Source organism: Leopardus geoffroyi, chromosome D3, assembly GCF_018350155.1.
Source record: "Leopardus geoffroyi isolate Oge1 chromosome D3, O.geoffroyi_Oge1_pat1.0, whole genome shotgun sequence".
Taxonomy (NCBI): Eukaryota; Metazoa; Chordata; class Mammalia; order Carnivora; family Felidae; genus Leopardus; species Leopardus geoffroyi.
Window position 1 is genome coordinate 70,656,424 of NC_059339.1, and position 72,089 is coordinate 70,728,512.

The 72,089-nt window shown below is 42.4% G+C and overlaps 1 pseudogene; it reads left to right on the forward strand.

The window, feature by feature from the left end:
- Nucleotides 1-8,787: 8,787 nt before the first annotated feature.
- On the forward strand, nt 8,788-44,919 carry LOC123587497 (annotated as a pseudogene).
- Nucleotides 44,920-72,089: the final 27,170 nt, after the last annotated feature.

A 72,089-nucleotide genomic window follows, 5' to 3' on the forward strand; every position in this document is an offset into this window, starting at 1 on the left:
GGTATCAGTCCCAGCCTCTGCCCAGATCTAAGGGTCTAGGTTCTGTAGTATGATTGTTGGGTGCTCCCCCTTTCCAAAGGCTATGTGGACCTAGATATGGGGAGAATGGGAGAGGGGAGAAGGGCAGTTCTGGGCTTGAGCAGGGGAGAGCCTCTAAGAACTAGACCCAGAAACAATCCTAAGAGAAAACTCAGGAGTTGGCATGCCAGCCTCCCCCCACCATTAAGTGTGGTGAATATTCACCATTTAATGTGGTAAATATCACATTCAGAATTTACTGGTACCAAATGAATTTCGTGATGAAAAAATAAGTCTGTTGTGTTTTCCTTCTTCCTCGTATACCAGGCATACATTTATTTTAATTATTTTAAGAGTAGCAATTATATAGTTATTATCTGTTCAGATGTTGAACCTTTTCTGTCAGAATTTGACTCTGGTTCTTAAGATCAGGTGACCCTTCATGAAAGATCAGTCTGACAGTGACAAAGCTCTTAAGGAAGGAAACGGTGATTATTGCTTGTAGAGGTGGACGTGTTCCCACATGAAGTCAGTATTAGTAATGGGCATCTAGCCTTGAGAAGTACACTGGCTCTTCCTGAGTACCTTGGAGGAGGAGGGTGCAAAGCTGTTGAGTTAAGCCCTTACTGAGATTGCTTTCTCTCCTTGGGATGAAAAATGATCAAATGTGAGGCACTCCTGCTCAAAATTGGGAAAAGCTACTAGTGAATTTATCTCCAGAAAAATTGTTTGCTCTCATTCCTAGTCCTTGAAGAACACTACCCAATCTGGGGTCAACTGAGAGTTAGATGATAAAGAGTATTATTTTCTGAAGTTGATTTTAATCCACACTGTACAGAAAAGCTATTTACTTAGATGACTTTTGTTTTGGAGGACACATCCACTTTGGCTGAAGTCCTGGAACTTGAGAGATAATGGACAGGTGATGTACAATCACCTCTTAATAGGGTTAATATTAACATAACAGTATATCTCTGCTGGGCCCAGGTATATGTGGGATGCAGAATTAGGAGACATTTTCTGGTTCTAAGTATCTGTTTACATTCACTGAGTAGCCTCTCAGATAAACAATGACAATGCTGAGCACAACATACCCTGTTCACCACTTGGGCTAAAGACACACATGGACCCTTCTGTTGGGTGTGGGGAAGAATGGGGTTGTGGAGGGTTAGGGGCATTGGGCGGGCAAGAGGGCAGAGAGTAAAAAAGGTGTCCCCTAGAGACAATTTACTGTCACCTAGGTAGAAATTGTTCTGAAGAGTAAGCCAGATCCTACAACAAAGCCTGTGGGTCAGAGAGGAAGTGGTTGGTTATGGTGGGCTGTTATTCAAATTCCTTGCCCAGCTACCCTTGTGGCACCTGTGGACCCAAGCCCTCACTGTGTACAGGTCGTGAGGTTTCAGTAAGTTCACTGTGCTCTCCATCTCCCCCATTTTAAATCCAGCACAAGTCATAAATAAGGCTTCGTACAGATTTTGAGGAGGCCAGTAGGAACATCATGGCTCTATTTGCGGGCATTATCTCTGAGGCCAAGAGAGGCTCTTGCCTCTTGTCTCCTGTAGAATCCTGGCCCAGCTTATTTTCACTTACGGGTGGATGAAGCAAATTACTAGGAGGAACAATGGCCTGGGGGTGAGATCCCAGAAGTGGCCTCTGCTTCTGGGTGAGGGGAGGGTTAGGAGCAGGAAAGTCTAGATGGTGACTCTGGAGAATGAAACAGTGAGGGAACCTGAACTTTCCAAGAATGCATAGGCTGGGGAAAAGGGAGAGAGCAAAGGAGAGACAAAGGAATTCAGGAATTGCTAGGGGAGACTGGCTGATGGGGGGACCTGCGGGCTGCTGTGAGCTACTACCAGGAGGAAGCCTAGGATACTCTCTGGTCAGAGTTTGTGTGATTTTTGAAATGGAAGATGGAAATGGGCTGACTTTGGGGGGAAAAAAAATAGCCTCCATCTGGACTAGAAAAAGAACCAGAGGGATAACTGGAGGGGAATGACAACAGAATGAACTTTGGAAAACTAATTATGTTTTTTTTTTTTAATTTGTATTATATTTTATTAGTATTTTTTAAAATGTCATTTATTGTCAAGTTGGCTAACATACAGTGTATACAGTATGCTCTTGGTTTTGGGGGTAGATTCCTGTGATTCATCGCTTACATACAATACCCAGTGCTCATCCCAACAAGTGTCCTCCTCACTGCCCATCACCCATTTTCCCCTCTCCCCCACTCTTCCCCATCAACCCTCAGTTTGTTCTCTGTATTTAAGAGTCTCTTATGGTTTGCCTCCCTCTCTGTAACTATTTTTTCATCTTCCCTTCCCTCATGGTCTTCTGTTAAGTTTTTCAAGTTCCACATATGGGTGAAAACGTATGATATCTGTCTTTCTCTGACGGATTTATTTCACCTAGCATAATACCCTCCAGTTCCACCCATGTTGCTGCAAATGGCAGGATTCATTCTTTCTTGCTGCCAAGTAGTATTCCGGTGTATATACAAACCACATCTTCTTTATCCATTCCTCAGTTGATGGACATTTAGGCTCTTTCCATAATTTGGCTATTGTTGAAAGTTTTGCTATAAACACTGGGGTACATGTGCCCCTATGCATCAGCACTCCTTTGTCCTTTAGATAAATTCCTAGTAGTGCTATTTCTGGGTCATAGGGTAGTTCCATTTTTAATTTTTTGAGGATCTTCCATACTGTTTTCCAGAGTGGCTGCCCAAGTTTACATTCCCACCAACAGTGCAAGAGGATTCCCGTTTCTCCACATCCTCACCAGCATCTGTTGTTTCCTGAGTTGTTAATTTTAGCCACTCTTACTGGTGTGAGGTGGTATCTCAGTGTGGCTTTGATCTGTATTTCCCTGATGATGAGTGATGTTGAGCATCTTTTCGCATCTGTTGGCCATCTGGATATCTTCTTTGGAAAGGTGTTTGTTCATGTCTTCTGCCCATTTCTTCACTGGATTATTTTTCGGGTGTTGAGTTTGGTGAGTTCTTTATAGATTTTGAATACTAATGCTTTATCCCATACGTCATTTGCAAATATCTTTTCCCATTCCATTGGTTGCCTTTTAGTTTTGTTGATTGTTTCCTTTGAAGTGCAGAAGCTTTTTATCTTGATGAGGTCCCAATTTTTGCTTTTAATTCCATTGCCTTTGGAGATGTGTCGAGCATGAAATTGCTGTGGCTGAGGTCAAAGAGGTTGTTGCCTGTTTTCTCCTCTAGGGTTTTGATGGTTTCCTGTCTCACATTTAGGTCTTTCATCCATTTTGAGTTTATTTTTGTGTATGGTGTTAAGAAAGTGGTCTAGTTTCATTCTTCTGTTTGTTGTTGTCCAGTTCTCCCACACCATTTGCTAAAGAGACTATCTTTTTTCCACTGGATATTCTTTCCTGATTTGTCAAAGACTAGTTGGCCATACATTTGTGCATCTAATTCTGCATTCTCTATTCTATTCCATTGATCTATGTGTCTGTTTTTGTGCCAATACCAATACCATAGTGTCTTGATGATTACAGCTCTGTAGTAGAGGCTAAAGTGTGAGATTGTGATGCCTTCTGCTTTATGGAAAATGAATTATGCTTTAACCTTATGCCAAGTTGACTTAATTAAATATGAGGATGTATGCATATAATTTATCAGATCCATATTATAAAAGTTGAGATTCCTTTACACTGTCATCAAAGCATATGTGTGCTGGAATGACCTCAGCCATCATGCAGTGAACCCATTTGGGGTGAAGAGGAAGGGAAAAAGTCTACAGGTCTAAGGGAGAGGCTCTTAGAGGAGGCGAGGCCTCAATCTAATGAACAAAAAATTCAATAAATAGTACTTGCCAGGTGTCCATTCCCATGCAGTATGTTGGAAATTCTAAGGTCTCTGCTCTCAGGTATTATTGTCTGCGGAAGGTTCATAGCAACCATGTGCCAAGATGCTCAAAGGAGAAAGTGCAGGAATACATGTCACAAGCCGGGTGATACCAGTATTGATTAGGGCTACTGACAAGACGTTTTCCTGGGCGTATTCAATGCATATCTGGAAACATTATTTTTAAAGAAAATATTTTAGATATATGAAAATTTATAAAGGATAAAATAATGGACATTTATGCACCCACCCCCCAAATTAAGAAACAAAAATAAAAACCACCAACAAAGTAACTTACGTAACTATTCCTGAGATATGTGGGTTAGTCTTGTCTTTATTATTATTTTTTAAGTTTATTCATTTATTTTGAGAGAGAGAGAGAGAGAGAAAGAGAGAGCATGAGCAGGGGAGGGGGAGAGGCAGAGAGAGGGAGAAAGAGAATCCCAAGCAGGCCCTGTGCTATCAGTGTGGAGCCTGACGCGGGGCTTGATCCCATAAGCAGGGAGATCATGACCTGAGCAGAAAATCAGGAGTCTGACACTTAACCAACTGAGGCACCCAGGTGCCCCAAGGCTTATGTTTAAAGTCCTAGCCAGGTAGACTTCTTATAGGGCCTATCTTAGTTTGGGCTGCTATCATACCATGCCATAGACTGGGTGGCTTATAAGCAACAGAAAATTATTTCTCACAGCTTTGGAGGCTGGAAAATCCAAGATCAAGATGTCTGCAGTTTTGGGGTTTGGGGCAGCCTGTTTCTGATTCATAAATTGCTGTCTTCTTGCTGTGCTTTAGGTGGGGGGGGGGTGAGGGAACTCTCTAGGGCCTCTTTTAAACGTTTGTTTATTTATTTTTGAGAGAGAGAGACAGACAGACAGACAGAGAATGCTTGTGCATGCTCGTGTGTGAGTGCACAAGTGGGGAGGGGGGAGGTGTGGGTGGGGCAGAGAGGGAGGGAGACCAAGAATATCAAGCAGATTCCTGCTGTCAGTGCAGAGTCCAACTTGGGGCTCAGACTCATGAACCATGAGATCATGATCTGAGCCAAAATCAATAGTCGGTGCCCCTGGGACCTCTTTTATAAAGGCACTAACCACATTCCTAAGGGCTCCACCTTCATGACCTCCTCACCTCCCCAAGTCTCCACCTCCAAATACCAGCGCCTTGGGGATTAAGCTTCAGTGTGTGAATGGGGAGGAGGGGTCACAAACATTCAGTCCACAGCAGGGTCCTGAATGAATTAGGACCCTGATGGGAGATCCAGCTATGAAATAAGGACGATTAGTCCCAGGAATGCCTAAACTGGAGAAACCTCCCTTTAATAAAGGAGTCTCATTCTTCTGGTTCAAAACTAGGGGATCAGAAGTCCTCCTGCTAACGCCTAAGCTTGGGACTTGATTTCTTCGAGAGGCTGAGGGTTTGGAATAATCCGGGGCAGAAATAAGAATGTAAAGGAGCACTTAGTCACCCCAGAAGCAGGCCTAAGCTGCTTATCTCTGTTAGAACATAGGAACTTTTGAAAGGAACAATTGTCTCCCTTTGAAGAAACTGTCAGTGGAAAAGCTTTTAAAAATAATTTCCTTGAGAAATGCATAATGCTTTTCTGCAGAACTTTCCGACACTGTTTAGCAGCCTCTTCCATTTGTATGAGCTCTGGAATATTAAACATTCCTTGTGCAGATTCAGAAAATAGCTTGCTTTTCACACTGCGCCTGTCAGTTGCACTGTGGGTGCTGGCCCTGGTACAGTGGTGCTGTAGGCAAGGTCAGGTCTGTGTGTGTGTGTGCTGCTGAGATCAGGCCCTTTTGGCATCTGGGTACTTGAGCATTTAAAAAGGAGTGGATGGGTTAACAGGCACTTTCTCCCCAGCAATCTGCCTGCCTTTCCTTCCCAGAGCTCTGATGGGTTGAATAGCTCTGTTTGGTCCTTAGGGTCCAGAGCTTCCAGTGAAAGGTAACAATGATCCCGGGTGATGTGGACCTTCCAGTTTTGACTGTTATAGTCTGCAGCAGGGGGGTTGGCTAGATGGTTCCAGAAAGATTCAGCGGTTCCAAGGACCAACAGTAGGTTTGATCATTTGGCTAAATTCCACTAAAGCATGGTGACAATAACAACCACTGACATATGGAGCACTATATAAGCACGTAAAGTGAACTGAGCCTTTTTTTTTTTTTTTTTTTACATATTATGTTATTGATTCTTACACCAAACCCATTACATAGGCTTTACTTTCCCCATTTTAGAAATGAAAAAGATGCTAAGTAACTTGCTTAATGTCACACAGTTTAGAAGTAGCAGGGTTGGGTGTGAACCTAGCTCAGCCTAGTTTCAAAGTCTGTGTTCTTTTCACCTTGCCAATGATTCCCAAATTAGTTTGTATAAGAATCACCTAAAAGTGTAATTTTAAAAAATCAGATACTTGACTCTTACTCCTTTGGGATTCTGATTTATTTATTCTAAAGTGAGGCTACCTTTTTTTTTTTTTTTTTTTTTGAACATGCATCTTAAACACTCTGTGGGTGATTTTGATGCAGGTGGTTGAAATACCATAGTTTAAGGAACAGTGGGATGGAGCTACACCGATGGCCAAGCCACTTTCTGGGTATCTGTAACCACGCAGGAATGGAAGAATCTACCCCAGAGAGTGGAATGTGAATTCAGATGGGTGAATATCCATGTCATGGGGAACTACAGGGGATGGACTTCAGATTCCCCAGTGGTTTGGGGTCCGGGGCTGGGTTGGCACAAGTGTATGCCATTAGCCTGGACCTCTGGTCTGCTAATGGGAGGCTTGGCGGCCCAGGTGTTTCTTGGATCTTCTCTCTTGTCCCCTTAGGGTCAGAGATTCTAGAAGGCAGCCAGTGGGGTCAGAGTCTCCTTAATCTTCCTGTATCCTATTTGTCTCAGCTCCAAATTCCCATGTTATAACTGGTTAGAACTGAACTGGTCTTGGACAGGAAACATGACCCCATTTCTTGGCAACACATTCTCAGTGGCACATACTCTATCCCTTACTAAGGGGCCATGGGGGCCAGTACTGATGTAGAATGAGGTCTGGGAAGGAAAATAGTTCAAATCAATCCCACTGGGTCTGGCACAAAGTTGATTGTCATAAATACTTGTTGAATGATTTCTCCTCAAGAAACCATTGTAACAGGTCACGATCCCCCACCAGCCTTCATGGCAAGTAGGCAGAAAAGGTCAAATTGGCAAGAGTCTGCATCTTCTCTTCCTCTGTCTCTGCTTCACTGGACTAGCTTTTTTTTTTTTTTTCCCTTCCTCAGTGCAGCAGTCCTTTTGCTCACAGAGGACCCTCCTAAGGGGAGGCTGTTCTCATACAGCATCCTTACACCAGTTTGATGTCCTGGGGTTTGCACCGTTAGGACTGGAAAAACTGCCCTCAAATTGACATGCCCAAATTCAGTCAATTTCATCTTGGCATATGGACGATATGGCTGCAAAGCCACCTATTGAGATCTGGGGACATAGCCAGCTTCCAGTCAAAGCTGGCTGATGTGTGTCTGATTTCCACAGGACCTTGAGGGAAAGGATTTGTTAGCTAATTCAAGATAAAATGTCGGTGATTTACTGTGCTCTCGTGGGGAGGATCACATTTTAAAGGAGAGGGCATGTGAAAAAGAGAGACAATACTCTAACAAAAGCCTTTCAGGAAGTGATGACAGCAAGGTATCTGGTAGGAAGTGACTATAGAAGAAATGATATGACCTATGCAGATCAGAGTCTTTGGGGGGAGGATTAACCTGTCACTTCTCCAGTTGTGGGCACTACCACAAATGTCCTGTGACTCTGGGCACAGTTTGGTGACTGAGCATTTCCCGAGTCCCTGGGTGAGGCTGGATGTGTTTAATCTGAGCTGAGTCTGTGATGCACACAGTGCTTACCTCCGCAGCCTTCTTGAGAGGGAGAGTCCTGGCTGCACTGGGTCTCCCCTCAGAGAGGCTCCTCTGTGGCACTCAGGTGATGTGGGTCTCTGGCTGGTACCTTAAAGGTCATGGGAGCAATTTTCAATGCACTGTTCAAAAACAGTGGTTTTTAACAGGGGGCTGATTCTGACCTCACTCAGGCAACAGGTCGCAGTGTCTGAGACATTTTTAATTGTCCTAAGTGGGATGGTGGTGATGCTGCTACCAGGATGTAGGGGGTACAGGCCATGGATACTGCTCATATCTTACGGTGTGCGGGACAGCCCCACAGAGCAAAGAACTATCCAATCCAAAGGCCAATAGTTAAAGCAGAGAAGCCTGTACCTGGGGAAGCCGATCAGGAAGTAAGCACACTTTTCACATGGGCAGGTGCACAGGTGAGTAACTGCGGTCAGGGCAGGCATGGGATTCTGCCTCCTCATTTAGAGACCTTGGGAGTGATTTTGAACTCTGGCCATAATCCATAAATTTGGTGATGGAAAACAGCCTTGCTCACCATTTTCTCTCCAAGGGAGGGAAGGGAAACTGGAAAAAGGGAAACCCTTTTCTCATTTTCCCCAGGCACCCCTAGGGGAGGCAATGTATCCCTGTCACCGGGCTCAGATGTCCTGAACTACAGGGAAAGGCTGTGGACAGGCTGCGTACGGGGCTGGGGACGACCACCTTCAGTCTGTGTGTTAAGCTGTTCCCGGACAGGTCCTTAGCCTGAAGAAGTCCCTGTTCTGTTTTGCTCATGATTGTGTCTACCCTTTCCAGCACAGGGTTTAACACATATAAGACACAAATATTTGTTGAGCAAATGAACGAAAGGGTCCCTACCGAGCTTAAATAGTTCTTAGAATAATCCTTACTCCAGACTCTGAGAATGGTTCCTGTTTATAGAGGAGGGAGGCAGCCAATCAGGTGAGTGGGAGCAGGCCCTCATTTGCTGTTCTGTCTGGCCCAGAGTTAGCAATGTGCCACTCATTTGTTCCGTGTCATGTGGTGGGCCGTGTGGTCGGTGGACCTGTGCCTGCATCCGGGCTCTGCTACGTCCAGGTGGTACCAAGGTTGGTCAAGTGGCTTAACACAATGAGATTTGGTTTCCTCATCTGTAATTTGGAGATAATCTGTACTTGGTTCATAAAGTTCTAGAGGATTACATGGAATAATGCCCGATGAGTAAAGATGTCCCCAGAGATTTCACAAGAAGCTTGTAGCTGGAGGGTCAGATAGAAACGTAAACTAGCAAAATTAGAACAACATAAGTGTCACAGTGAGATAAGAGGCGAGAACACCTAGCATAATGCCTGGCACTCTGGAGGGATTCAATAAACATGAATTACCTTCTCCTTAGAAAAAATGCCCTGAGACTACAGAGCAGACATGAATAGGAGAAGGAAGCTGGGTCAGCACTTTGAGCCAGAGAAGGAGGAAGTTAAACAAGTTTATGTTTGATGGTTCCTATACTCTGTGTAATAGAGAACAGTGTCAATTCGGAGGGAGGGAAGGTAGTGGGGACAGGGGTGGGGGGAGTTTGGGAAGCTGATATGGGAAACAGGAAATATAATCAAATGGAGATGACAATACGTGTGCTGAGACACGGCTAAGACTCAAATGACAAATGGATGGTTTTTAGAGAAACAGATAGGCAAAGGCATGTGTTTTTGTTTTGTTTGTTTGTTTTTCTAGTTTTTTCCTGCAGTATGGATCCTTGCTGGAAGAGGCAGGCCTCTTGCTTGTTGGCTGCAAGGGCCATCAGGGGACAGGGACTGTGGTGGTGCCAATGAGAGAACACAGGTGAATTAGTGGGGTCCAAGGTAGGGAAGAGGAATGTGAGTCAGGAGGTGGGGAACAGAGCAGGACAAGGAACCAAGGGCCCTGGGCTATGGGAAAGGACGCTCAGATGAGAGCATCCCTCAGCTGCTGTTTTGTAGGAGCAGGAGTTCTGGGTGATAGGAACCTCCACAGGGAGGCTGTGCGAACGGGGTACTGAGGGAGAGGTGGGGTCCTTGGAGAAGAGGGGAATGAACTCTGTGTACACTGACTTTGTCCGGTGGTGGTGGGGGGGGGGGGGGGGGGACGGGCAGAAGGTGAGGCAGACTGGAAATGGAGCCAAGTGGAGAATCTTTGCCACTTGAGTTGAATTGTGCTCCCCTCCCCAAGAGATCTGTTGAAGCCCTATCTCCCCAGTGCCTCAGGATGTAACCTTATTCGGAAATAGGGTCACTGCAGATGTAATTAGTTAAGTTAAGGTGAGGTCATGCTGGAGTAGGGTGGGCCCTTAATCCAATATGACTGGTGTCCCTATAAGAGCGGACAATGCCAGTGAAGACACAGGTACACAGAGAGAAAGAAGGTGGCCCTATTGATGAGGTTTTTGGGGGTGATAGTGGGGTTCGTGGGGTCCGGAGCCGATGCCAAGAAAGAATTCTGGAAATTCTGGAATTTGCGTCTTTGATGCAAAAAGGTGACTTTATTAAAGCACCGGGACAGGACCCGTGGGAATATGAGGAGACACTGGTTATATACTGTGGAGTTGGGGGAGGTAAAGTCCAGGGGAAGTTTCCAGTGAGATTTCCATATGCTAAAGAAGATTCCCAGGGTACTGGAAGCCTAGCTATTGTCAAGCTAGGGTTGTTTTCCCTCTAGCAAAGCATTAGCATTAAGACCTTAGGGAGTTCCTGGAGCCTCAAGTATCTGTCAATAATGGGCTGCAGGTTCTAAGGAAATGGAGTTCTATCTGCCATTTCCTCCTGCCTTTGCTTCCCACACCAGTATGACAAAAGAGCAGAGATTGGGGTGAGGCAGCCACAGCTCAGGGACAGCAAGATTGCCAGTAACCCCTGGACACTAGGAAGAGGCAAGGAAGGATTCTCCCCTCTAGGGTTCAGAGAAAGCACATGCTGGGGACACCTTCATTTCTGTTGTTTCAAGCCACCCAGGTCGTGGCGCTTTGTCAGAGCAGCCCTGTCCTCTCCCCTGGTTCTAACTGCTGCCCCTTAAACTCTCTGCCCCACTCAGTGCTCCTGGCAAGCCTTTCCCACTCCCTAGTCATAGGGAGGACCTCCCTGCCTTCTCAGAATTCCAGCCACGCCTGCTCCTGGCACAGTTATGCATAATTTTAACATATAATTCCTATTGTATTGCCATTTCCTTCAAACTGATTCCAGATCTGCTTTTACCTAAAGTATAAGCAGTTTACCTTTTGGCACATCTCACACTGCTTAAGGCAGTGCTGAGCGGGAGCCACTCCCTCACCAGTGACTCTGGCTGGCAGTTACACAACACAGTCTGACTTGATCCTCTCATTTAGGTCACTTGCAATGCGCTTTTCTGGGGCAGTGCCATCCTGCTGGGGTTTGAATACTGATGGGCTCTCTTGGCTCATTACGGAAAACTATAAAACGCACGTCGTCCAACAAGTCATAATGTATTTTCTTTTTATCATGAGAACAATTCAAACACAGGAACGCTCAGCCTCAGGAAACCCCAATACCAAAGTACACGCACAACTCACTACATGGTGGGGAGGGGACGAAAGAACGGTCTATTGACGCAAAGATATTTTTGTTTGTTTTAAATTGCCTGCTAAGGCATAGAACACTTTTTTTCTTTTTAAATAACACAACTTTTCTTTTTACGCCTATCACAATAAAATTTGATTTATACAACCTTCTGGGTGCACGTACACTGTATTAAACAAGGTACACTTATGCTGAGACTGAACGGAACATAGAAAAACAAAGAGGCAAGACCTTTTTATAAAAGGGGGGCTATAAATGCATATATACAGGTCTATGCAGAGAACACCTTTTGAAGTTTCTTTAAGAAAGTGGTAACAGTGACTGATTCTGGAAAGGGGACTACAGAAGTAAGAGTCAAGGGGAAGGCAGAAAGAGGGACTTTTCGCCTTACACGATTTTATGCAGTTTTTTTTTTTTTAACTGTGTGTTTTTGAGAGAGAGAGAAAGGAAGAGAGGAAGAACAGGGATGGAAGAGGAAGGAAGGGAGAGGGAGAAGAAATAAAGGTGGCTCAGGCCCGAGGACAATTAAAAAACAAATACTGTACGCGGTCCCTAAAGGGATGGTCTCATCTTGGATATGGGGTCGAAGACTGCCCTTGGAAATAGTCAGAGAGAAGTACGCACACACACTTCTTTAATGATCAGGGCTGCTATCTTTAAAAAGCCATATTCTCATTAGGCTTTTCATGGAAAGATGATGTCATTCCTAATGTAAACCTAAGCTGCCCAGGCAGGGTGTCTCTGCTGGTTTAATTGCTCCTTATCTGCATCCTGATCCCTCTCCTTAGGGAGCCTCAGTCACCTTGGTCCCTTTGAATACCACAGACTTCTTTTGGGCTCTCTTCCCCTATGACAGTCATTTCCCATGTCATTTCCCTGGCTTGGTGGTCTCAAAATCAGCCTTTCTTTCTTTCTGTAATGAATTGTATGCAGCAGATAGTGGGATAAAAGCTGTTCAGAGCTGGAAAGGTTGCTGGAAACAATGGACTCCAATTCCCCTAGGTCACATAGGGACAAGGAGAGGGAAACTGCCCAGGTCCCACAGCTAGTTATGTTGCAGAGGTGGAGCTCGACGCCAGGGCTCTTAACCCCTACCTTGTGCTCTTGCCACAATACCACAGACTGACACGCATGTTACACCCCCCACCCCCCCGACTACATGATTGGAATAGGGGGCAGAAGAGGGAGCCTTGGTGGACATGCCGTGGAGACTGTTTCTAATTCACACAGCAGTAGAGCTGACTTATTGATAAGCCTCTCTTGATCATTAACTTGCATGTGTTGGCTAACCGCATTGAAGGAATAGTTTCTGGATGCCTCACTCATCAGTGGTTTGGTCTTTAACACTCTCCAGACTGTGTCTGATTTGTTATCGGCATTCATGCCAACCAGCCCAATGTGTGACACGTGGTAGGCATATGCCAAATTTGTACTGAGTTAATGCGTTGACTTACCATTTACATAGAAGGGAGACATCCAGTCCCTCGCTCTCGCGTCAGAACCGAACAATTCATTTGGAAGAAGAAACCAGATGAAAAGAAGTGTGTCAAAGGAGGAGGGAAAACAGAAACAGAAGCTCTGTGAACCTCTCTCCTGGGGTGCGTGCATGTGTGTGTGTGTGTGTGTGTGTGTGTGTGTGCGTGTGTGTGTGTGTGTAAAGAACAGGAGGGAAAGGAAACTAGAATTGGCTCCATGCTCTTTGGCCCTCAGCGACAGTGGGCGCACAGCCTCCCTGGGCTGGGTGGTGTGGGGCTGCTGAGGAAAGGATGAAGCTTTGGGAGAGGTGGGTGGACAGACATCGGGGCTGTGTGTTCTGAGGCAGCTTGTGGGAGAGCAGAATACCAGCTGGGACGTGTAACAGTCCGGGAACCAAGAACTTGTACTGAAAGGCATGGAAATTGGCAAGCACGGAGCAGGCACATGTGGAGATGCGCAAGAACACAGATGCACTAAGCTGCGAGGCAGTCCGTGTGGGGTTGGCCATCTCCCTCACTCCTGACTCCCCGCCCCTTCAGGTACACCCCAGAGCTGTAACCCAAACCTATCCTTCTATGGAGGGTCTGAAGAGGCAGTTACAGTACAGAGTCTCTGTGGACTGAATTCATAACCTGTGTTCATTGGCCGTCAAGACTCTTAGATATGTCATCATTCTCTTCACTCAGTGAGAATTTTGGAGAAAACCATCGTCCCCTCTCCCACAGAAATAACAAACAAGGATCATGGCAGATTCTGTGTGGGAGGGAAGCTTTCCTCTCTAGTCATATGTCCTCTCTGGGGACTCTTAGAATCAGAGCCTAAACAAAGCTTTGAGTTCAGCTGGTCTAACCCTCATTTTACAAATGAAGGCATTGAGGTGCAAAGGAAGGAGCATGATTTACTCAGGGTCGCAGAACCATCCAGAAGCGCAAAGAGTTGTCAGCACTCGGTCTTCCTGTTTCAAATTGCATGATTGTTCCAGCCTAGTAGTGGCCTCACCACAGCCTCTGCATGGTAGTTTGGAGTTTAAGGCCAACGTAAATCATCACTCATACCAACGCTGAGCTACACGGGATGATCACCAGGGCTCTTAGCAGAATCACAGATCAGGCTGTGGTTTCCTTTGGGTTCTTTCACTGGCTTTTCCAAGCCCTCTTTCGCTTCTTCTTGTTTGATTTCCTCTCGCTTTCCCCCCACTTCATGCTGTCCCTGGTGTCTGAATGCCCAAGGGCTCTGTCCACCTGCTCAGCCATCCTTCCGTTGAAGTGTTCAGATGCCAAAGTGCCATTTTTTCCCCTGCGACTTGGGTCTTGGGTCAGAAATTTTTTAATTCCCCCCAGGAGTGCAGCTTTCAGCTACATGGCTGGGTGGATTCTATGACTCAACTCATCCAGTGGGTGGTGTGAATGATTTCTACTCTACCATACCAGCAGGAGGTCTGTTAACCTGGCTGATTCCTCGCTGGTACAGTGTTTACTTTGCTAATGTCCCCTTTGTAATCGCCTCACTCTTATGTCAGAAGAGTCAAGAGGAAGGAGCCGTGGCAAAAGTTATCAACTCCTGACATAGTTGATGGTGGGAGCAGGGGGCAGGCAGCACTAGATTCCTTTAATACCCACTGCGTCTCTCTCTAAGTGTTCCCTAGTTATGCCCACCTACTCATATTTACACATAACTTATAGTCCTTCACTGAGAAGCATTCGGCATGCTCCATATGCATTGCCTCATCTGATTTTCCCAGCCTGGGGTACAGGCATTAACCTGCCTTGCAGATAAGGACAGAGGCTTCGAAGGATCAAGCACACTGCTAGTTAGAGGAGCCAGGATTTTAACTGAGGTCTCTGCTTTGAAGTCTTCCAAGCTTTCTACGGCACCGTTCTGCCTCCTCAAATCTAGTGCTTTTTTGCCTCGCTTCTTCTGTGATTCCCATAATAAATTCTTTCTTATCACTAGCTGTGACATTGGCTTTCTGTGGATGAAAAATGTAACCTTTCTTACTCTGAAAAACCTGAGCAAGGGAGAGACCATCTGATATCAGTGTGTGGTGAAACGTGGATGCCTGATGCTGAGTTACAGAATCATCAGCATCTTGCCTGACCTCCCTGCAGTGCCAGGAGGGGATTTTGCAGGTTTAATTTGAAAAATTTGTTCTGTGAATGTTCAGCATTGGTTTTGTTTGTGGTGGAGAGAATATCTGAGGGAAATATCTACCCAGGCTGGTCCTGGAAAGCCAAGTTGCTGGGTCAGCCTGACAGGGATGGCGGGGGCCGATGGAATTCAGCCAAGAAAATAGCTGCGCTACGTTCTCCGTGGACAAGACCTCAGGACAGGCTCAGGTGCTCAAGAGGAGTGACTACTGTGGGGCTTGTGGCAGCGTGCGAAGCACACAGGCTAGGAATCCAGTGACCTGGATTCTCCAGAGCACTGGAAATGTGCTCCCCCGTTAGACTATATGTCTTTCCGTCTCTCACGTGCTTCGTTTCTGCACTTCTGGTCTTTATTTCATAGATTTATATCATAGATCTATATCATAGATTTTAAAAATATTTGTTACCATTCCCCTTTTCCCGTGTTCTCTGCAGGAGGGCAAACATTCTCATCTAATACTCTTTCTAGACTCATGCCATCTGCTCTCACTCACCCAAGTATCAGAACTGAGCTACAATTCTGCTTGGGGAATGTGGTGAATTTGACAGATACTCTAATCTCTTAAGAAACTTCCTTTAAAAAAATGTTTATTTATTCATTTTTGAGAGAGAGAGAGAGAGAGAAAGAGAGAGAGAGAGAACGAGCACAAGTGTGGGGTGGACAGAGAGAGGGAGACACAGAATCCCAAGCAGGCTCCGTGCTGTCAGCATGGAGTTCATGAGATCACGACTTGAGCCGATGTCAAGAGTCAGATGCTTAACCGACTGGACCACCCAGGGGCCCCCAAACTTCCTTTTAAGAAACAAATCTTTTCTTTTAATTACTGACAAGTCTTATTCTAGCCTTATTCTAGCTTTGGTCTAGTCTTATTCTAGCTTTGGTTCCTACTTTGGGAAGCTCAAAAGAAAACCTAAGAAATTTGAAGAGGAAGAGTAAAAAGGGAAGCCAGGTTTAGCCAATCTGATTCTGTGGAAACTCAGGGAATATCTAGTTGTGACATTTAAGGCTCCACTTGGTAAGTCACCTTATTGCAGCCTGCTTCCTATCAGTCCTAATTCCACCATTTGACAGATGCCAGAGGCCCCTGCCTCACACTGATAAAGATAAACCTGTTTTTCAATAGAGAAGAATTCTTAATTATAGGGTTAATGCCTTGAACATTCAGGAGCTGATCTGGCCAGCTAGACCACAACTCCAGGAAGAAAAGCCACCAGCCTGGGAAGAATGGAACTCATGTCAGAATGGAACTCAGAGCTTCCTCTTACTAATCCTGCTCTTACTTCCAGCTGGTGACAGAGAAGGGGGTGTCTGTCTGTCATCTTAGCGTCTGGTCTTGAGCCCTGTGTTTCTGCCTTTCATACTGGTTACACTTTCAGTTGTGTCCAAGTATAGCCCTCTACTTATGGGCTATACTTGGACTCACCTGAGCCCTGCTAAGCCATCACTCTCCACTTAGTTCAGCACAGGGTGTAATGTAGCAAAAAATCAGAGGTACCCACCTGTCTATACCAAAAAGAGAAGGTTATATCCTGCCTAGGCTTGGTGCACCACCCTGGGGATTCATGGTAGGGGGTGAGGGAACAGTTCCTCATGGGTATCTCTTGGTCTACCCTGGACACAAACATGTAGTAAGAAGAGCTAGACTTTGGCTGTCTGTCCTTGTATTCCTCAGAACTCTCACCTAGACTGCCCCAAGCCGCCTTCTTCTTTTTTTTTTTTTTAATTTTTTAAATTTTATTTGAGAGAGAGAGAGAGAGAGGAGAATCTTAAGCAGATTCCATGCTCAGCACAGAGCCCAGCACAGGGCTCAATCCCACGACCCCGGGATCGTGACTTGAGCTGAAGTCAAGAGTTGGCTGCTTAACTGACTGAGCCCTGAGCTACCCAGGTACCCCTGCCCTGAGCCTTCTTGGGACTCAGACATTCCTGAACTCTTTACGTGTCCCATGCCAGTAATCAAAAGAAATGCATGCTCAGGTGTGTTAAAGTTCTCATGGGTATTTACATTCGCATTTTCTGATGTAGGGTTTGACAAACTTTTTCCTTAAGGAGCCAGATAGTAAATCTTTTAGGTTTTGCAGGCCATATGATGTCTATTGGGACTGCTCAGCTCTGCCGTTGTCACATAAATGCAGCCATTGATAACATGTAAATGAATGATCATGGCTGTGTTCCCATAAAACTTTACTTATGGGCACTTCAAATGTGAATTTCATGTAATTTTCATGTGTCATAAAATATTATTCATCTTTTGCTTTAAAAAAAAGCTGTTAAAAAAGGTAAAATCAGATCTTTGGATGTGAAAAACAGGGAGCAGACCAAATTCAGCCTGTTATTTGCCAACTCTTGATTTAACTAACAGCAGTGGACACCTGGCTAAAATTTTTAGGCACCACCCAGACTGTTAGCTCCTGCTTTTCTGGAACTTCTCTCCTTCTTGAGCCAATGTAGATCAGGTCAGGGAGCCCCCACCAATGGTAGCAGCTGGAGTTACTATTGTTGCCGTAGGTCTAGGTGTTTTTTGGTTTCTTGCAATTTCTTAGAGAACTTCTGGAGATTTGTGGAATAACTTTTTTCCCTCCTCTCCAGAGCTGGCTTGGTATATATTTTAGTTTTCTATTGCTGCCATAATACATTACCATTACTACAAATGTAGCAGCTTAAAATAACACTTTTCTTCACTCACTCTTCTGTATGTGAGAAGTCCAGGTTAAGGCCATGTTGATTGGGTCTCTATCATTTGCAGTGGAAAGAATCCTGGCTAATATAATGGTGGTGTACAATATCACTACCCTATGTTCTACTTATTATGCCTCTAGACTATAAGCTCTTTAAGAGCAGGGATTGGATCCCTTTTGTGTAGCTCCCACAGGAAGGGGCACTTAGTAAGTGTCTGAATTATGGGGCATTGAAGCCCAGTGCCTAGAGAGCCTTGTTGTCAGGAAGGAAGAGAGACCATCTGAGCACGAGAAAGACTGAGAAGCAAAATGGGTGCAAAGAAGCCAGCAAAGGAATCCTTGTGCTCACACGTGGAAGTTTGAGCAACAGAAAACAGGAGAAAGAGTTGGCAAATAGGAGTTTCATTCTAAAGTAATTCTAGGCACCATTAGGTTTTTTAGCTCCCATATTTCTGGAACTTCTCTACTTCCTGAGACAATACGGAGCAGCTTACGGAGACCCAACCAGTGATGGGGACTGGAGTTCCTCTTGTTACCTAGCTGTGTGCATACTTTGTGAAAAGGGCTTACAACATGCCTGAGACCCAGTGCATGCTCAATAAATATAACCTATTATTATTCCTACTGTTAGACATTTTTTAGTATTCTTTTCCAAAATGAGTGAAGCTGTCAAGTGGGCCCAGCACCCCAGGTGTTTTGCTGTTGACCAGTTGTACGAATGTATTTCATAACTAGCTGAAGAATAAATCTAAAGTTTCTGTTAACTGCGATAGACAATTCTGATCTATGGAGGTGACTTTAGCCCAGGGGCAGTGACTGCGAAGGAAAAAAGTTGGTGTGTAATTGTGGCTCATTTAGAGCTCTGACAAGTCACAATGGATTCTGGAAGATGGACTTCAGGTTTATAAAAGAAGAATTATCAAATCAGAGGTTTTAAGGAAAATTATTACTATCTTGGTTTCTGAGTACAGAGAGAGAGGATCAAAAGTAATTTTCAGTATGAATAGGAATTTCCATAGTCCATTTGGGGAAAAGGTTTTATCTTCTCTTGTATATAATAGTCATTATAAGATGAATTATTAGCTTTTACATCTCAATCTGATGTCACATTTTCCAGTTTTATTGCTGTGATTTAATATTCTATCTTAAGCAAGTTTCTAATGAGAAATCACAGAAGAATTATTGCTGGGGAGGAGATTTCAAGATTTCCAATGGGTGAGCATGAAAGAGGTATAAAAAATAGGCTTCTGGATTTTTTTTTTAAAGAGCTTGTAGGATTTTAGAGCTTCATTCCTTTCTCTAGAGCAGGGTAGATGCAGTTTCGGTAAGTTAGATCACTGGGCACAGCTCTTTGATCACATTAGTTGAAAGGGATCTGCACATCCTTTGATTTCCTTCAAATACTATGCCATTTTGACACATCCTGTGACTTCTCCCTATATTCTATTTATATTCTATTTCTCTCTCTAGACTGCAACTTCTTTGAGGAAAAGAAGTACATCTTATACATATATAAGTGCCCACGTTTGCCAACAGCTAACTGAAGGTCCTATATGTAACAAGGCACTTGAAAAATGGGTGGGTTTATGGAAGTTAAACGTAGTGCAGAGAGGGATTCCAGAATTCTCTATAAGACCACAGACATAGTCCATGGTCTAGCCCTCACATCATCCACTTCCTAGGTAGATAGCATTGAGCTTTATGACTCTGATCATTCTGAAACTGTGGAGGACTTCTCTACAAGCTTACTTTGGCTCCATATATGATGGAGCCTATTCTCTGGCATGAAACAGCTCGTATTAACACGAGACTTTAAAATAATAACCCTTTACAGGAATGCAGATTTTTAAATAGCTTAGTATTTTTTTAAATAGTATTTTCACTTTCTGCCCAATTGAAGAGGTCATCTTATATTCTTTGGTGAGTCTAAAGTTTCACTTTGTCCTACCTGCACAGCTTCATCATGGAATGTTAGAGTTGGAGAGTTTATCCAAGACTGCCTTAAGGCATGCTCTTGTTGCAGAAACTTGAGTCTGCCTTCGTGGAAGGGGGCAGATGGGCCTAGACCTCAAAAAGAGAGTAGAATTGGTTAAGTGGAGAGCTGGGAGATGGAGACGGTGTAGATTCCAGCAGAAGCATGGGCGATAATGGGGAGGGGGTATAGGGATTGGATAAAGGGAAGTAGGAACTTACTGGGTGTGTTTAGACACAATGAGAAGACAAGTGTGACTTGTGAGCAGGGTAGGAAGTGAAGGGAGCTTGCATTTCATAAACCAGGCCCTGTGCCAAGTACCTTACTTAATGTTCACAATACAGTTGACCCTTGAACAAGGCAGGGATTAAGGGCACCGGTGCCCCTGGGCAAGAAAAAAATCTGTGTATAACTTTTGGCTCCCTCAGAACTTTACTAAGAGCCTACTGTTGACTGGAAGGCTTACTGATAACATAAACAGTCAATTAACACATATTTTGTATGATATGTGTCTTAGGTACTGTATTCTTACAATAAAGTAAGGTAGAGAAAAGAAAATGTTATTAAGAAAATGTATTAAGAAAATACATGTACACTTTACTGTATGTATATAAAAAAAATCCCCATATGAGCAAACCCGTGTAGTTTAAACCCATGTTGTTCAAGGGTCAACTATAATTCCATTACGTTCCTGATGCTCAGTCCGCTTTACAGATAATGAAGCTGTTCATGAAAGTTAACTTGCCATCCCTCACACAGCCAGTGTATTTTCCCACCAATTATTCCGTAAAGACTCACAAAGGGGAGCAGTTCAGCGACATTAGATAGGAAGTGAGGTTGGGGCTATTTTATAAAGGCTTTGATGTCCAGTGAAGGAGGATAGGCTCATCTTAAAGACAATGGAGAGGCCCTCAAAGTTTTCAGTTTGGGACTTTGGGAAATGGCATTTAGGATACAATAAAGGAGGTGAGTTAGGAAGCTTTAACCTGGCAGCTGTAAATTCCTCAGCTCATCTTTGAAATGCGAGCTTTTTTACTTCAGTTCCTGTCAGTCCTAATTTGTTTATTAGGTTGTACCCATTCTCAAAGGGAAGTAATGAAAGGGAGAGTGTCTGAGACGCCACTGATCCACACTTGCACCTACTCAAGCTGTCAGAATGAGGGGCAGGGCGTTTTCTCACCTGCTACTGGCAGAATCCAGAGCAGAGAAGGGCATGTTAATGCTTTCTTAGCAACACTGAGCAGTTGTAACCAAGAGAGCATTGTAGGCATTCGTTCTGAATTTTTCATATTCTCCCTATTCTAGTTTTATCCCCTCAAGTCATGTACTAACTTCAGGGCTGGAAACTTTTTAGCTCACCATCAATTTCCTTGCTGTTGAGGAATAGAGGTGAGTCGTTGACATTATTACCTTCTTGCCCACAGTAAGTTTAATGTGAAATGGAATTATGTGACAGGACACGACGGCTGTCTTTTGCCTTGAAAATTAACACCTCACCTTCACCCTGGTGTTTATATTTAATAAGTGCGTTACTCCATCATTTGTCTTTCAGCAGCACTGTTATCCATCCTATTGTGCAATTAAAGCAGCTGCCTGTCTCATTAGCCACGAATCCGTCTTGGCATGGTTTACCTTCCCTTTTCGTACTGTGGGCTTGTTCAGTTCCAGATCTCCTGGCACTGCCCCTGTACTGCCAGGGTGACCCTGGAAAACATTTTAAGTAGGTAAAAGTTACGGACAGTATGCTTCTTTTTCCAGTGCCTTCGTGCTGACCCTAGGCTGCCCAGAGATGCCAACACAAAGCCTATGAAGACATGAGCATTGCCAAATTCTTGGGGCTTTCTTGGCTGCCTTCTGCTCTATTAAAACCTACCCCTCCTTTTTATCCACCCCCCCCCCCATTGCTGCAGGGTCTTGTTCTCAGCGAGGTGAATATAAAAGGCAATAAATCAATCCAAAAAATTTTAATCTTCACTAATGAGTAGCTGAGCTAATGTGTACACTTCTAAGGTAACATTTCTTCTTTTTCTTGCAGAAAATGTACAGCGGCAAGGAACTTAACAGACCATTATAGTACAAGTACCAGAGGTTCTGAGTCAGTAAATCTGAAGTGGGTTTAAATACATGAATTTTGAAAAAGCTTCAGTTGATTCTCCCATGTCACTGTGGATAAGAATACTACTCTCACGAGTTAATGATGGTGAAGTTCTAATGCTTCCCTGTCGAATACAGTAGCCACTTGTCACATGTAGTAATTTGCATTTAAATCAGTTAAAATTAAATGAAGTTGAAAGTACCGTTCCTCACTCATACTGGCCACATATCAAGTGCAAATATAGACTATTTCCATCATCACAGAAAGTTCTATTGGTCAGTGCTGCTATAAAGCACGAATCCAATACGTTTATTGTGTATTCTAAGTCAAGAAATGGCACACTGGGAAGCAGAGCAAGATGGGAGGTCAGAGGGAGGTCTTAGGACCTATCTTCCCTGAGGGGGAAAGTACTGGGAGGTGGGCATTTCCCTGCTGCCTAGAATCTGATTAGATTGTAACTTCTAGCTTAGCTGTTTTCATCAGGTTTTTGGCAATTGCTATAAATACCACCTTACAGTGACATACTAATTCTAATAAAACTTACATTCTACTACTTGGGTTTCTAGCTTCAATATCCATTCACTTGCATGCTCGCAATAATCATATGGAAGTAATATTCCTCTCGGTTAAGAGCACAAGAACATGAAGACTCATCAATGGAGAAATTCCCCCAGGGTAATGTTGATTGAGAGGAGATATAGGCAAGTGTGCATAGCGTTATGTTGGTCATTTGGATGTTTGCTCCCTGATCCATTCCTCCCTCCTCCTCTGCTCTCTGAATTACAAAGTGGCAGATGCCTGCAGATTGTGTTTTCTAGGCTCCCATGTCAGCTGGCTTCCAGCTGAGTGGAGCCAATGGGAATCATGGTGGATTTCTGTGGGCTGTAAGCAAGAGAGGAACCAGGGAGTCATCTTTGGCAGCTGTGTCTCTCCTCCATGGCTCTGACCACCTGGACAGCGTCACCATGGTGCCAGCTTCCACCAGGTGACCATAGCTGCTGGGATGGTGTAGCATTATCTCCCGTGCACCTTCAGCCTAGGGCTGAGAGCAGTTCGCTGCTCTTGCCAGCTTCTGGGCTGCCTCCGCATTCCATGTTTGGCTTCTTAGCTCACCCATTACCAGTGTAACCGATATCTTGCACTGAATTCTCTCTTACTTAGAATGGTTTCTGTTTTCTTGATTGGGTCCTGTTTAAAACAAATATGATCCTTCTAGATAAAAAAAATGCTAATCTATACAAAATAGGTCTGTGTGTAATATATGTGTAATATATGATTATGCGAGTGTGGAGAAATCATAAAAGGATTAGTACTAGGTTGTTAGCATGGAATATTGGAATGGGGGTGAATGGTGGAGAGGGGTGGGAGAGAAGGATAAAGCTAAACTAAAAAGGAAGGAAAACGACCGCATTAAAAATGAGTGATATGATAATGCGTGCATTTACGCAAAATCATGAGAGCTTATGTTTAAATAAGAGAGATGATGAAACTAGCTGGCAGAGTTTACTGACCTGCCCTGTCAGTAAGTGGTGCAGCTGGAACCTGAACCCCAGATCTTCTGACTCCAAATTTGGGTGTAGCATAGTGGTCAAGAATCCCAACTCTGGGGGCGCCTGGGTGGCGCAGTCGGTTAAGCGTCCGACTTCAGCCAGGTCACGATCTCGCGGTCCGTGAGTTCGAGCCCCGCGTCGGGCTCTGGGCTGATGGCTCAGAGCCTGGAGCCTGTTTCTGATTCTGTGTCTCCCTCTCTCTCTGCCCCTCCCCCGGTCATGCTCTGTCTCTCTCTGTCCCAAAAATAAATAAACGTTGAAAAAAAAAAAATTTTTTTAAAAAAAAAAGAATCCCAACTCTGGAGCCGAACTACCAGTGTCCATGACCACGGATCCATCACTTAAGGCTTTGCCTGGTGTCCTCACTGGTGAAACAGGGATAGTGATAGTGTCCACTTCTTAGAGTTGTTGACAAGATTAAATTAGTTAATATTTTTAAGACACTGAGTTCCGTACTTGGCATGTAGTACGTTCAATATAAGCATCAAAGGGGTGTTTTTCTGTCACTTGGTTGTATTACATGTATCAAGAAAGTGTGAACATTGCTTCCGCTATTTTAAGTTTTGCATTTACACTTTGAGGAGCCAGCAGTTGTAAGATCTGATCAAACTTAACCCAACAAAATAATGTGCCTCTGCTTATGGACAAAAAAAAAAAAAAAAAAAAAAAAAGGAAGAAGAAGAAGAAGAAGAAGAAGAAGAAGAAGAAGAAGAAGAAGAAATTAAAGAAATTGGAATACAAATTTTACTTTGGGGAATCTATCTTAGTGAAATAAAGTTAAGTATGGCAACAGCTTTATGTGCAAATTTGTTTCTTGCTGCATTTTCATAATGCATTGGATTGGGAGCTACTTAAATATCTTACCATGAGGGATTGGTTAAGATAACTGTTTAATATCTATTTGATGGAACATCATAAACTCGTACAATTGCTTAAGAAAGTAGCTAATAACATCTTAAGTACTTGTATTATAATGTTATGTAAAAATACAGAATTTTAAATTATAGACATTATTATATTAAGGTAAAATTCTTGCATGGAAATGGCTAGAATAACATATACCCTTATAGTGAAGGAAACAGATCACACACAATTTTATATCAAGCAACCAGAGGCTAATCTGAGGTGAAGCCTTCTCATTTCTGTCTGTGAGATTGGCTGGTCTCCTGGTCTGCCCTGATACATTGGTCTTCCCTATGGGATGGAAATCAAGGTTGGAGGCAGTACACTAGGCTGTGTGTCTTTTTCATGAGCTGATGTTTCATTGGAATGTGTGTGTGCAGGGGGACATCTATCTATCTAAGGGAAGGGTGTTCCTAGATTTGTGGAGTGACTAGGGAAGAATGGAGGGCGTGGAAGGAAAATTCTTCACTATCTTGCTTGCAAAGGTTTATCTCAGAGTCAGGCCAAGAGTGACAATCAAATCAAGTCAGAGCTCCTTTCTGGCGTCAGCAGTCCAGATGACCCTGATTAAGCCCTGGGTCAGAGCATCCTGGAAAGACTTAGTGGTTCCCTCTCTCTAAGCACTTACCATATTTTGCTTTGTGCTTGTGCAATATCTTCACGGCAAGTTTCTGAGGGCAAAGCAAGGACATTGTGTTCCTTTTTTTTTTTTTTTTTAATTGAGATATCCTTTATATACCATGCAATTCAGTCATTTAACAAGTACATTTTAGTGGTGTTTAGTATATTCATAGAGTTGTACAACTATCACCACTAGTTCATTTCAGAACATTTTTATCACCCCAGAGAGAAACCCTATACCTATTAATAGTTACTCCCCATTACCCCTTTCTCTAGCCCCTGACAGCGACTAATTTGCTTTCTGCTTCTAGGGGCTTTCCTATTCTGGACATTCCAAATAAATGGAAACATACAATTTTGGCTTTTTGCATTTGGCTTATCCATGCCATAGCATTTGTTCCTGTTCTCATGAAGCTTATAGTCATTAGACAAGTAATCATGGGAATTGATAAATAACGGTAAATTCTGGAACTTTTGAGAAGGAAAAATTCAGACCATATTTTACTTGGGTGAGAAGGGAAGTCTTCTTTGGTGAGGGAATGTTTAGGACTGGTCCTGAAGGATGAGTAGATACTAGCCAGGGGGAAGGACGGAGGGACATAGGATTAGTGTGCAGAAGGCCCAGTGGCAGGAAAAGGATGTGGGTGGTAATTTCCAGGAAAGAAAAAAGGCCATCAGAGCTGGGGCATGGTGAGCAGGGATGTGGGTGACATGTGTTTTGGTTGGTGAATTAGGCAGGGACCAGAGTACATAACATCTTATTACCCTTGCTATGGGTTTTAAATTTTTATCTCAAGTGCAATAGAAAGCAATTAGAGTGTTTTAAGCAAGAAAATGTTAAGATGCAGTGTTTGTTAATAAAAGATCATTCTGGAGGCTATTCAGAGAAGGGGGGCCAGATAGGGGAGATTTAGTAATCCTGGGGAGAGCTGACGGTGGTCAGGCTAGGGTGGTAGCAGTGTAGATGAATGGGCTTGAGGTTTATATTGAAAACAGAACTTACGGGATTTGGTCATTGGTTGAATATAAGTGCTGAGGGAAAGACAGTGGCAAAGGATGAGTCCCAGTTTTTTTGGCATGAGCCACAGCATGGAGGAAAAGGCTCTTTAGGGAGATGAGAAAAGCTGGAGGAGGAGCCTATTGAGGGCTTGGGGCCGGGAGGATCAAGAGTCGGTTTTGGACCAACTAATTTAAGATGCTCATGAGATAGCATCTTCTAGCAGAGAGCAGACAGGCAGTAGAATAGTCTATCTGAAGCCCAGAAGGGAGGTTTCTCCTAGAGATATGTATTTGAGAGTCTTTGACACATAAAAGGGCTGTGGACAGTTTGAAATTTCCAGGGGAGAAAATGACGAGTGAGGGGTGCCGAAGACCCAGGTCCCAGCCTTGATTAACTGCAATAGCATTAAGATAGAGGAGGGGCGCCTGGGTGGCTCAGTCAGTTAAGCGTCGGATTTCAGCTCAGGTCATGATCTCACGGTTTGTGAGTTCGAGCCCCACCATCAGGCTCTGTGCTGACCGTTCTGAGCCTGGAGCCTGCTTCGGATTCCGTGTCTCCCCTCCTCCTCTGCCCCTCCCCTGCTTGTGCTCTGTCTGTCTCTCAAAAATAAATAAATGTTAAAAAAATTTTTTTAAAGATGAGAAGAGCCAGCAAAGCAGGCTGGGAATGAATAGCCAGAAAGGCAGAAGGGGAGCTGGAAAGTGGGGTGTGGAGTCACAGAAGCCACAAGAAGACAGTTTTTCAAAAGCGAGCATAGCTCCTGAGATGGCTGCTAAGAGTTTGGTAGTAGCATGATTTTTTGATGTGCCTGATCACATCGGGTTTCATAGATTGCAGGACGTCGGTACTAGATTGAGGTAAGTGGGAGAATAAAGGCAAATGAGGAATTGATGGGATCTGCAGACAATTCATAATGAGTAGCTTGGCTGTCAAGGAGAGTAGAGAAGTAGAACAATCTTTGGGTCAAGGAGCATGTTTTAGTTTTAATTTTGGCTTCTTTGTTTTTATTTCAAGATTGGAGAGAATAGAGCTTTTTTGGATGTTGATAGAAAGCAGGCTGAAGATACTTGAAGAAGTGAGAGGCAAAACTGATGTAATCTGTTCCCAACAAGGTGGGGAGGACAGGGGTCCGTGGTACACGGGGCTGGGGTGAGCTTTTTGAGGCTGGAGCAAGAAGATGGGTGGAGACAGACAGGCAAAGGAATTAGTGGTGAGCAGGAACAGGTGTTCCTTCTGGTGGACCTCTGGTTGGTGTCCTCATGAATGGAGAGATGAGAGTCGCTGAAAGGGAAGAGCTGGGTAAATCTGTCTGAATTATGAGAGTGTGAAGAAGGGATAAAATAATCATTGTGGGGGTGGAAGAGGACACTCACTACAGGCAGTAAGGGGAAAAAAATCCAAGCTGTTTTGCTTGTCATTCACTTGTACAAATACTCCTTATTACCACCATACTGAATAAGACGTATTTCCTGTCCTCGTGTTGCTCACTGGAGGTACAGCCATAACTATTGCCCATAGTTGAAATATGATTCATGTGGAAACAGGAGAATGCAGAGTGGACTATGGAAGAAAGGGGAGGCATCATCAAAAGGAAAGGCAGTCTGGGTGTTGGGAGGTGTTGGCACTGGTTATGAAAGGTTTTTCTGGAGGAAGAAACATCTGAGTGAGCTGAGAACAGAAAACTAAGAGTTATACAAAAACCTGGAAAGCTGGAGAAATTCCCAAGAGGTCAACAAGGGTGGAGTTTAATGTGAAGGTGGGATGGGTAGTGGTAAGTGATGGGGCTGAAGGGCTGGACAGAGGCAGATCCTGGAGGCAGACTAGGTGTTAAAGAGCTCAAACTGCCTTCCATTGGTGTTCAGGAGTTCATGCTGGGCTCTTTGGAGGATAGCAGCAGGGTTTACCCTTTCAGTGGGTCACTAGCCATTGTGAAGAGAGACGTGGAGGAGCTGGGAGTGCAACCAGAAGGAGAAGTCAGTTAGCAAGCTGTGGCAATAGTCCAGATGAGAGGTGGATCAGATGACCTCCACTGTCCCTCCACCTTTGCCTTCTTCCCTGGAGATTAAACATCGCAGGCAGGAATTTCCCGTTGGTCAGACCTGGCTCATTTCCTGGTGCCTGGGCTGGGGAGAGGGGATATCTACCACTCTCAGACTGTCAGCAGAAAATGGAGCCTTGCCACCCAGTAATCCCCCTAAAGTAGGGAAGTCCACCCAAATAGAAAGTTTTCATTGTTATTGCTGAGTAGACAAAATAATGGCAGATGTCCACTATATTATTCATTCTATGACTTTCCTTTTCATGCAGCCATATGCTTTGCAGATTTTTTCATATTAGTAGGTATACATTTACCTCTTTCCTTCTACTGCAGCACGATTAAATTCTTTTTTTATTTTTATTTTATTTTATTAAAAAAAATTTAAACATTTATTCATTTTTGAGAGACAGAGAGGGACACAGTGTGAGTGGTGGAAGGGCGGAAAGACGGAGGCAAAATCCGAAGCAGGCTCCAAGCTCTGAGCTGTCAGCACAGAGCCTGATGTGGGGCTCGAACACACAAACCATGAGATCATGACCTGAGCTGAAGTCGGACACTCAACCGACTGAGCCACTCAGGCGCCCCAAGTGTGATTAAATTCTTAATAAATACATCTTAAACTCTGATTTGTCTGGATCTTCTGGACTTACCCAAGAAGGCATAACTCTGACTTTGATTCATTTAATTCCTAGATTTAGACCAAAGCCAGGCCAACTCTAGTGTCACAGCTCTGGCTACTGGATGAATTGAAGTTCATCACACTCCATTTTTTTTGAGTTTGTCTTCTAGATAGACACAGAAAACTTTGAGCCTGGATAGTCCCAATCCTGGGGCTCAAGATGTTCACCAGACTTCATCAAGTTTCTTCCTTCCTACAGAACATCTAGAAACTCTGTCCAGGCAATGATGTGGGGCAAGCACAGAGCTCATGTTTGTTCCCCCTCACCCAGGGATCACAATCCTTGGTTTCCTGGTGCCCAGTGTGTGAAAACTCCTTTCTTATGAATGTTGCACACATCAAACTAATGTAACATTGTGTGTCAACGAGACTCAAATAAAACACTGAAAAAAGAAAATTAAAAATTAAAAAGCACCCAATGAGAAGGGAACACAGCTAGGAGCTACTGACTGACTATGTGATCAGAGGCAAATCAGCAAAACTCTTTAAGCCTCAGTTTCTTCATCCACAGAATGGGTAACAGTAACACCCATGCTCTCTCCGTACCTCAGAAGGTTATCGTGAGAGTGAAGTGGAAGAAGGATAACTGTTTGAAAAGTGACACGCTATTATAAAATGTGGTGGTTTGCTAGACTATTGTTCAGGCTATCAGACCCGCTTCCACCATCAATAGCTGAAGAACATGACTATACACAATTTGCCACACAGAAAAGTTTTTATTAGTTCATCTCCAACGTTATTATCTTTAAAATTACTGACTTTGGGATTGTATGTATCGATGGTCACAATTTTAAAACCTCAACAGTAGGACATCTGGAAAAAGGATCCCTCTTTTTGTTTGTTTCTGGTGGGAGGGTAAATCTAGTCCCCTTACCCTTCATCTTGGCTGGAGGTAGAATTCTCTTGTGCTGAATTACTGGTTTATGTAGCAACCTAATACTAATCTCATTGGAAAATTCAGACACCTTCCTTGTCTTTTTCTATTGTCCATGTAAATTGTATAAAACATCCATAACATGAAATGTCTGTTCATGAAAATATGGTAAACACCTTTCCAACTCTTTATAAATGTAAGGAGCTTTTTAATTTGCCCGACACCAAATCTCTGTTGTAGTAATTGCATACATCTCACATTTCATTCCAAATTAATTTACATGCTACTCAGGGTACCTGGGTGGCTCAGTTGGTTGAGGGTCTGATTCTTGGTTTCGGCTCAGGTTGTGATCCCATGGTCCATGGTTCAAGCCCCGTGTGGGACTTTACTCTGAGTGTGGAGCCTGCGTGGGATTCTCTCTCTCCCCCTCTTTCTGCCCCTCTACCCCCCTGAAAAAAAATAAGTAAACTTGAAAAAATTACATGTTCTTCCTCATAAAGCAGGTCAGTACTTTTTCTCTGGATTCTCTTTCCCACATGATTATTCATTCAGTCAGTAAGTTTTGTCACTTCTGTTCCATCCCATCCTGTTCCACAGACACTTAAGGGGTATCTCTTACATGCCAGACCCTGGGTGCTGTGCTGTGGCTGCAAGAGGAAGCTCCTATGTCTAGTGCTTTTCTTGTATCTTTGTATGAAGACATGATGGGGTGGCTGAGACCTGTGACAATGACCGGTTTCGGGGTAGCACAAGGGAAGCCTGGGGCCTCCCTCTAGCTCTCAGCCCAGTTAAGCTCTTCAGCCAGGCCACATGTCCCTTGCCTTGCCTTTTGTGGGCCTGACCCGTCACTCGCCTTGTACTCCATCCACCCCACCTGTGCCAGAGTAACCCATAAGGTGGCATATTTGTCACACCCCCTGCCATCTTGTTTCTGTGCCGGTGTCCTCCAGCTTAAACAACGCTCTTTCAAACCTTCCCCCGCCAAGTCTCCTCTCTGAAAAAAATGCAGACTTCTGTGGCCTGGGGATCACGCTTGAATAGACAAGTTCTGCTGGAGGAGTTTGTCCTTGTAAAGGCCAGGCAAAGCATGAAGAAGGTGAAGAACTCAGCAAAACCTCAGCAACACCCTTAGCTCTGGGCTGATCCAGGTACAGATTCAACTGTCTTTGTGTCTGGTTTCTTTCACCATGGTCACTGGCTGCTCCTACTGTCAGCATGAGAGCTGGAAAGGGCACCTGCCGACCCTGTCACTCAGCTCCACACACAGCATCTGGGAAATGCTTGCCCTTAGGTTAACTTTAGAAGTTTGATCTCTGTGGAAGAATGTATATAATCTCTCCTGATAGAAAATGATGTCATGTTTCTTTGTTTCATATTAGCAGATGAAAACTTGACTACATTGTATAACGATTTGATTGCTAAAAGTACTTACTCCTATTCTCATTTCACAAATTTGTTTACATTGTGGCATATCTGTCTGCATTGGCTCCACCTGTGAAATTAGTACACACAGGAGTATTTTGTTTCCAGCGCACATTCACTCTGTTCAGATAGCCGTACCCTAAATGTATCCTGGGAAACCACCCTCCCCCTGTCTCGGGAACAATATCCCCCTGGCTCCAGGGGCAGGGTGTGTGACTCAGACCCAGCCAATCAGAGCGCCGCAAACTTCTGGCCACATGGCCCCATCGGAGCCAATTTCCTGGAAGGACTAATAAAAGCTACAAATAAAACAAATCATATGGAAAATGGCGATCCAACCACAGATGTAGAAGTGATAAAGATCATAAAAGCATATGTGGGTAACTGCATGACCAGATGCGAAGTTCGAATTACTAGACAAGTATAAAATGCACAGATCAGCACAAAAAGAAATAGGATATTTGAAAAAGACAATGATAACTTAAAATAGAATGAGAAATAAAATTATTCCTTCTTGTCCCAATACAAAAATCAGAAAACAAAAGCGAAACAAACAAAAAAAAAAAAACAAAAAGAAAAAGATCTAAGCTTACCCTTGCCTTGCCTTTTGTGGGCCTGACCTGTCCCTTGTCCTGCACTCCATCCACCCCACCTGTGCCACAGTAACCCGTGAGGTGGCATTTGTGTCACACCCCCTGCCGTCTTGTTTCTGTGCCGATGTCTTCCAGCTTAAACGAGGCTCTTTCAAACCTCCCTCCCCGCACCCCGCAAGTCTCCTCTCTGAAGAAAAGAGTAAATACAAACTTCTGTGGCCTGGGGATCATGCTTGAATAGACAAACTCTGCAAAATTGCAAAACAAATGTTTAAGTGAATCCTTGTTTTTTGTCTTTAAATGATATAAAGCATTTGAATTTCATAACACACTTCTGATCGTTTAGTGTAATCATCTTAAAATGATTTTTGGTTAAGTTTTTCAATATCTGCATATACCCCACCACCACTTTTAAAAGATTACTTTTTAATTTTTTAAAAGTTTATTTATTTTGAGAGAGAGAGAGTGGCAGAGAGAGAGGGAGAGAGAGAATCCCAAGCAGGCTTTGCACTGTCAGTGCAGAGCCTGATATGGGACTTGAACTGATGAACTGTGAGATCGTGACCTGAGCTGAGATCGAGTCAGATGCTTAACTGACTGAACCACTCAGGCGCCCCTTTAAAAGATTTGATCCCTTGGAAATATGCCCCTAGTTTCTTCTATGGCTTCTTATATTCTCTGGACTGCAAATGTGCATTCCCAACGACACGGTAACTCTGAGAAGCTGAACTTAAAGAATTAACAAACCAAAATTCTTGGCCTGGCTGGCAGGGCCTCCAGCAAGCTGCCGTTCTGGCTGCTAAATTGTCTTCTCCAAACCCAGCTCCTCAGACATGCCCTGTCAGGGTGGTCAGGCTGCCCACCATACTCCCCCATGGTGGCAGTCCCCTGACCTTCAAGGGTGTGGTTTGCTTCCCACAAAGGCCCATCAATTTGGGCCCATACGGCTGTTCCCCACGGTTTGATCTCATCACAGGGGTGGGTTAGGGCACCAGCAGGTTTTCTTTCTTTCTCTTCTTCCCTTCCCTTTCTTCCCTTTCTAGCTTCCTAGCTTTTCTTTTCTGCCCTCTCTTCACTTCCTTCCTCCTCTCCCTCTTCCTTCCTCTCCTCTTCTTTACAGAAAAAATCAGTACAAGTGTTCACCTCCTGAAAACTTGATGAAATCATTCCTACTGCTCTTCCCTATTCGCTCTGCCATGACAGCGTAGGATGACCATACTTCCCAGGGTCCTAGGTTCACCTGTCATCCTGGCATAGTTATTACTGTTTCTCCCTTCACTCTCAAAAATGTGTGGGTTTGGATGATGGGCTATATCACTACCTTACTGTCATGTGAACCAGTTCCTGCAAAATACGTTGGTGGAGTTGGGAACATTGATCTATGGGTCGTGACCCCACACACCCTCCAAGCACCTAGCACTGAATCCCACAAAGAGCGGCAGAGACTGGATGAATCGGTGAGAAGTGATTCTTTTTCCATCTGTCCTACTGTTGAGGTTTTAAAATTGTGACCATCGATACATACAATCCCAAAGTCAGTAATTTTAAAGATAGTAACGTTGGAGATGAACTAATAAAAACTTTTCTGCGTGGCAAATTGTATATAGTCATGTTCTTCAGTTGTTGATGGTGGGAAGCGGGTCTGATAGCCTGAACAACAGTCTAGCAAACCGCCACATTTTATAACAGCGTGTTGCTTTTCAAACAGTTATCCTTCTTCCACTTCACTCTCACGATAACCTTCTGAGGCACGGAAGAGAGCATGGGTGTTACTGTTACCCATTCTGTGGATGAAGAAACTGAGGCTTAAAGAGTTTTGCTGATTTGCCTCTGATCACATAGTCAGTCAGTAGCTCCTAGCTGTGTTCCCTTCTCATTGGGTGTTTTTTAATTTTTAATTTTCTTTTTTCAGTGTTTTATTTGAGTCTAGTTGACACACAATGTTACATTAGTTTCACGTGTACAGCTTAGTGATTTGACAAGTTTATATATTATGGGATGTTCACCATAGGTATAACTGCCATCTGTGGTGTTTCATCACTATCACAGCGTCGGTCACTGTATTTCTTATCCTGTGGCTTTCATCCCATGACTTATTCAGTCCATAACTGGAAGCCTGTATCCTTCTCTCCCCTTCACCCATTTCACTCAACACTCCGCCCCCTCCCTGCTGGCAACCATCAGTTTGTGCTCTGTATCTACAGGTCTGATTCTGCTTATTTATTTATTTATTTATTCATGTATTTGTTTGTTTTAGATTTCACTTATGAGTGGAATCATACGATATTTTTCTTTCTCGGTCTGACTTATTTCAGTCCGCATAACACCTCTAAGTCCAAAGACGTTGTTGCAAATAGCATGATCTCCTCCTTTTTTTATGGCTGTATAAACCAGGTGTCCTATTATTTCAGCATAGGCTGAGATAAAAGAGAAACTCCCCTGTTTTAGTAGTTTGAGAAAATAAAAGCTTACTTCTCACATCAAATCTGCTCTGAAATAGCAGCCTCCTTCCACTTGTAGCTATGTCACTTGGGGTATCAGAATTCCCAGCTCACCAAAACAGGAGGGCTTTGATGGAGAAGGTCCCTAGATCTTAATGCCTCAACTTGGAAGGACACCAGGTATTTCTTCCCATAGCTATTCATGAGAACAAGACACATGGCCCAGACCCAAAGTATAAAAAAGACTGAGATTGTAGAGGAGCCCATGGAAGATATGGTGACCACTGACTGTTTCTGTCCTAGCCACCCACATGTAAATCATCTGAGAAGTCTTTAATGAACACACACATCAAGTGAAATACCGTATTGTTTGAAACTTGCTTTAATATGCTGTAAAGAAAAAAGTGTGTGCAGGACGGAAAGATAAAAGAAAATTGGTAAAATGCTGTTAACTACTGGAGGTGAGTGATGAATATATAGGAATTCATGATATTATTCTACTTTGGGGTACCTTTCCATTATAAAAAATATAAAAAAATAAAATAAGAATCATTGATCCAAGGAGCCCTTCATCTGTACATCTGAGGTGAGACTTGGATATGAATATTTTACAAAAGCAAGAATATTTATAGTATATATATCTAATACTATTAGACTTTTTAGTTCATGAATAATGGATTTTCATTATTTGTGTTCTGATTCCATGTTGGGTATCCCTTAACCTTGAGTCTTTTCAATTCTGGTGGTATCGAGGTGGTCTTTGTGATATTGTCACAAAATAAGTGTTCCTTTCGGGGCGCCTGGGTGGCGCAGTCGGTTAAGCGTCCGACTTCAGCCAGGTCACGATCTCGCGGTCCGTGAGTTCGAGCCCCGCATCAGGCTCTGGGCTGATGGCTCGGAGCCTGGAGACTGTTTCCGATTCTGTGTCTCCCTCTCTCTCTGCCCCTCCCCCGTTCATGCTCTGTCTCTCTCTGTCCCCCAAAAAATAAATAAAACGTTGAAAAAAAAAAGTGTTCCTTTCCCATGAAGAAAAGAAAAAACAAACAAACAGCAACCCAGCTCTGCTAAGGTCAGAATATTCAGTCCTCTCCACTCTGTGTTTTGGAAAGTAGATGATGTGGTGGTTCAAAAGGGCAACAGATCCTGTGTAGTTTTTGCTGTCAAGACTGGGCACTATTCCCCTACCCTTGGCTTTGGACTGGCCTTGTGGCTGCTTCGATTGATAGAATGCAGCAGAAGGGACGGTGTGAAGTTCTAAGTGTGGACCTAGGCTTCTGTTCTCACCCCTTAGTAATCAGCTGCCCTGGGAAGAAGCCCTGTCCAGCTTTTTAGGGTTAGGTGACCCTCCCTGACAGCCACACCAAACCTTGGACATGCGAGGGAAACCACATGGATCCAACAGCTGTGGTTGAGCCTCCAGACACCTACATGTACATGAGCGACCCCGAGAACAATAGAAGAACCACCCCTCCAATCCCAGTTCGAACTGTTGACCCCATAGAATCATGAGCAAACAAAATGGCTGTTATTTTTCACCTACTAAGTGTTAATGGTTTGCCATGCAGGCATATGATAGTGTTATACCCATAGACCCTCAAGTCACTGGTTAAGACTTTAAAATGTGTTTTATTGTTTATTTGTTGAAGGTTTTTCTTTTTTCAATTCTTGAAAATCTCTAGGCTGCACATCTTAGAGATGATAAGAGCTGAGTGTCAGAAGTCTCAGACTTAAAAATATATATCAAATTGTATTTCCCTCCAAGGAGAACTTGTGTCCTTTATTCACTCAGCTTTAGTTTTATCTACTTTTATGACATCTGAATTGCACTAAGATGTGATTTAATTTGGAGCTTGGAAGAGAGTTTACATTGGCATTGGGGGAGTTTTCCTGAGAGATAAACTTTCAAGGAAACACATGGTAATTCAAGGGAAAGTGTATCTCAAACTAGTGTGATTTCAAAAACAACAGAGTTCTTCAGTAAGTGAAGCATTAACCAATTCCCCAGATGCTGTTGATGATATTTATCTCTTCTGGGATTAACTCAAGAGCCCCATGAGAAAGGGATAATACTAGTTATTTACTACAGAGGTGATGAAAACAGAACTGAATGGAAAAAACTGGTTGATTTGTGCTAGTTTCTTACTGTGGCAGTTGGGAGAGGTATAATGTTCTGCAAAATTACACCAAGGACCTAGATTTTAATGAAGCAAATCTTCCCTTCCCTTATATCAATCCTCAGTGGGTCACACAGAGAAACCACTGCTTCCCAACTATTCTGTTCTGAGTCTCTTTACATTAGGAGACATTTGAATGAGAAACTTGTGTTCCAGATAAAGCTACATGTGTGTCCTAAACCAGATTAAAGCCGTCATGAATCCCTGAACTGTACCGGTGAGTCTGAACATCCTTGAGAATGATTTGCTAAACTTCTGTTTTTAAAGTTAAGGTGCCTTTGCTACAGTTTGTATCTTGCCTATGAGAGCCAGTCCAAAAAAGAATCATGAATTAAAAGGTATCACTTTGGGGAGTACCTTTCATCTTCAAAATGCTCACTATATCTAGCAGAGTTTACAATCCAGAATCTTTGACCCCTAGATAATCATTTTCAAAGTGTATTTTAACCAAGAATAACTATTTTTCCCTGTCTCCAAAAGCCTATATTAAATTTATGTTTTAAGTGATGTCGCTCACATCTTTTCTACTAAAAAAAGGCATGAATGACAAGAAAGGTACTTGCCAGGAGAGAAGGCTAAGCACTATGTGAAGGTTCGGATGGCAAAGACAGGCAACTCATTCAAACCTGAAAGCCTCCTGACAAAGACAGCACCTGAAGCCGCAGGAAGCCTTTCAAGAGAAATAAAGAGGATTTTGATGAGCTGCCTCTGTGTGCAGGGCCCTGAACCCAGGGCTGCTGTCGACTCCAAAAATAATGAGGAACAGTCCCGTTCTCAGGAGCTTACCATCTACATGGTCACGGAAGGCACAATGCATCTGGAAAGTTAAGAGCAATGGAAGAGGGAAATAGATACACAGGACAGATATGAGACATCACAATGGTGAATGATAGATGTGAAATGAGCATATGGCACATGCTCTAAGAACTCAGATGGAGCCATGATTGTGGAAAACTGGACCCGAGGGAAGATCATACATACACAGCCAGGACACTTTTTGGATCCCAAAGAATGGGCAGGATTTGGAAAAGCTGAAAGGGATGGGGAAGGTAATCTGGTTTGGAACCAGATAGAGAAATTGGTATGTGAGATGACAAAGGAAAGAGGCAGCACAGCATATGGTATGGAAGCACATTTTTGGAGCCTGTGAGTAGAAGAGTTGCATTAGAACAGAATGAAGCTGTATGCTGATGGATTGTTGAGTGATGAGCAGTCTTTGAGCCTGACCGTGAAAGCCCTTAGTTGTCAAGGCAGTTCATCTAGATTCTCTTGGTAACTGGGATCTCAGATAAATCTTTGGGTATCTTCAAACATTTGTTAGGATGGCCGAGAGACTAAGGACCATGTGAGGTCTTAATGAATGGAGAGACACTTTCCTTTTTTTTTTTTTTTTTTTTTTTTTTGTTAAAAAAAATTAAGTTAACTTATTTATTTTAGAGAGAGAGGGAGAGCGAGCATGAGCGGGGGAGAGCCAGAGAGAAGGAGAGAGAGAATCCCAAGCAGGCTCCATGCTGTCAGCACAGAGCCCGATGCAGGGCTCAAACTCATGAACCATGAGATCACGACCTGAGCTGAAATCAAGAGTCAGATACTTAACTGACTGAGCCACCAGGTGCCCTGAGGACACTTTCCTAAGAGTTACAAGCTGAAATGAGATGTGCCACTCTTTTTACCTTTGGACTGAAAAAGTGGTTAGAAGCCCAGCCAGTTTATTTAATTGGTCAGGCCAAGAATCTTTACATACCCAAATAGGAGCTTGGCTGTATAATCTAGTCAGGTTTCTCTTCTATAAAACTGAGCCTAAAGAAATTAAATACTAATTTTCCACCACTTTTATATGTGTGCACCCAAAGTTGAAACTCAACGTATCTAACAGAAAGTAATATATTGCATATGTTATGTGTGATACATGGATAAAATGAGCATATTATAATATTGCTTATTGAGTGACTTAAAATGAGGTGCAAATGGCTCATCACATCGTTCTAATAATTTCCAAGTAATTTGTTGGTAATCAGAAACGGTGATTATAAGCTTTTGTTTGAAGTGACTGTCATCCAAAAAAATAATGCCTGTCTGGGCCTCGATTTGATGAAGGGAAGTGCAGCAAAGTATTTCAAAATGACTTCACTGAACTGTGAGTCATCGTGTCCTTGGTGCCCAGATGCTTTGTGGCAGCCAGAGGCAGCCGGGTGCTCAGGCTGTGCTTTGTGACTTGGTACACACCTGGGTGCTAGAGCTTTCCATGGGGCCTGGACCTGGAGGTCCTATGTCCAGGCTTCAGTGACACTGCTGCCTTCCCACCACAGCTGCCCCTCGGAGCAGGAGGTGGAGGTGTGTAGGCCCCTCCTTCCTCATGCCCGCCAGCTGGTGTGAGCCTCACTGTCATTAGGGTTGTGTTTAAGGATGTCGCATGAGAAGTGCTGGTGGCAGGGCTCTTCATCTTCTGGGCAATGAGGGCTCCCATCCCTGTTACACTGTCAGTAGGAAGCATCTCTGCCTGCAACCCCTCCAGGTGTAGTAAGAGAGGACTCAGACATAGGTGGAGTTTCTTGAGTAAATGTTAGCAAAAATATGCAAAAGGATGAGTATACACGATTTTAGCAGTAGAGAGAGCATCTCTGTCCTAGGAGACGAGAATGCAGACTGGATGAGCTGTAGTCTTTTTAGAAAGTGGTCACCATTTTTTTTTTTTTTTCAATTAGAAAACTCAGTCAGTATGTTCCAAACTCAGTCAGCTATAAGCATGTACAGAAAATGGAATATGGTTTTCTACATAGAATATCTTGAGTGACTCTGTCATCTTTATAAAAGTCCAAGTGAAATAACCCTCTTTGGATATTGTTTATATGAAAACTTGGACAAAGTAGACCCTTTTGGCTATAAATGTCAAGAACAGGTGCCCTGGCAGGTAAAGGTAGGTAAGCAGCCTCCATTTCACTGTTCTATAACCATAAAGTCTATTACTATCTGGGCACACTAACTATTGTTAATTTTTGAGTTAGATGGTCAAGGATTATGGCAGAGAGTTTCAAGCCTTAAAGTGCATTGTGATCGCTTATTGAAAGTACCCCCAGAGACTCTGATTCAGCTAGGAAGGACTGGAATCTTTATTTTTAGCAAATGCCTAAGGCATTCTGATACTCATGTGACTCTATACTATTTACCTTAAGAAACACCAAACTAGGGCTTTATGTTTCAGGAGATCATAACTGCTGATCTCTTGAATGAAGGAGGGAGGGATTAGGGTGAAGGGCAGAGGGGAGATACACATGGTATTCTTGATAGTTAAATCAAGAAATGAAAACCTCAGTGAGTAGCTTCTCTCTTTCTAAAAACTGCTCCAAAATGCCATGGTTCTCTAGAAGCTGTACCAAACAGGAAGCTACTGTGGGTAATTCCTTACAAATTTATAATCAGATTAAGGCGGAGGTCATTATGATAGAGACAGCAGGCAGGGAGTGTGCAGGGGTGGTGTGGTATCATCCTGCCCTTCTCTTACCTCCAAAGCTATTATCGTTTACGAATGAAATGAGCACACTGCCAATTCTGACTCCAGGTCATTAACCAAGGAGGCAAATTTAATAAAATCCCAGACTAATCCAGACAATTGGTGGCCAACTAGGAACTTTCTCATCATGTTCTTAAATTATATTCACTGTTGCAACATGCTGACGGATTCAAAATCAATTATCATGCTGGAGAATACTATGCATGAGTCAGAAGAAATGAGCTAGATTTGCATATGGCAACATAGAGAGATCTCCAAAACAAAGGAGTGAATACAAAAATAAGGTACAGAATAAGATAGATAGTGAAATACCATTTACGGATATAACATGCATCGTATTCAGTGCTACCTGTTTTCCAAGCGGAACACATGTCTAAGTGATAGTAGATATACGTGCATTAAATAGACTAAAGCAAGTGCCTATGTCGGAGGAAGGCAGATGGAGACTGGTGGTGAGGGATAAAGGAGAAAAACAACAAACAAACCAGACCAGCACCTTGTCACAGATCAGTGCTGACTGTGGATCTCGAATTGAGAAGTGGGATAGACTCAGTTCTCGGCCTCTTAGGAACAAAAGGAAAAATGTTAAAGACTTGACATCTGCCCTGAGGAATTGCAAATTTGGTAGGAGTCACATGTGTGAAATAAATAAGACATTATATATTCATGAGTTAGATAGGAAGTACTACGATAGCTGAGAGAGTATAGAGAAAAAAGAAAAAAAATGACAAAACTTTAAGACAAAAAAAAAAAAAAAGAGGAAAAGGCAAATGTTCTGTGGTGTCTGCCGATGGTCCTCAGAGGCATTCCACTGTGTGGCCGTCTTTGGAAGTTCCTTATTTTCATCATTTTTCCAACGGTCTCCAGGAACCAACATTAGTCTAGATCTCCCAATCCTGTCCCAGTTCCCAAGGACTGTCGTGTTTTACTTCATTCTTTTCCATACGCATCAGAGATATGACTGAACTTTGCTTAAATGAGGAAAATGTCATGTTAACCTAATTTCATTTATTTCTTCTTTTTTTTTGGTACTGATTTTTTATACAAATTTTGAATATAGGTCACACACCATGTTACAGTGGTTTCAAGCGTATAACATAGTGACTCGACAAGTTTATACCTTATGCTCACCACAAGCATAGCTACCATCTCTCCCCATACAACACCGTTACAATATCACTGGCTATATTCCTCATGCTGTGCCTTTTTTATTCCTGTGACTTACTCATTCTATAACTGCACCCCTCTATCTCCCACTCCCCTCCCTGGCTCTGTGAGGTCAGGCAATATTTGCAAAAATTTCCAGTACCGAAGTGTGCTCTCCTATGGAACATCAGTTAAGGTGATGTTAACTGCTGGAGTAGATGTGCCCCCCTGTATCAGAGGCTGAAAAGTGATGTCACAGTACAATGATGGTTCTCCTGGATTGCTGGCTCTCCTCCACGCAGTGACTCCGAAACCCAGTTTTGTCAGTCGTGAATCTGTGCCATGTTATACGCATGAATCTCAGTCTGCCCTGGGAGCCTTTTCTGCTCCAGCCCGGTAGAAGAGGAAAGAAGATGCAAGATTATGTTTGAATATTTTCGATTGTCCAGGATTGGAGGAAACATTATGTTAGTTCTTATTCCCAGACCATTGACGAGAGTTCAGTTGTAGAACTGTCAGGAAGGCTGGGAAAGGTAAATATATTTGTATGCTCAGATACATGGGGAGATGGGTCTGCTGAATAACTTCTATGTATTTGTTTATTTGCTTGTTTGTTTCTTTATTTACATCCATCTCTTATTCATAAGAGGTGTAGAAATGGGGACTGATAAAGGTAATGGGAAATTTACCTTTGATTCCACTTGATATATTTGATGTGTTTAACCAGAAGTTGGGCAGAGAATCTGTGCCTTTTGAAAGTCTTCCTCATCAACATTCGCTGACCATAAAATGAAGAAAGTTTCATGGACAGAACAGCTGTATGAATTAGAAGGTCTAGTAATCCTTCACTAGAAAACATATTCTTGTATGTGCCCCACAGGGGTAGTACTCAGCGTTACCCCTCTCTTCCCTTCAGCTGCCTTTCTGACTCCTCTGAGCCAGCATCTAGATGTCTGAATCTTCCAGGCTTGGCCAAAGTTTTTAGATTTTACCCCGAGCTGCCCACACCTTTGAGACTTGCCTGACTCTTTATGCCTCAGCTAATTCCTTTGGCCTCCACTTCTTGACAGCCTGAATTTCTCTGCCTACTTGTTTCAACCCAGGCTGTGCCTGTGTGAACTTTCCTTTTAACTTGTGTGAGTCAATAACGGGCTGTCTCCTGAGACATAGCTACATTCTGGGTTGCGCTAGAAGTCCTGCTTATACTATAAATCCTTACATAAGACTTATTATATAAGTCCTGCTGAGCACTATTTTGTTGTTCTCTTCATCTCAATGTGATTATGGTATATACTAATTGCTGGGATTCCTATGTGAAATCACTACAAAAGAGCTGAATATTTTATCCTACAAAAATTTGCCCTTGATGAGAAAAGTGCTGAGTCATCTAGGTAGTTCAAGTAAAAATTTGAATTTGAATCATGAAAGGAAGTTCTCCTGGGGACATTTGCTCCAGTGTTTCTGCTGCGCATTCAGAAATTTGCTCATCATATTTGGTAACTGTTCAAAATTCTCTGGAGGGAACTGAGACAAGTTTTCAACATAGGAAAATTCATGTGACTGAGTATAAACTTTATTTCTTTGGCCAGCCTGGCGTCTACAATATGTGCAGCCCGGTAATCAATTCATGATACAAATATTGATAATATATCTCTTTCTTACACGTTTGCATGAACTAATCAATCATATATAGTGCAATAATTTCTTTGCCTTTGATTGATAAAGGTTAGGTACCAGTCAACAATAGCCTGTGGGTCAAATTCAGCCCCATGCCTGTTCTGGTAAAGTTTTACTGGAACAGAGCAATACTTATTTCTTCACATATTATCTATGGCTGTTTTCACGCTATGGCGGCAGAACAGAGTAGTTGTAACAGAGGCTGGACGGTCCTCAAAGTCTGTAATATTTAGTCTCCTGCCCTTTGCAGAAAAAATTTGCCTGCTCTCACTTTAGCAGAATATATTGAAAGCATATGATTCCTAACACTGAGCAGACGGCCAATAAATGAGTTTTCTATCCCAATCTTCCTTTGCTTATATTATTTCTTCTACCTGGAATGCTGTGACTCTTCAACCATTTCTTTCTTTATTCACAAGTATTCATCATGCGCCTGTTATGTGGCAGGCACTGCTTTGGTGCTGGGATAGTGTACATAACAGAATCGACTGCCTTCATGGACCTCACATTCTACTGGGGTGGGGAGACACAAGCGGATGTACAACATCATGTCTCCTCCTGATTCATGCCGTGAAAGTAAATAAAGCAGGTACAGAGGTCTCTCTGCCTGTTTAATTCATATTCAACCCCAAAGTCTTGCAAAGCCCAACTTCCTTTACGAGATCATCCTTGGTCTCCCCATTTGCTCATTGACTCTTTCCCTAACTGTAAAGTCCCAGCTCTTTTTATTTGGTGTTTTTAAGGCGTTTATGTCATTCTACCATCAACTGGAGCTCTTTGTTGATGTTTTTCTTCTCCACCATAGATTGCGAGGCCACCATAGATTGTGAGGTCATAACAATGAGGCAATTTTTTAAATTTCTCAACAGCAACTAACACGGTGTCTGAAAATTGCTAGGAAATCAGTATATACCAAAATACGGATCTACCAACGGAGGTTTGTAGTACACAACATTTTGATGCGTCCGCGTCTCAGTCTGTAGTCTTCCCGAGTTTGTGACCATCACTGTGACCCATCCTCATGTGCACCAATGGAAAGAGGGACTTTCCCATATTTTCAGAAGCTGGGATCTCTTCAGGAATTAACTACACCCACAAGTCCGTTTGGGCCATAAGATTTATCTTTTCTCTTGATAAAGAAATGAGATAACTTTTCTTAATTGATTACACCCTGAATTTACCCCAGTAAGAGGGAGAAATTCAACCTGGCTCTGCAGGTTGACCTCGCCACGGCCCCGGGAGCAGTGACATCGGGTAGCTCCACACCCAGGCCTGCAGCCTGCGAGGGTGGCTGGGTGCTTCAAGGGGATCAGGAGAACATCAACCCGGAGAAGGCGGAGCCCGCTCAGCAGCCTCCGGCCCAGGCCGGGAACCCACGCCTCCCAGCACCACCGTAGAGCCCAAGACAGGATGGGTTGCACCTCTTAAGGATCTTCCTCTAAATGATGAGCATGCACCTGTTCCTCCCTGGAAAGCCAACAGTCAACAGCCTGCCCTTACCATTCACGTGGATGAAGCAGAAGAAGAGACACAAAAGAGGCCACCTCCATCTAGAAACCAAACAGAACATGAAAATGTCCTGGCTTTTAGCTCAGCTATTACTTTATCAGGGCCAAGAAAACTGCTGGTACCCCTTCATTATCCAGCGGATGGTAGTTCTGAGTCACCACATACTATGGGCAAGTTGCACTAGAAGACGAAAGCCAGTGGGTGTTCCTGAAGTGACAGGCAGCCGTGAGGACATTCACACATACCTTAGGGAAGTGGAGGTTAAATGTAAGCCTGAAGTGGGCTACATGAAGAAACAGCCAGACGTCACTAACAGTAGGAGGGCTATGCTTGTGGACTGGTCCATCAAAGTAGGAGAAGAATGAGACCCCGCATTTGTCTGTAAACTACATTGCTGGGTTCCTTTTGCCCATGTCGGCTCGGCGTTGGCAGGAAAATTTCAGCTCTCGGTGGTACCGCTGCTGTGCTGTTAGCCTCCAAGTTTGAAGAAATGCATCCCAGAAATAGAGTCTGTGCACATCACAGGTGATACCTACACCAAGAAACCAGCCCTGAGGACGGAGCACCTAGTTATGAAGGTACTTTGCTTTTGACCTAGCTACACCAAGACGTTTTCTTACCTGATGCTTTCTGCACCAGCAGTCTGCCAACCACAAAGTTGAAAGTTTGGCGATGTTTTTGGGAGAATTAACTTTGATGGATGCTGACCCACACCTAAAGTATTTGCCATCAGTGATTGCTGGAGGGGGCTTTCATTTAGCACTCTACAGTCACAAGACAAAGCTGGCCTGAAACTTTAGTTCCAAAGACTAAAGATATATACCCTGGAAGGTCTCCATCCCTGTCTCGTGGACCTTCACCAGATCTACCTCAGAGGACCACAGCATGCACAACAGTCCATAAGAGGAAAGAACAGAAGTTCAAAGTATCCTGGTGTTTCTCTTCTTGAGCCACCAGAGACACTAAATGTGTAGCAGTGAAGACTGCCTTTGTTTTCTACGATGTAAATAACTCATTGTATACGGTGTCCAGCTTTTCTAAGGTTTTAAGTTTATAATCATGTCTAAATACAGAAGTTATTTACAAGGCCAAGTACAAATTATGGTATGCATTACATTTTAAATGGTTTTAATTTGTATCTTTTGTACATGTAGCTATCTCAGATATTTGGCTAATTTTAAGTGATTTTGCTAACGTATTAATGATGCCAGCTGTCATCATAATGGGAATTAGTAAATGGATTTGGGGAATTTGAAAACAAAGGAAGAAAGGGAAGAAGTTGAAACAAGTAGTTACCAAACAGGTAATTAGATGAGAAATTCTTGGCTTTCTGTTGCTGTGTTAAAACACACACACACATATGCGTGCGCACACACACACACACCCTTCAGAGCTCATGGGCTGGTCTGTTGGGAAGAAAATAGGTTACTTTGTTGGAAAGAAACCAGCACTGGCGGTTGCATTAATCAGTGCTTAGAGATCAGCCAATTTCTCCCATGCGTGGGATGAATGGGGTTATTCAGGAAAGGGCATCTGGGCAGGAAATGGAGGAGTTGTAGCTAACAGAGCCAGGCTAGCCCCTGAGAGTGGAAGGGAGATCTATCATCAGAACAAATGAGCATCAGCGAGGTGAGGGAGAGGCCAAAGGTGCTTTTAGAAGGTGAGTGAGAAGGAAATGAAAGGTTGCAACCTGTTATCAATTAGCAGAGTTCTTGGGGCAAAGCCACGAGCAGAGACAGGCTGTGGGTCACAGGAGTCCTGTATCACACTCATCACTGAGCCTCCATGGAAAAGATGCGTCTCTGTGTGTGACCTTTGTCCTAGAAGTGACTTATTATTGCCTCATTCTCATCAGCACCATTACCAACAGTCCCCACTATTTCTCAGCACTAGGAGGAAAGAGCCAGTAGTGAGGTTCTGTAATGGCTAATAAAACTATAAAATTCCTAGATGCCTTTAGCTTCTATCTCTGGATACCCAATTTAACAGAAATAGAAAAATCTGGAAATTTCTGTTCACTGCGGGAGTGTTTCTATATTGGAGACATGACAGCAGCCAAATTGCCATGGGAACTTTGGTAAAATTCTTTCCTCAGCCCACAGTATAAGCCTTCTCTTTGAACTCGGGAGGGTTTCCTGGATGACCCAAACTTGTTCCCACTGTGCTGCAATCACACGTCCTTGAACAAAGCCATCCAGGACTCTGGTCTCTTGGGATGCAGGCTGTGTTCTTAAGGAACAACCTGTGTTCTGGAACAACCTGCAGACACCTGGGACAGGAGTAGCCTCTGGGACAGATAGTGTAGCACGTGGTCAGGCAGTGGGTTTGCCTGCCCTGTGGGTTATATCCCTGTGTGTTTCAAGGCTTTCCCGTGAGGGTTGTACCTGCAGAGTCTCATGTTCATGCATATTGATAAGATGAGACTGATTTCATTCCTAGGATCCTACGTCCATATTTCTAGTAAAGTCTAAGTTTCCCAGATGAGCTAGTAGGAAAACAAAAAATGTGATCTTTGGAATGTAAAGATAATTCCTATGCCCTATTGATGAGCTTATGGCTATCTATAATGACAAACAATAACATTTTCCTTGTAAATATACGTACCTTTGTATACTATCAATATTAGTAATATAATAGCAATTATTAACTGAATACTTACTAATTGCACTAATTGCAAGCACTTTAAAAATGTAACATTTACAATAACACTATGAGGTAAATACTAATATTATCCCCATTTTACAGATGAGAAAAGTGAGGCTTAGTTTCAATAACTTTTGCAAAGACTTCTGGCTAGCAAGAGGCAGATTCTATAAACCTAAATCCAGAACGCTGCCTTGTAGCCTCCACGTTATAATCACTCCTGTTTGCACAACTAAAAAGTGAAGGAATGGGGCTTCAAACCCAGACAGTCTGACTCAGAGTCGTCACTGTTTCCTGTGCACTACGTTTATATTTTTATCTGTGTTTACACATATTTTCACCAGATGTATCGAGTCAGGTGCTAGCTCTTTTTCGACTTGGGGACAGGTGGAGGTTAGAAGAATTCACAGCCTATTGCTTAGTAGCTAGGGACTATCTGGTATAGATGAGTTATACACACTTATGGGAAAATGAGACTTTGTATTTATTGTATTTCCACGTAGAAAGAATCACAGGCATTTTTTAAAATTCATACTTGTAAACAAATGTGGCAGCAAGACTGCAACGATATGTATTTCAAGCACTACCAAGCTGCACTGATATTCTTGAGACTGTGCAACGATGGATTCAACTCTAAGAGGGAAAAGAAAAATACAGTCATGAGGAGTGCGGGCATTGTCAATGATGTCTTACCTGAAATGATGAACTTATTAACATTATGTATAATTTATGAACAATTTAATCTATGACTTTTCAAAGTTATCTAAAATGTTTCATAGGTCAGACCTGTTTGGCTGGATCTGTACTATAAGAATGTAACAGTAAGAGAGTCCTCATCTTTCTTTATATTCAATGTCAGGAAACAGAGAGGGTTTATAATTTGTGATTAAAAATTAGAAATAGTCAAATGCAGCTAGCTTACTTGAAGCATTTTCTTCCACGTGATGAACCAGCAGACAGCTTTTCTGTTTAGCTAACAAAGAGAAGGGGTTTACAGCACAGTTTCTGGAACAAAGGAATTTGAGATCCAAGTACTCTGCTTCATAATTTTCCTTTAATGCAAACAAAGTGAATTCATTCTCTGATTTAATCATTTCCACTCTCAAATATGTGACTTATAGCATTCTCTTTCCACAGAATTTGCCAAAGGTTTATTTAAGGCATGTCTTAGTTTGAATCTAAAATTCCACGAAGTAAACAAGCCGATAGGCCCTGGGCAAAATGCTGAAGTAGGATTCTTTAGATCCTGAGTCCAGTCTCTTGCCCTTCTGTCTGTTTCTATCTGTACCATTCTGCAAGCCCATTGGAAAGGTGCTGAGGCCCTCAAGGTAGTGGTCCATGTGGTAGTCATTTGTTCAATGGATACTTTTGTCTGCCTTCCAGATACATGGTAGATTGCACTTCCTGGCTTGCTTGGAGTTTGGTGGGGCCATGTGACCAGTTCTGGCCAATGAGTTTTATTTAGATATGTATGTCATTTCTTATCAGAGCATTGCCAGTGTAGCACCCTCCAGAACTCTCTTTCCCTCTGCTTCTCTCTCCCTCAGTGAGGAGCGTTATATAACTGTCCTGTCAGCCAGATTTGTAGAATAGGGGTGTCTTGGAAAAGAGCTGATGCAGGGATCATGTACCATGAGCAAGAAATCAACTTTCTCTTCTTAAACCACTGGGATGTGGTGGTTCTGGGTGTTACCAGAACATAAGCAAACCTGCTGCGGGACCAGTATTACCTGTTAGATGTGTGGAATAGCCAAGCCTAAGAATCATCAAGATAGTCCTGAGGAACAATAAGATGGAGGGATAGAAGACTTTCTTCATATATTAAGCTTTATTATAAAGCTATAGTAATTAAAACGGTGTGGTATTGTTAATATCATAAACAAAATAGACAATGATAGAAAAACCAGAGCTCAGAAGCAGCCCCAACTGTGCAGGGGAATTCTGTATTTGACACAGGTAGTGTTGCAAATCACTAAGGAAAAATAGAATTGTCAAGAAATGGTGCTGGAAAAGGTGGTTTCCATAGTGGGGAAAAAATAAACTTAGTTCCATAACTCATACACAAAAAATAATTCCCAAGTGATTAAGAAGTTAGATGTGAAAGATAAAATTTTTAAATTTCATTGGAAGCTTTGAGTAGGGAAAGAATTCTTAAAGGAGATAAAAATGATTGATGATGTAGATTACATTAAAATTAAGAAATCAAGTGCTTCTATCAAAATATGTGGAATGATAAGTCACATTTAGCAATGCATATACTTTGCAAAGGATTACTTATTGGAAAGAAAAAGACAACAGAATGATAATTCACTTCATAGGCATAAGATCACAGCCATTTCTCCCAAAGAGGAAGCACAAATGGCAAAGAGATAAAAAACACACACACACTCACACCAGGAGAGTGAACATTAAGTGCATATAAAATCTCAAAAATTAAGAAGCCTGTCAATCCCAAGTATAGATGAGGATGTGATATATAGGAATTCTCATTCACTTTTTATAGGAGTATAAGTTGGTATAACTACTTTGGAAAACAATTCTTTCACTCTTGTGTAAAGCTGAACATTTCATTACAACTGAGCAACTTCACTCACAGGTGTCATGAAGAAATACTTCATGCAGTAAGATGCAGGTGATGGTAGAAACATCATGGACAGCATTGTAGAGGTGAGAGATATGGGGAGACATTGGCCAAAGGCTACAAACTCTGCAGGTTGAGCAGGTTCTGGAGATCTAAGGTACAGTGTCGTGATTATACTTAAAATACTATATTTTATGCTTGACATTTGCTAAATTAAATGTTCTCACTGAGCACACACAACATGATAATTATATGAGGTGAAGGATATGTTACTTAGCTTTATTGTGGTGATAATCTTGCAATGTGTGTGTATCTCACAACATGGTGTATATCATAAATACATAGAAGTTTTATTTGTCAATTATGGGTTGATAAAGCTGGGGGAAAAAAGACAAATGCAAGAATGTTCTGAGAAGCACTGTTTGTAAGAGCAAAAATTCTGAAACAATCAAACTGCCATTGACAGGAATATGATTATTTGTGGAATATTTTTTCAATGTGGGTGAAAATAAATGAATTTAACATTCACTTGAATGTTCATTCAAGTGAATTCATCATTATAGATGAATACTTGAATGCTGAAGGAGAAAAATAAGTCATAGAATAATCCGTACAGCAAGATAACATTTTAAAAAATGTTTAAAAACAAGAACAACTAAACAATATATTGAGAAGGAAGCGAGGGAATGAATGAGTTAGGGAAAGGGCATGTACAGATACAGTGATTTTGGTAATACTCCAATTGTTAAGTGGGCGATAGTTCCATACATGTTCATTTTTTATTGTACTTTCTCCTTATGTATGTATTACATATGGTATAATTATATATGTGAAAAAATATAAAATAGTTATCTCATGTATATTTTCCCAAAGATCTCATATAGGAAGAATTTTTCAAATAAATATTCAATGAAGTTTAAACAAAAGATATCTCTTCATTGGGAATCTCTTTCCAGCAAGAAGAAAATTCTTCATCGTCTGAGCACCTTTTAACAGTGATCAAAATTAGAGTTGTTGCTCCCAACATCCTTTATTTCTGATTTCATTGTTCATGAATGCCTCTGACATTCTCAAATGGTAAATAACAGAAAAATTCATCCCCTGGCAGCCCATTCTTTTCCTCCTTTTTCTTCTCCTCTTCTTCCTCCTGTCTCTCTTTTCTTTCCATTTCTTTAATTTCAAACCAATTATTTATCATTTGTTGCTTTATAGTTGTTATTGATTTTTCTTAGCTGGATATACATCATTTCTAAGATATTTGCCCCTAAAATACTTCTTTGTTTCCAATTTAGAACACCTTCCTCAGATGATAGCTTATCTTTTCAATGTTTTCATTTAACATTTCAGGTAATTCTTCCATGCCTCTGTGTCAGAGCTTGGAATTTCCCTGGAACTCCACAAACTACAACAGCCAACATTCATGTAGCACTTATTATGCTCTAGGTTCTAGTCTGTTTCTTCATTCAATCCTCATGGAAACCAGACGGTGTTCTCCCATATTGCAGATGAGAAAGCTGAGGCACAGAGAAGTTCACAACCGCAAATGACAAAGCTGGGATTCAAACCAAGCAGTCCAGGTATAGATTCCATGCTCTCAACTAACTACCACATCATCACGATGCCCCTTTGATTTTCTATCAACCAGTTTTCTGTCTGAAGCAAGAAGATTATCTATTGCTTACAATAGCAAATTTTCCATTGGGTATCTTTCAACTTACCAGTATTGACTCTCTCTCTGATAAGATATGTGCCTTTACCAAGATTGGTGCCTGATTTGCAGATACTTGATGGGCTCTATCAGATCCTGGAATATACAAGTGTAACTAGTCTAGCCTGCTAGACTTCTTTTGCCTAGCCATCAGATTCTGTCCCCCATGCAGTAAATCTTATCAGTTTCTTGGACCCTGCAGAGAGAATATTTTACATATAAGTAAATATGCATATTTTAAAAGTCCTCTTGAATATTAAACATTCATTTTGCACTCAATTTCATGTGAGGTACTATGCTAACCCCTTTCATTTAATCCTTCCAACAACTCCAAGAAGTAGGTTTTACTCTATCCCCACTTTGTAGATGAGAAGACTGAGGCACAGAGTCACAAACTGTACAAAGCACAGCTGATATTTAAACCCAGAGAGTCTGACTCTAAAACCCACTGCTTCTCATTATTACAATATATTGTCTCTCCATGCTGAATGAGAAAAATGAGGTAATATAGTCCACATGGAAGAAAAATTATCTCCATTTCTCTGGAGAGAATAAAATGTGGACTTTGTTTCTTTCTGTCTCTTTTTTAAAACATCTTCAGTGAGATATAATATGTGTACCATAAAATTTACCCATCCATAACATTTATCCATTCAAATGTATAACTTAATGATTTACAGTGTATTCACAGAGTTATGCAACTGTCACCATAATGCCCATTTAGAACATCTTCGTCATGCCAGGAAAGACACCCTGTACCCCTTAGCATCCCTCTCTGTCCACTCTGCGCCCCTCCCCTGGCCCTAGGAAAGCACTGATATACTTTCTGTCTCTATAGATTCTCCTATTCTGGATTTTCCCCATAAATGGAAGCATATAATACATAGCCTTTTGTACTGAGTTCTTCCACTTAGTATAATGGTTTCAAATTAATTGTTCAATCCCTGACACGTGCTTTTAGCAGGCAGTTAATATTTCCATCTTGTGGGCTTTTCCCTGTCTCTAGTTTCCCAATCAGTTCATACCTCTGGTGTAATAACTGGAGAAACAGGTCAGCCCTGCTGGTGCTTTTGTGGCCCTTATGTGATATCTCATATGAAGGCTAGTTTTCCATCTTCCAACTGGCTCTTCTGGATCGTGGAATGATGCTTTCGGTCACCCAGATCCTGCCTGTGGTGCCACGTGCTTGATGTCCAGGGCCTTTTTGTTGCTCTTGGTCACATTTACATGCTCACCCATTGCTTTTTTCAAAGCAGGAATCATGGTGTCAGGTAGCCAAATATAGAAATGCTTCTAGCTCCAGCCTGGACCAGCACACCCAGATCCTTCCATTGGAACTAGCACACCAACACAGTCATGTTTTAGAGTACTTGGGATCTCTTTAGGCCAGCAGAACTTGGATCAGACAACCCTAGTCTTCACTAATAGTCTTTCTTAACTTTGGATTTTAGGGAGCAGGTATTGGGGGGGGGCGGTCTTTGTTCCTTCCCTCTCAAAATGCCTCGAGAAAAATCATTCAACTTACTTTACCTTCTTCTGGCATCGGTTCTACACTTCAAAAGCCTACTTATTAGACAATTTTTAAAAGTCTGTTACATACACTTCTAGAACAATGAGCGCCTATCAGATAAGGAAGACCCCTTAAAATTCTTCTTTCATTACGGCAGACCCTTTCCAAGGTGACTGGCTCTGTCCGACTCGGCAAAGAAGTGGCACGTGGCTTCAGCACCCTATTACATAATGTAAGATTTTCCATCTGATAAATAATTCCTTTTCATTTTTAAAAAAGACCATCTACTGCATTGGCCCAGTGCTCTTCATACCTTCAGATATGTTTCCTTGAACTCCAGATTTGTGTTTGTGCATGGAGTGTGACGGTCTGGACTTGGAAGTTTGCTCATTCACATTCGTTTCTCCTACTGCTAAGTTAAGCTCTCATGTTTCCTTTGCAAAGAGATGGATTGTCTTGCCCTTTTTTTTTTCTTTTTTGTGGGTAGTTTTGACATTCTGTGTATTCCATCAAATTTTCTTTTTCTTTGACGCAGTGAAGAGCAAGTAATTTAAAAGTTTAGAGAGAATTTGCAAAGATGAGGTATAGAGCAGTTTGAAAGAGATTCACTTGCTCTAAGTGCACCTGCAGATGATGTCTGCTGAGCCACTGCCAACCGTGGTGAGCACATCAGGCTGCCAGTCAGCAGGCTGAAGCATTGCTTGCAGAAGAATTAGAAGCCATCACTGTGGGATTTGGTCTTTACTGTGGTGTAAAAGTAGGGGGCATCACAAGTTCAGCAAGTTTAAATCCGGGGTCACCTGTATTAGAATTATGTGATGTGTATTTGCAATCGGAGAAGGTTTATTGTGCCAATTTTGTGGAGTCTTTTTTCCTTCTAGTTACCTGCAAGGTGAATTTACTTTTATTACAGTGGATCTCAGCCAGTCTATGAGAGCAGGGAGAAGCCATGTGAAGGAAGAAATTATCTTTCCTTGAGGAGTAAAGTAGCTCTTCCACATGTGTGATTTATGATTGTTTATCATGAAACGTTACCGACTATATTGGCCCCAAAACCAGTTTTCATTTTCTGGTTAAGATTTAGAAAGAACCAGTTCTACTCTGTCCCCTTCTGCCCACCACCCCCGCCCCCATGGCAGAGAGTTCCCCAGGGAGAACTTTGATGCTTGGACTTCTGCTAGCCTTTCCAGAGTGAGAGAGAGCACAGACCAGACAGGAAGCAGAGTGAGTCCTGTTTTGCCTGAGCTCTTTCATCAGGCTAGGTGATGATGATATATGAAAAGCTAGGCACTTTTCATATATGGAAAAATGAAATTAAAAGTCATATTTTTCAATTCACAATTTTTCTAGGCCACAATTGTGGTTGAACTATTGCTATAGATCTCAACAGATTGACAGAAAATAGGAGTGAAAAAGGAGACTTAACCCAAGAGACTATGGGAATAGAAAGCCTCGGGCTAGTTCATTACCCTTTCCCTTGAAGATAGGAGAGGAAGTTAAGGAATATTTACAAATCAGTTACTATAAAATGTCCAATAAGAAAGAACTTTAGGGGTGCCTGAGTGGCTCAGTCAGTTGAGCACCCAGCTTTGGCTCAGATCACGATCTCAAGGTTCATGAGTTCGAGCTCCACATGGGGGTCACTGCTGTCACCTTGTTAGTGCAGAGCCCGCTTCAGATCCTTTGTCTCTCCCTCCAACCCCTTCCCCTGCTCATTCTCTCTTTCTCAAAAAATAAATAAAATACATAAGAAGAAAGAAAGAAAGAAAGAAAGAAAGAAAGAAAGAAAGAAAGAAAAGGAACAAACTTTAGCCAGGTGGGACAAATGTACTTTGGAAATTATATCTGTTTGTATTCTGAACTACTACATTAAATTTCTCACTACTTACTTGCTGAAAAGGATAAGCCCTCCTGTGATGACTGCTATTTATCTACAAATATTCATGGCTATCTCCTATGGAAATGTAACCCTTACCCATGTGTCTGTGATTGTTGCAAAACTTTACATTGTTTTGGTAAGAATTCTTATTTATTCATTATAAGTTAAAGAAGAAAATATAATTTATTAGAAAATGTTATAGAAATTAAATTAATTCACCTCAATTTTGATGTGCACACTGTGATGGTTAACTCAGTGTTCATGACATGGTTGGCTTTACTCTGTCACCTCAGTAAATAAATGGCAAGAATTCACTTGTTGGTGGGAAGCATAAATGTTCCATGGTGTGACTTTTCTTCCTTTGTCCCCTTGAGCAAAACAAACCAGTGATCCAAGCAGATTCATTTCCAACCACATTTGAAATTTGTTTTGTTCTTGCTTATGCTATTATTTGTGGTCCTCATAAAACCCCTGAGAACGAAATGGCATCATCTCCAGGGAAAAAATCTCCTGTGAAAACAGAGGATTGAGAGTGAAAGCCCTGGTCCAAGGAAACACAGAAGGTGTCAGAGCCAGGAGCCAAACCCGGATCTGTCTTCCCTCATGTCCCAGCTCTTTCCGTGGGCCCAGCTGCCTCCTGAGAGATCTGGTTGTCACAGCCAATTGGTTAACAGACTTACAGGATAAGTTTCTGCACTCATCATTCCATTTCCAAGGCCACGGGCTTGAAGTGTCCTTTATGAATTGCAAAACCAGCAGCTTCAATTTAAGGCTTGTAGGTTCTGGGGATGTGGTTGCTATTGCTTCTGCTGCTTCTTGGAAGCCAGCAAGATTTGGGTTCTGTTTGCATGGACACTTGTGGTTCATTGCTGTGTTGGTGGTCCTGTTGGGGTGACCGTGAAGTTGGCTGAGCATCGGTGATTAGCCTCACAGTAAGGATTCAGATTTTCTTTTATGAATCCTGCCTCTTTAGTATCACTGCTCACCCTCTCTTCATCATCAGTCTAGTTGCCATTGTCCTTATTGGTCTCATTTTCTCTTACTTGAACTACTGTGTTTCCATACTGATTTTTCTGCTTTTAACCTTTCTTGTAGATCTACCCTAAAACTGAATTTTCTTGAAATCAGAACTCATCATATTATCTCCATGCTGAAGATCCTTCCATGACTCACTTTTGCTTTCAGGATATAGTACCAGCTTCTTGGGATATCACATAAAGTTCCCCCCAAATTTTCAATCTCAGATGTTAACCCCCTTGCCATACACATCCTGTTCTTCAGACCTATCTAAAATACTTGCTGATTTCTGGACACACTGTGTTATGTAACGTCGTCATGCCTGTCTTCCTGTTTTATCTTCTTCTTGGTATACCTCTGGGCTCTCCACTTTATGGTTTATTGCTCATAGTAGAGTGCTGTGTGGGTATCTGCTTTTATCTGCCCACCATCCATCCATCTACCTCCTTTCCTATTATAATAATGGGATTCTGGGGATACCACCAGTCACGGCATCTGTTTTACTGATCATAGGGGTGGGTATGTGACCTCAGGTATGGGTAGTCATAAAACCGTCTTGAACATAATGATTGGCCCAGGGTTGTCATGTGGACCAGATCAGGCCAATCAAACACTTCCCTGGGATTTTTCGTATACAAACTAAAGAGTTTTCTCTTGGATTCTACTGCCACTGCTGTTGTTATTATATGGTTAATTATATTAAACACTTAAGATAGTACAAATTAACTGTATGAACATGGCCCCAGAACCACTTTTGCCCGTGCTTCCTAACACATGGAAGAGACTGAAGCAGAAAGCTGGTGTTTAGAATGAAACAGAAATGAAAAGATAGAGAGAAAGCCCTGAGGGCGCTGGTTCTTTGAGAACTGTCCTTTTTTTTTTTTTTTTTTAATATATGAAATTTATTGTCAAATTGGTTTCCATACAACACCCAGTGCTCATCTCAAAAGATGCCCTCTTCAATACCCATCACCCACCCTCCCCCCCCCCACCCCCTATCAGCCCTCAGGTTGTTCTCATTTTTTAAGAGTTTGAGAACTGTACTTTACTGCCAGTAGACCTGGGTAAAAGTTAATTAACTTCCCTAAGCTCTAGTATTTTTTCATCTACAGAATGAGGAAAATGTACGTAATAGTGCCTACTAGGATTCTTATGAAGATTATGAAACAATGCATATCAAGTGCTTAGTACCATGCCTGGCGTAGAGTAAATGCTTAATAAATGTTAGAAATAACTGTTATAAGGAGAGAGCGTCCTCTTCCTTCTCATTCATAGTGATCCTGGGGCTTCTCTGTTTGCATTTAGGCCTATTCATCACTGACTGGCTAATTGTGGGGCCATTTCCCTTCTCCTAGTATCCTCTTGGCCCATCTATCAGGCTAAATACCATTTTTTAAAATTCTGCATCTTACTCACCTTTACTTCACTTGTTTGAGACACTCAAATGAGTTAATTTAAATCTTAATAAAAATACTTTGAGGGGTGCCTGGGTGGCTCAGTCGGTTAGGCATCCAACTCTTAATTTTGGCTCAGGTCATAAGCTCAGGGTTCATGAGATCAAATTCCACATTGGGCTCTGCGCTGACAGCAAGGAGCCTGTTTGGGATTCTCTCCCTCCCTGTCTCTCTGCCCTTCCCTGCATATGCTCTCTCTGTCTCTCTCTCTCTCTCTCTCAAAATAAATAAATAAGCATTTAAAAAATACATTGAGAACATTTTCATTTAATTGCAGTGTGATATTAAAATGTTTAAGGTACTAAAATGCACGAGGAAATGGGACCACTGAAGATGTTTGTGTGGTTACTGGAAATCTAATACATTATAACACAACATAATTTTGATTGTTTGAAGCACGAAATTATCCAGTAGGTATATTACGGTAAGCATGTATATAACAAGGGCATTCTGCAGGCAATTCAGCCTGCTCAGCACAATTTCTCCAACAAGTTGCAATACTTTTCTCTTATTAACAGACTGACCTCATATTTTTATGGGAAAATTGCTAAACTTTCCTTCTTGGTGTCCTCTTAAGATGGCATATGGATGGTATTTTCAAATGGGTAGCCAGTAACTCCTTCTATTTCTCTCTCCTGTGTCTCTGACCCAGGTCTTTAAAGAAACACCACATCAACATCTCTGTCCTCTTTTCTTTTAGCTTGCCTGAGATCTAAGCAAAATTCCCCCCCAAAATCCACTGGGGAGGTTGGGGTGGACAGGTACTAATGATTTCTGCTATTTCTCTTTAATTTAGTCCTGTTTTGCCTGCCCTGGAGAACAGTCATTGGCAAGAGCTAACTTGACGGTGGCAAAGTGATAGAAGAACCCTGGACAATAGGAGGGGACCTGAATCCTGGCCTTGGTTCTACCATTTTCTGTGTGACCTGGAGTAAGTCCCTTCTCCTTTCTGGGTATCATCTTCCTCATCTATAAAATGAGAAGCTTTTACTAGAGAAGCTTTTCCTAAGTATACGTACAGCCTAAGGATGACTTTAATATTTCAGAATCAGTATGAACCTGAATTGCTTACCCTTTATCCCTGTTTTACTTTAAAAATATTGAGCATTATTTAATTCTAGCTCTGCTAATTGCAAGGAACAGAGACCCCTCAGACTAGCCCAGATATCAAGGGAGGTTATTGAAGGACTACAGGGGACTGTACTGAGCATCCAGGATAGGAAATGAAGTTCTGCCAGGCCACCGGGAAACAATGGAAAGGCAGGCTTGGGCAGTCCCATTCTCGTCTCAGGGAACCTCAAGTTTTCCCAGTACTGCTTCATTTGGGCAGTGGCTCCATTCCCCTGCGTCCTACTGCAGACCCCTTTCTTCTAAATAACTTTGGATTTTCTGCTCCCTCCTAATTCCGAACTGTCTTGGCACAGTGTCAATGCTGACTAAACTGTATGACCTTGAACTAAAAGGTCTCACGCCTTTCATGATCCAACTTCCTCAGACTCATAGAGACCTCTTTCTTCCACAGCCTAAAGAGAGCGTCCACTTTTGAGTCAGGGGTCTATCCCTTGCCCAGTCAGTGGTACCAGCAGTCATGTGTGGCTCAGAGCCACTCCTTTCAGGGGCTGTGGACAAGATAGAGGCAGTGAGACACTAATGAGCATATCTACTAGAAGCCTGAAGAAAATCCAATTTAGGGGCTTGGGAACTTGAGATAGAACTTTGTATCATTTATCAAATCCATTGACAAGATTGAGCCTGCTAGTCAGTTAAGCACTCAGCAGTACTCACCCAACTCCCTCACAGAGGGATGACATCCATGTACTTGGTAATCTGTGAAGAATGCTGGTGGAAGCTACTACTGAGTATGTGCTCCATAACTGAGGACTCCCCCATCTCAAAGAGCTTCAGTCATGTTGTGGAAACAAAATAACCATTTATCGAGTAAAATAAAAAAAAAAAAGAGATGAATCATTAGATTTCAAAGAAGAGAAAACTCATTTAGGGTTGGGATTGGGGTTAGAAAAATCTTCCCAGGTGTCTGCTGAACTTTGAGTGGTGGATAGAATTCAGATAAAATATGCAGAGGGAGGAGTGGAGAATGCATTCGGATTTCAAGAATATAAAAGGACACAGAGGCCAGATGCTGAGCTTTGTGGAGTTTTCCTTGTTAGGGTAGAAGGTTTGACAAGTGAATAGCAAAAGCCCTTAACCCTTCAGGATTTAAGTACCTCCAGGGACTCCTCTCATCAGTTGGGTGAAAGGTATAGCAACTCCTTGGTTAGGCAGAATCTAAGATGTTTAATGAGTATGGCTTGACTCAGAAATACTATCAGTAACCCAGTTTGCCATGAACTCCAGTGGATAACATTCTTTATGAACTGATGATTAGAGGATATAGAGACATGTTAGGTAAACACTTAGAAAATAACTATAGCTGTACTCCTACTTCTCAGAAGAAGAAAGCCATGAAGGCAAGTAGACACTTGGTAGCAGGTGAGAGCTGGCTAGTGGGCATATTTATGATCTAGAAAGTGGACTTTAAAGGACAGGGTGTCTTCCAGCTTGAGACTGTTCTGTTGGGATCAAGTAGACAATATTGCCCCGAAGCTTTTAAGAATGAAGAATTGCAAGGGTGCCTGGGTGGCTCAGTCAGTTAAGCATTCAACTCTTGATCTCAGCTCAGATCTTTATCTCAGAATCGTGAGTCAAGACCCAAATTGGGCTCCATGCTGGGCCTGGGGTCTACTTAAAAAAAAAAAAAAAAAAATGAATGAAAAAGTGCATTATAAAGGAACAAGTTTCTGTATAGCCATAAACAAAACTTATTTCTTCCCTAACTTTCCCCATTACCTAAAACTATTGTATCTTGAGTTCAGAAACTGCTTGTATTTCCTAGTGAATATAGGATTCACCACTTTGGGGATGATAGATACATATACTGATGTATTACTGTTGTGTCATGCTGTTGTGGAGCAGATATAGCTCTGTGTATCAGTTATCCACTGCTCTGTAACAAATTACTCTGAAATTTAGCAGCTTCAAACAATGAGCATTTATTATCTCCCAGTTACTGCAAGTAATCCAGGAATAGCTCAGATCAGTGGTTCTGGCTCAGGATCTCAAATGAGGTTGCAGTTAAGCTGTTGGTCAGGGCAGAAGTTATCTGAAGGCTTTACTGGGACCAAGTTCACTCACATGGCTTTGGGCAGGTCTCAGTTCCTCACAGGCTGTTGGTAGGAGACTTCAGTTCCTTACCACATGCGCCTCTCCTAGGTTCCTTGAATGCCCCGATAATATGACAGATGGCTTACTCCAGATTGAGTTGTGAGTTGTGAGTGTGTGTGTGTATGTGTGTGTGTGTGTGAGAGAGAGAGAGAGAGAGGGAGAGAGAGTCCAAGACTGAAGCAATGACCTTTTTAGCACCTAGTCTTAGAAGTGACATACCATTATTACTGCTGATTGCTATTGGTTATATAGCCCAATCCTGGTACAGTAGGCAGGGACTATTGGGGGCCATTTTGGAGGCTAGCACACATTGAACTTTTGGGTAAAACAGCTAACTTCTCTGAGCCACATATTCCCCTCTATTAAATGGGAATAAAAATACTGGCTAGAAGTGCTGCCTTCATGGGGTTGTACTGAAAATCTAATAAAGTAATGGATGAAAAAGTCCTTTGTAAATGGTGAACTATATTGATGGAAAATTTGATGTCACTGATCTGGAGGTGAAGACTGAAAGTCAAAGACAGGGTGAAATTCCAATCCAACAAAGTTAGAGAAACATGGACTATCTTAGGTCATAACACCCTTCCCCTCCTGATAGACACTCTAAGCTTTCTCTAGGGTTTGGCAGATTGAGACCATGTAGAGTTGGGTATAGGATATTAAAAAAAAATTTTTTAGCATAATAAATTTTATGTTTCTAAGGAAAAGAACAAGAAACAAGCCTCACTGCAAGGTTTGAAAAGTTTGAGGACATCAACTTGTTCTCACCATATAATTTGTTAATGAGTCAATTGTTCATGAATTAAAAACATATGGGTTCCATTTTACTGAAAGGATTCATAGATTGGAAAAATATATTTTGGATTAGTGGATGGAAGAACATTGAATAGTATGACCTAATAAAAACTGCCCTGTGTCCTGAGCTCACATACCCTTATTCAGGTCAGCATTGGGGCTTATCCACAGGCAAAATGTTCTTGCCCACAAACTGGCTGGCATCATTTCTCATTTGCCTGTGTGGTGCTCAACTCTTGACATAATCAGAGCTGAGTTTAGGAAGATTATGTTGATAGAAATGTGCAAGATTCATCATAAAGTGGATGGGGTGGTAAACTGGATAATTTCACTGAAACAGCCATTCTGTTGAAGCAACTAAAATATCTGAGGAAAATCTAAATATCATTTTCTTTAAAGTGTCAGAGAACTAAAAAGATAGTTAGGGACTATAAGCTAATATCTTGATAGAGATGAGCAACTAGAAGGAGATTATCATTCAGGACCACTTTGTTCTCGAGGGCATTTGCTGAACTTGAAGAGGTACGTTCTGTGCATTGATTTTCCTTTTGGCTCTCAAGTTCTTTTCAAGACTCTGCTCTGTATCTCAGGGGGCAGAAAGCCTGAGAACTACATATCCTGACTTCCTTTCCAGTGGACCTCCAATTAGTCTCTGGCAATGGGGAATACCCGTGGAAAACTAAACAGAAGAAAGGAATGAGAATATAAAAATTAACCCAGATTGACAAAGTAAAAATCTGCCCTGCCATTCATCATGTTAACATAACAGCCACAGATAAAGCCAACTACCAAGCTAATGGGGAGCAGTATTACTCCAAGGACACGCTGCAGTTGTAAACAGTCATAATGACTTTTTTCTTTAAGTGACTACTGTTCCCTTACCAGTGAAAAATACTTATCTCTAAAATCACTTGTTGTTGTGGGGTGCGTGGGAGGCTCAGTTGGTTGTGTCCGACTTCTGATCAGGTCATGCTCTTGTGGTCAAGCCCCACGTTGGGCTCTGTGCTGACAGCTCAGAGCCTGGAGCCTGCTTCACATTCTGTGAAGACACATTCTGCGTCTCCCTCTCTGCCCCTCCCCTGCTCCTGCTCTGTCTCTCTTGCTCTCAAAGACAAATAAACATTAAAAAATTTTTAAATCATTTGTTGTTTGAAATTATATCACTAAGAATGAAACATCTCACTTTTGCCCAAAGGGTCTTAGATGCTTTGAAGCAACCTCAATTTTCAGCCCATTTGTAGTTTCAGGTTAAGTGGTTTTCTTGTCACAACACTCCACATCTATCCCAGTTTTTTAGTTTCTAAGGAAGCAGGACCCTAAATCCACCTTGCAGCCCAGACCTGTTGTTGATCCCTTTATTGGTAGCCCTGCTTTGCTTTGAGCTTATCCCAGCACTGCCTTATTTAAATTTCACCTAAACTTCACCCTTCCCACAAATCCTGGAATAACTCTGTCATTTCTATTGTTTGGTGAGATGTTCCATGTTTCCTCTGGTGTTTCCCTTGTCCCAACAGGCCAGTAAATTTGACTTGGTAGAACTGTAGGTTTGCTCTGGGTGGTCCTGTGCTGATGGAATAGTAGAGAAAGAAGATATTTTCCCACTCCGATAATAACTGTGGGCCCCAACAGCTTTGGTGCTGGTTTCTGCGGCATCAGCGGGGACGACTCCTGGGCTTCTGATGAGGAGTAGTGGGTCAGTTTCAACTGCAGTGGAAGGAGCAGTGGCCGTCACATGGGTTAGTGGGGTCCAGACCAGGGCACAAAGCAACTTCCCTTTTGTTCCTTCGGTTCTTACAATATTTTTTTACAACCAGTTCTCTGGTTATGAACAACTAAATTTCTCTCTGCTAGAAATATATAGAGTGGTTCCTTTTTTCTTATTGGTCACTAGCTGATACAATATCTGAGCTTTTGAGCTGCACACTGGCAGCCTTCTGGGACTAGGGATAAAAACACTAGGAATCTAGGATCTGTCCAGGATTTCGCCTTGGGAGGTATGGCTAATTAGGAAATAAAATAAAACAGCTCTTACATGCACCACAGCTGGACTTCAGTCCTCTGGGAAGACCAAAAAACCCTAGGTCTTAAAATTGGATGAAGATGGCCTGGACTACTTAAATGCCTTCGGCTTCTTAAATTAATCACTTTTGGAAAATTCTCAGCTTTGTATTCTCAAATATTGCTTTTGCTTCTCTTGGAGGAACAGCAGTTAATTGTGTGTTACATACTGTCACTACACATTTGATGTCTCTTCCCTACTCCTCTGCATTTTCTACCCTTTTATTTGTTCATGCTTAATCTTTTTTAAAAAAATGTTTTATTTATTTTTGAGAGAGAGAGCACAAGCAGGGGAGGGGCAGAGACGGAGGAGGACAGAGGATCCAAAGTGGGCTCTGTGCTGACAGCCACAAGCCCCATGTGGGGCTCAAACTCATGAACTGTGAGATCATGACCAGAGCTGAAGTCGGATGCTCAACCCACCTAGCCACCCAGGTGCCCCTGCTCATGCTTAATCTTGATAGATTCTTTTAACCTAATGTTAAGTTCACTAATTCTTCAGCTGTCTAGTTTGGGATTAAAACCATCTATTGAATTCTTGATTTTTGTTACTGCTTTGTTTTTCGGTTCTAGAATTTTTAGGTTTTTTTTTTCCAAATCTGTTCTCACTTTTTAGGCTCCATTTCCTTGATGAATTTTTAAAATTTGGGCTTTATCTACATTTAAAATTTTTTTTTTTTTATTAAAAATTTTTTTTTTTTTTCAACATTTATTTATTTTTGGGACAGAGAGAGACAGAGCATGAACGGGGGAGGGGCAGAGAGAGAGGGAGACACAGAATCGGAAACAGGCTCCAGGCTCTGAGCCATCAGCCCAGAGCCTGACGCGGGACTCGAACTCACGGACCGCGAGATCGTGACCTGGCTGAAGTCGGACGCTTAACCGACTGCGCCACCCAGGCGCCCCCTACATTTTAAATTTATATGCTCTTAACAACATGCTCAAAATATGTAAATCAGACATTGATAAAACTGCAAAGAAACATAGACAAATCTGCAATCATAGTGGATATGATAAAATACCTCTCTCAGTAATTGGCAGAAGTCAACACAGCTTATTAATAAGAAAGAAGATTTGAACAGCACAACTAACAAAATTACCTAATGCACATATGTAGAATGCTATACCAACAACTGCACAATGTATTTTAAAATCCACATAGGATATTTACAGAAATTGACCACAAACCTATAGATCTATGGAATATAACAGATTATATATAATATATTACATTAAATAATAATATGATATTTAATACAATCTATAATATAATAAATAATCTATAGAATATAGATTTATTAAAGAAGATTTATGTCAAAGATGTCAGTTCTTTCAAATGGTCCCAGAGATTTTGATTGCAATCCCAATCAAAATACCATGCAGGTATTTTCTAGAACTTGACAGGTTTATTCTAAAATTTGTGCTAAAATCTAGGGGCACCTGGGTAGCTCAGTCAGTTGAGCATCCGACTTCGGCTCAGGTCATGATCTCAGAGTTTGTGAGTTTGAGCCCCACGTCAGGCTCTGTGCTGAGAGCTCAGAGCCTGGAGCCTGCTTCACATTCTGTGTCTCCCTCTCTCTTTGCCCCTCCCCCGTTCATGCTCTGTCTCTCTCTGTCCCAAAAATAAATAAACGTTGAAAATTTGTGCTAAAATCCAAAGACTGATAAAGGTCAACACACCCTTGAAGGAAAAAAAAAAAACAAAAAACAAACGAGAAACTTGGCCTACTCTTACTGATACTTATAAATTTATAGTAATTAAGATAGTGTGATATTGGCAAAAGGATTGAAAACCAGATTGATGGAACAGAAGAGATGATCCAGATATTTATTGACATATGTATGGACACTTGATCTTTGGCAAAGGTGACCATAGATGACCAAAGGAAAAGAACATTTTTGCGATAAATAAAGCTAGGGTGATTGGATATTCATACAGGTAAAAGTGAAATAAGACCCTTTTCTATAGTATATATAAAAAATAATTCCAGATATACATAGTCCCTAAGTGTGAGTGGAAAAGCATAAAAGCTTTTAGAAGGTAATATAGGTGGTATCTTCCAGACCTCAGTGTATGGAAAAACAAGACTCAATAAACTCTAACCATAAAATAAAGGTTTGGTATATTTGACTAGATTAAAATGAAGATCTGCTCACAAAGGACAAATAACAAGAGACAAAATACAAACCTCAGAGTAGGAGACTATTTTCAGAACACATATAACAAATAAAAGGTTTGTATCTAGGTTATATTTTCAAGCTCTTTCAGATTAGTAATAAAAATATAAGTTATTTGATAGAAAAATGGGGAAAAAAACCTAATACTTTATTGTCTATATTCTATCACTAGAATGTAACCTCAGTGAAGACAAGACTTTTTAGTCTGTTTTGTCCCATATACCCTAATGCCTAGGACAGTACCTGGCCCATAATTGTTGCTCGATAAAAACTTGTTGACTATTTTTATTTAGCTCTCAGAGCAACTCCATAAATGAAAGATTACTATTATTCCTACATTACGATGAGAAAATAGAGGCTCAGGGAGCTCCTCCATGGCTAGCCCAGGTTCACTAGATAGTAGGTAATAAAATCAAGACTCAAATCCATACTTTCAGATATCAAGCTCATTTATTTTTTTGTTTATTCCCATTGTATTACCTGCACCATTGACAATGCTGCTAATGGCCAGTCATGGAAAGCCAGGTAAAGGTATTTCAAAGGGAAATAACCCAGGGCCCAGATAACTTCTGCTTCTCACAGTGGGCTACAGCAGACCAATGTAAGTGGCCCCAAAACTTGGGGATGGCCATGATTATCTTCATGGAAACTATCACATCCTGTTCATCTAATTTAACAGTTTTCACATGAGGTATTTCCCACATGGGGCAGTACTGGGTAGTCTTCATTCCACAGGATAGGGGAAGAGGCTTTCTTCTCTGACTTGGCCAATTTACTCTTTTCTGTTGAGATTAGCAAAATGAAAACCGTGGCTTTCTTCAACTGATAACATTCAAAAGGCTCAGCTAAGAGCCATCTCTGTATTGTCATTACTTGGCACTGCCCGTATTTATTATCCGAGTCTTGTGGGCTTGATGTATAATAAATCCAAAGGAGACTATTGGTATTATTAGGCTTTGAATTCATTTCTTGAGTTTTAGGTTTAGACAATGGGATATAGTCTAAAAGCTCATGAAAATGCCGACTATTTATCTTGAGTGCCGTGTATGCCACTTTGAGCTTCACAAAATCAGATACAACAGCAAAGTAAATAGAGCATGTTGACTTATAAAGGACAGTGCCTAGCACAGAGGATGGATATGGTCCAGTGCTCCTGAACAGAAGATGGAGAAAGACTCCTATGAACAGTCAATTTCATAACATAACCTTTGAAAGAAACCAGTAGCACCGTTTTATTTTTGCAGGGAGCAATTTTTGCAGCGTCTAAGTGAAATGAGTACCCAGAAATGTTGAGAGTCATGCAGGGAAGACGTTTCTTTTGCTTTCACAGAAATTTAAAAAGGATGCTACTGCTGTCTTGAGCTTCAAATCAGATTTGTTGCTTGATTAAAGAGTAGGGCCATCTTGTGTCTCCGTTCATGCTTTTCCCCACATTTTACCACCTTTCTGCTCAGTTTTCAAAATATTTCCATTCTGCAGGGCCCACATCACTTGCTCTGTGGTTTAATGGCTCATGCTGCCTGGGGTCAGCTGGTCAGGAGAAAAAGAAATCGTGGCTGGGTATTGCCAGAGCAGAGGCACAGACCCATGTAGGTAGTTAGTGGCCAAATAATGTGACTGACGGTCCAAAATATAATGGCTCAAAGCCTGATCTGGCATTGTAGGTATTGATGCTTGGTCATACCCAGCAGTCTCTGAACTATGGTGATCCTTCTAGAGAGGTTGTTGCCATTGCCTTGGCTTGAGGGTCTATCCAAGTTGAATGCAAGGGAGCTTACAAGAATTATGGTTTGTCATGCTTCCAGGTGTGATGGGTTGAATGATGACTCCCAAAGATAGGTCTACTCTTTAATTCCACAGACTCTATGAAAGTGACCTTATTTGCAAAAAGGCTTTTTACAGATGTAATTAAGTTAAAGATCTTGAGATGAGATCATTCTAGATTATCCAGGTAGACCCTAAATCTGAGGCCAAGTATCCTTATAAGAGATGCAAAGAGGGAAAGACACAGAGAGAAGGTGGCTGTGTGAATACAGAGGCAGAGATTTGAGTGATAAAACCACAGGCCCCAGATGCATACAACTACCAGAAGCTGGAAGAGACAGAACAGAATTTTTCCTAGAGCCTCTGATAACTTGAATCATCAGAATTCTGGCTTCTACAACTGTGAGAGAATGAATTTATGTTGTTTTAAGCCACTCAGTTTGTGGTAATTTGTTACAGCAGAGTTAGGAAACTGATACACCAGGCCGTAGGGGCTAGACTCAGGAGAGGTTACAGGCCAACTAGGAACCAGGTGACACCAATAATCAGGACTGAAAGAAGCCCAGTTATAGGGATGAAACCTTCAAAAGGGCACCAGGTATAAATAAAGGACAGGCTGCAGATCAATGAATGCCTGCTTGGCCAGGAGCTCTCTCAGCCGTAAGACTAATTCCAGACATTCCACTGATGGGAATATGGTTAGAACATGTTAGAATAACAAGCTAAGTTATTTTTGATGAAAATGAATATTGTTTCTCAAACTATGGGTCACTACCCATTGGCTATGAAATCAATTAAGTGAGAGACAAGGGTTTGTTTGGATTTTTTTGAAAGAATGGAATAAAGAACATCAGATTGCATCACATGTGGTCAGGGTAAGGATTTGAATCAGCAAGGTACTATCAGGAAACAGATGAGACTCAAATTGAATAACTTGAGGACTGTTTAATAAAAAGACTATGTACAAAGGCAAAAGCAGCGAAAGATGGTTCAGCATCTGGGCCTGATAATAGCATAGAGACTTTATCATTCTTAGGCCTGGAGATGTAAACAGACAGCGAGCTTCCAGAATGCTGTAAGGAGAGGGATGCCTGACAGGAGCTGTGATCTTCGCAAGAAGGAAGTGGACATCCCACAGCAAGCTGGCAGGTAGGAGCCAGTATAAAACAATGTCCCTCCCCGCTCTCCTCCTGCCATCTGCATGTCCCGCTGGTGCCTCCCATTGGCCAAACCTACCTTTGGCAGGAGGGCAAGAGAGCTTACAGATGGGATCCATAGGCATCACCTGGAAAAGAGTAGAGAATGGATCTAGAAAAGCAAAAGGAACGAATCCAGAACTGTACTGTTTCTGGATGCTTTTGTGTGTATCGAGTTGCAATAAGAAAGTATTTTTGTTACTGTGTGTTGTGGCCAAAAAGTTGAGAAAAATTGGGATAATGGTTGGCATTGTTCTGAAGCTTCAGGCTGAAGGTTTTCAGACACCTTAGCCAGGTGAGTGGGGGGTGAACAGGCAAGACTCCATGGAGACTCTTCCCTGTAACTCCACGTAAAATCAGTCATTCCTTATCAGTCCTTCCTTACATGGATGGCCTGTGGCTCCTACATTGTAACCTTGATTATATTTTATTTAGTGCTATATTTTATGCTATCATTTAAAATTCTTTGTTTCAGATACATGAATCAAATCTCCCCAGGATATTCTAAACTCCTTGAGGGAAGAGACAGGGTCATGGTCTTCTCATGTGACCTCCACAGTGCTTGGCAGATAGTGAGGCCGGTCACCCCAGATATTTAATTACTTACGATCTGGAGGAGACCAAATGGCCTCCTGGTCTTTCAGTCAAACCTCGTATTCCAAACCTTGTTTCACTCTGTGGAAGCTATAATGAGTTGAACTTAAAATCTGACTCCTCCTAAGAAAAGTTTCATTTAATGGGCAGTAAGGCTATAAGCTGAAGCCAAAACTCATTTAGAATTACTAGGCTCACTCCATCTCTTATGGAATCCATTTTGAAAATTTCCCCTAAACTTTGGCATTTCTTATCTACACTCCAAACCCAGAAACCAGTCAGACTCTGCCTTTTCAATTACATTTCTGAAAATCTCAGTTCTCTATAGAGGTGAAACCAGTAAATGAACCTGAAAAGTGGGACATTCCACACCCCCAGTCCTGGTTTTTGCCAGTTAACTACCTTGAGTGGGTGAGGTGGTCTGAACCTTGAGCATCTCATCTCATCTCACCAAAGCCCCAGGGAGTTATTGAGATGCTACAGAAAAGTGGCAAAAATGGTTGAGATTCAGGAAGGAAAGTGCCAGGGGTAGAAATGCAAGACTTTTCCTATCTTTTATGGTCCTTGAAAGGAACCTAGTTTACTTCTAGTCATCAGATTCCTGTCCAGTCCTTCACAACTCTCTCTCTTGGACCTCACTCTTCCTAAAAGATGGCAGACCACCGGTGTCTGGGGCATCAGTTGTGTTTACCTAAAGCATAAGTGATTGAGAAATCAAGCTTCACGTAAGGAAGACTGTTGCCTTGTCATCACTAGTCATTATGTACACACAGATTGGGTTTCTGAAGCAGCGATGTGGATTCTTTCTGCTCAGGGAGGATGTGGATTGGGGTTCAGGGGAAATGTTTTCCTCTCCTTCCTTTTAAGGAAAATAGATGGCAAAGGATTGTGAAAAACATGCAGTTTGTTTACAATGTTTAAAAGTTTGTATGCAAACTCTGTGTTTTTCAAAGTCCTTTAACATCTATTATCCTCAAGCATAAGTAGTCAGGAAAGATAGTGCTTGCTGCCTGCCATGGGTCCAGTTGTGTTTACCAAAAGATAAGTTGAAGCCCTGACCAACGGTACTTGTGACTGTGACTGTTGTTGTTGATCTAATCAAGTTAAGATGAGGTCCTATTGGATCAGGGTGGGCCCTGAACAATATGACTGAGCTCCTTACATGAAGAGGGGAAACCACGTGCACAGAAGGAGATGATGTGAAGAGCCTCAGGGAGAATGCCATGAGATGATGGAGGCAGATCGGAGTGACGCTGAAGATTGCCAGCTGTCACCAGAATGTGGGAGAGGCATGGAACAGATTCTCCCTCAGAGTTTTCAGAAGGAACTAACTCTGCTGAAAACTTGATTTCCGACTTCTTGCCCCTAGAACAGCGAGAGAATACGCTTCTCTGGTTTTAAGGCACCCAGTTTACAGAACTTCGTCACGGTGACCCTTAGCAAACTAATCCTCTCTCTTATTTAATAGCTCAGGAATGTCAGGTGGTTTTAGCCACACCCTGCTTCTATGTGACTTTTGTCATCTTTACTCTTAAAGTTTCAAAAGTTACCCCTTTAAACATTGTATTATATAGCATAATATATCTGGCACATGTTATATTTTTAGCAGTCTATTATAGTACCCCAGTTTTCCCTTCTGAGAACTGACGGGGCTGGACCCAACACTCCCGAAGTCCTCTCTTAATGCACTCTCTGATTGGGACACCCTGCTTGCCAGACCCTCTGGGAATGAAGCTTTTTAAAAATGAAGTCAGATAGGCAGAGAGTTGGAGTGACCTGTTTAAAACTTTGCCTCTTAGCACCTGAATTTTATTAACTACAAATGTCTTGGTTGTGCTGAGATTGGTGGGGAGTCCAGAACTGAGGGAGAGCGTCTAGTCCCTGCAGGATGGGGAAACTGAACCCTGACAGCAGCCAAGGCATAAAGAGGCCCTTCTTCAGACACACTACCTGCACTTCTCACAAAGGGCCAACGTGCTTGAATGTCATATGTCTTTGAGGAGCAGGTGACAGGTTGCCTCAGGGACTCAAGGTACAGGCTTGGCCCAACTCTGAAAAGCTGCCCTTGGTCCCTGGGGGTGGGGGGTCCTTGTCCCATCACACTGTCACAGTTTGTTGGCTTTGTGGCTTTTTTTTGGGGGGGGGGCTTTTGTTTTGTTTCATTTTTTAGCAGCTTCTCACAAGAATGGGTTGGCAGGCAGCTTGGCCCCGCTGTGACACGAGTCTAACAAGCTTGTCACGCTGATTGATTCAACACGACAGGTGAGCATGAAAATTCCTCTCTCTGATTGTCCTGAGAGTTGGGCTTGCTAATGAGTGGGGTCTGATTACCACCCAGCCTCTCGAGGAGGGCCTCCTGCTGCCCCAGTCTGGGGACTTCCTTTTCGAGTACATCTTGGAAAGCAGTACAGACTTCTCAGCAGGATCTGGGGCCATGGGACCGGGAAGAGTTTCTTTTGCCCAGTCCTTGCTCTCAAACCTTCTCTGCACCGTTTGGGGGCAGAAGGTGATTCCACCCAAACCAGATGCTGCCACTGAAGCCACCTGCTAGTAAGCAGAGGAGTCAGCTTTATAAATTCCAAACAGTTAGGCTTGGATGTTCCAAACTGGAATCTCTGAGAGTCCATTGGGAAGTTCCCTTCCAGCAAGGCATCTCTTCGTATCAGAGCCTGCAACTTAACACTCTGGAAGGCAGTGAGGTTGCCCTGTAGTTCTATCTGCACACGGTTCCTAGTTAGCAACTAGGCAGGAAAGTGACTGAGGCAAGATATTATTTCCTTCTCTCTCTCTCTCTCTCTCTCTGCATGTGTGTGTCTCTCCCCTGGGTTATAATAGGCAAATGGAACTTGGTCCCTTATTTGTAAAGTAAGGGAACTGAAGATGATCTCCTGGCTTTAAAAAGTCTTGTGCTTCTATTTTTACTATTTTCATCCATATGCCCTCTTCCATGGGCCCAGGGCTGCCCATCCCTTGGAATGTGTTTCTGCCCCAACAAGAGGTACCTGAGCAAGAAACTTGCCTCATATCAGATTTACCACAGAACGTGACTAGACACAAACACCTGAAGCAATGTTCTACACTGCTCTTATGGGATGCCTAACCTCCTTCCCTGCATTCGGATACCCGCATTCTCCCCAACTCGTGCCAGTTTTCCTGCATTTCTGACCACTCCTCTGCTTTGGCCTCTGGTGACTGCATATCCTTACTTGTGCCAGACACTGGGAATTTGTAATCGCACTGGGAATATTCCCCAGCCCACATGTACCATCCTCTACAAAGATGCTTCAGTACACGCATGACAGCTCAGACTCTTCAGTACATACTCTGCAGTACATTCCATGACAACAGCAAATTCTGGGCTCTCCTCGAGGGGCTTTGCCTGCTTTCAGCACTTTCCTGGGTCTGGTATCTCATTCCTGACTCTTCCTCCTCGAGTAAATTCCCTCTCCCCAGATCACAGGTGCATTTTCTGGGCCTGGGACCAATCTCCATTGAGGTTAGTTGGCTATAGGGATGGGGGTAGTTTGTCAGACTGACGAAGAGTGGAAAGTCCAGTCCATTAGTAATGGCTAAGGTGGATGAATGAGGAGTCCGTTCAAAGTGACAGTGTGGTGTGCAGCAGGCTGACATCTAGAGTCTGTATA